The sequence below is a fragment of the Pseudorasbora parva genome, chromosome 22 (genome assembly GCF_024679245.1).
Source record: "Pseudorasbora parva isolate DD20220531a chromosome 22, ASM2467924v1, whole genome shotgun sequence".
NCBI lineage: Eukaryota > Metazoa > Chordata > Actinopteri > Cypriniformes > Gobionidae > Pseudorasbora > Pseudorasbora parva.
The window spans coordinates 39,840,776-39,912,864 of NC_090193.1; the positions used below are offsets into that span (position 1 = coordinate 39,840,776).

Consider the following 72,089-nt stretch of genomic DNA (forward strand, 5'->3'; position numbering starts at 1 on the left):
TTTCTGTTTTGTCAGTGATCAATTTAGTGAAACCCGTTACTTGAAATAAATTCATCAGCAGCCGCTTGTGAAGTTGTTGAACGACTGAACGTCCATTAGAATCGTGTTTCATGATAAAGTGCTGTCAGAGATTGTGCTGAGAGAAGAATGAGCCTTTTCTTCTCAGAGACAAACGACGTCGCATTTTACACTCAAATGGATTTCACTGCCAGTAAAAGTACAACTCGTGAAAGCGTAAAGAAGTGATTTGTGAAATATAATCTTGCAAATACAAAACATATTTCCATCAACATGCAATGAGTAAATGCACAAGCGTTCAGTTATAATAATACACAGATATACTTTAGTAATGAAGTCCATATTAAAGCCCTCAATATGAACATCATTCATTCGGAAACTTGGCAGCTTGTGCAGTTTCAACACACCTCGGAGTCTAGAAATGCATTTTTTAATCTCATGTCATTGTTGTGGGTCGATGTGCAAAACTAGTTTTTTGGTGGTTGTCCCCAACATTCCTCATCCAGCCAACATGCAAATCCAGCGATGGCAGAGAAAGAAGAATATGAGTATTTTTGTTGGTCTACTTTAACAGGCAAAACACACTGGTCATGCAAACCACACTCACATCATCCTGAAGTCTCACATACTAAAACAAAATCAAAGTGTGTCCTGCAGATCAGAATCAAATATGGACCACTTTGCAGTTTGTTCCGGCCATAACCTGCACAGGAAGACAGGAAAAAATTGGGAAAACTTCTGGAGAAGGGTTAGAGAAGCACTAACCTGAGAAAGCTTGTAAACCTGTACAACTGAAGGTCAAGATGTTCAATGAGTTCAGAAGATCTCGCCGGGTCATCGAGGTCGAACAGACACAGACGCCGACCTGCAGATCATTAACTTTACTCCGCTTACTTTTAGACAAATTCACCAGAGATAACACGGTGTTAGGGTTTAACCCAATTTGTGAAAAGTTGACTTTGCCCTAAAATTATGAATCTTATGAGAACATTCCCCAGGTCACAAAACAAAATCAATAAAATCTAATATATAATATATAATATATAATATATATATATATATATATATATATATATATATATATATATATATATATATATATATAAAACAAATCAATTAAACAAACAAAACCAACATTTCTAAAAAGTTGACTTTGCCCTAAAATTATGAATCTTATGAGAACATTCCCCAGGTCACAAAACAAAATCAATAAAATCTAATATATAATATATAATATAAAATAAAATAAAACCAATACCTATTTTTGGGACCATTATATTTGTATGCATTATTGTGTGTTCACATGCACATTTTTACCTCATTACTGCAATGCACAATGAATAAACAAACAAATCATTTAACAAATTATTAATTAAAGCTAAAATAAATATTACTATATTAATCACAGGGAAATTATATATATAACTACATTTATTCACAAAGACAAAAAAGTTAAAAATAAATAAAATACTGGCATAGTCTTTATTATTATTAGCTCAGTAAAAAGACAGTACAAAACAAAATCAGTTGTTTTTAATAAATGAATAATAATGCCAACAGAAAGGGCTTAATTGTAAAGGGGTTTGGCATAGGCTTGATATGACTTTAATATCTTTTTTCCTTCTGATTTTTGAGGTGAAATATGATCCAGACATATTCTTGACAGGCTTCACGCTCGTTTGTCGAGATCTGTGCTCCAGCTAAAGCAGCGTCTCACATTAGGAGCTGCTTCATTTGCTTCATTGTAAGAAAACAACATTCTGGCCCTTTCTTCAGCTCTGTGAATGAACACATTAGGAGCCACAATGGTGGTTGTAAAAGTGTTCATGGGGGGCCGCTAGTTTAAGAAGATGAATAAAGAAAGCGATATCCCATCATCAAACCGCTGGAACGGCCCTCCTCAGTCTCCATCTATACAGCTCCGCTCGACTGGATGAAACACGCTTACCTCGACCCGAACGCTCCCAGACCCATAAACTAAACCTGAGACTAACAAATCTATTGTGTCTGTGTCCTTTGCACTTACGCCTGCCCTATCCCACAATGCTCCTCTGTTCAGGTCGTCTCAGGAGAACGGCACATAAAGGACGAGAAGCCTATATCACAGGGTTCATATAACACTGAGCGAAGCTCCACGGAAAAGAGAACAAGACCAGGAGTGGAGAGAGAGAGAGAGAGAGAGAGAGCTTTCCTCATCGGCCAGGAAACATTCCTCTTTCTGTTCACGCCGCTTATCGGGTTCCAGACTGAAGCTATGAAAGAGAAAACGGCATGAAAACAACAGCGGGAAAGAAAGAGAGCCCTTCATAGAGAGAGAGAGAGAGAGAGAGAGAGAGAGAGAGAGAGAGAGAGAGAGAGAGAGAGAGAGAGAGAGAAGAGAGAGAGAGAGAGAGAGAGAGAGAGAGAGAGAGAGAGAGAGAGAGAGAGAGAGAGAGAGAGAGAGAGAGAGAGAATTGTTAGGATGAGAGACAGAAGAGAAGAGAGGAAAATCACTGTTATTGACCAGAGGTTGCTCAGGAGACGTCCTAGATGTTTACATGAAGAACAAACCTGGTCTCAAATGTTGCTTCTAGAACCTGAAATCAAATCAAATTAAGCTTCTTTCTTAACTTTTTTTTCATTCAAATGTAACATTTTCCTTATTACCAGAATGCATAATAAATGAAAAATACTAGCATTAATGCATTTCAGTATAAAGCCTGTAATACTAAATTAATAATCATCATCATTGATCATTGAATCGGGTTTACTTAAAATACAAACACTGTCTGAATTTCATCTTAAACCTGAAATAAAATAAAATGCACGGATGAGTGGATGGATGAGTGGATGCTTGGATGGATGGATGGATGAGTGGATGCTCGGGTGGATGCTTGGATGGATGGATGGATGGATGAGTGGATGCTCGGGTGGATGAGTGGATGCTTGGATGGATGGATGGATGGATGGATGGATGGATGGATGGATGAGTGGATGCTCGGGTGGATGAGTGGATGCTCGGGTGGATGAGTGGATGCTTGGATGGATGGATGGATGGATGAGTGGATGCTCGGGTGGATGAGTGGATGCTCGTGTGGGTGAGTGGATGCTTGGATGGATGGATGGATGGATGGATGAGTGGATGCTCGGGTGGATGAGTGGATGCTTGGATGGATGGATGGATGGATGAGTGGATGCTCGGGTGGATGAGTGGATGGATGGATGGATGGATGGATGGATGAGTGGATGCTCGGGTGGATGAGTGGATGCTCGGATGGATGGATGGGTGGATGCTGGGATAGGTGGATGCTCGGATAGGTGAGTGGATGCTCGGATGAGTGGATGCTCGGATGGATGAGTTGATGCTCGGGTGGATGGATGCTCGGATAGGTGAGTGGATGCTCGGATGGATGCTCGGATAGGTGAGTGGATGCTCGGATGGATGAGTTGATGCTCGGGTGGATGGATGCTCGGATAGGTGGATGCTCGGAGAGGTGGATGGATGCTCGGATGGATGGATGCTCGAAGAGGTGGATGGATGCTCGGATGGATGAGTTGATGCTCGGGTGGATGGATGCTCGGATGGATGGATGCTCGGAGAGGTGGATGGATGCTCGGATGGATGTATGGATGATGGATAGGTGGATGGATGTCAGATGAATGGACGAATGCTTAGATGGATATTCAGACTTAATGTGTTTTAAACAGTTACAACATATTAAGTCAGAATTATATGAAAAATCTAATTATGACATACTAAAATGAAAATCATGAAATGAGATGTTTCACCTCAGAAATATTAGCCTGACAAGCCAGAGCCACATCAAGATGTTTGGTCTGGAAACTCTCCATTGACGGCTCAATCTGAGGGGCGGATAACCGGTTGTCTGTCAAACTCCCTCTGCACGCGATAGGATAGCGCTACAACCAACCAGAGCAACGAAGGTGAAGCAGAGCTCGCTGACAGATTAAACATTCGCCGTATCCGGTCGGCTAAACTCTGAACACATCTTCCCTTCTTCAGAATGACTTCAGTGCCGTTCTTTGTTCTTTTCTCAGAGAAAAGCTTAACTCAAGTCTTCCAGAGTCGCGGGTCAGAGCTGATTGGAAAGACCGCCGCCGTTCGCCAGTTTCTGTGTTTACTAGAAGCACGCAAACGCAACTCGGCCGTCGTCATTGTGGCCCCGCCCACCGACTCTATACACGATGTGATTGGCCCAACCAGAGTTTGGCGAATACAGCTCAGAAGGGTATTGAGAGTTGCTAGACGACACTCGCGGCAGATTAGATTAGATTTGCTGCCGCTAGGGTGCATCTAGATTTCCAGGCTACAGAAATATGATATGGCATGTCATAATTTTGACTAATGCATCAAAATGTCTTTTTATTTAATTCTTTTGGACGGATGGATGTTGTGCATGAATGTTTAATTTTATTTTTTTGTAATTCCAATTTTACTGAATGACAAAAGAAGTTTAAACAAACGACTGACATACAAGTCATACTAAATATGAATATTCATTAGATGTCTAAATGAAGCACCACTGCTGGCGTAACCAAGCTTCCATATCTAGAAGTTCTGAGATGAAATAAAAACAAATATTTGAGATGAAACTCGATGAGCTGAGTGAGCTCTGACTCTCGGCTCCTGAGGCCTTTCCTCAAGACGAACAGAGAACAAGCGTCGGAAACATGCTCAATATAATACAACAGCTCATTATTATTTTAAAGCTGAAGAGATTATCCTGATTGAATGTACTGTTGAAATGATGACGTGTTTGACATGCATTGATCATCAGAGGGAAAAGAAGGTTAAATACGATCATACGGCGTTCTCCATTCAGGGCTGTATATGGAAAACGGCATGCAATGATGAACGATTAACCTTATGGTGTTTGATCTTGAGCAGTTTTTGTGCTAAAATATTTCAACTTTTGACAGTCTCACCAAACAGGGATACAAGAAAGATTGTGGTTGAGATTCGGTTCATTTGGCAAATCAGAAATGAGATGAACGAGCTGTTGCATAATGCACAAAACTGTCGTGTCATCCAGGTACTTTATGCATACAAAAAATAAACATGCTTCGCATAATATGCATGAAAAAAAGCAGTACGGCAGGATGCCATTCCAGTCATAGCACTGATTTAGGCGTAACTCGAGGTCAGTCTTTTACTTTGACTTCTCACTGGTTTAAATGGCATTCTTCATCTCTTCTAAGCACATAAGTTTGCTAAAGTTAAGCACCATTCATTCTCAGAGTTTTATAAATGAATCTTCATTCATTGAGTTTGAACTGATTTCCTGTTCGTTTGGGTCACTGTTGCTGCATGAATCTCATCCATTGATCTCAGAGCCTCTTTCTCTGATTCAACAGTTTGACGTCTCTGAATCCACTATTAAAACTAGATATTATTAATATAGCTGCAAGAGGCGATTAAAGGGACTAGCACAAAGGTACAATAATCATGTTCGCATGGCTAGCAGACCAGTTAAAGAGGATTTTAGGCAAAAGTAATGTGATTGAATGGTTTATCACTTTTAAACAATAGAAGGCGCTGTGACTAAACTGAGTTCAGAGTGATTTGATAATGACAGGCAAAGTTTGGTGTCAATAAAGCCCCTTTCACACTGCACGTCGGAGCCGCAATATTCCCGGAGCATTGCCGGGTCGCCTTCTGTGTGAAAGCAACCACGTCCCGGGATTGATTACCGAATTGAACCCGGGTCGGGGACCTAGTAACATTGCGGGATTCGACCCGGGACGAGCGCTGTGTGAACAAAAGCCGAAACTAATGCCGCAGCGTGTGCGTAGTTATCGTGCGACTCCTAGAGCTTGTTTCTTCAATAACACAACCCAGCAGTGCCAGAAGAGCTCGTTGGTGTTTTAAACGCAGAGAGTGTTCGTATACAAAAGAAACTAAAATTAAACAAGCAGAAATGAGCGCAAACTGGACACAAGTCGAGACCACGGAGCTCCTTACTATCCGCGCTGAAGCGGAGATCGCTCGCCGTTATACGTCACATCCGGATGTCACGTGTCAACTCGACCCGGGACCGTTACGGGTTGTGTGTGAAAGCGCACATATTACGCTATTTCGCTGGCAGTGTGAATGGACCAAATCTAGCGGCCCGGGAGCAAATGCCGGATCGCATTATCCGTGTATTTGCCGGAATCGCAGTGAGAAAGGGGCTTATGTCAAAGCAGAGAAACAGCCTCAAGAGTCATTTTGGCATCATGCCTCAACTTTGTTGCTGCGCTATTTAAAAACCATTTGTCTATTGACCGTTCGTATTGCTCAATCGCCGTGGTATGACGATGACACGAATCGATTTTGGTGAAAATCAGACAAACAGTCTTGTATAAGTTCGAAAAGCAAAATTGGTATCTATGTTCTCGACATGACCCAAGACATCTATTAAGCCCATATTAATTATAGGCTAATTTAATCAAAAGCGATTAGCATTTATGGAAATTTCATTGTAACTTCTGCCCAGAAACCTTTTGAGTACAGTCAGGGCATGGTGCCAAAAACACATACAGAGTTCTGTAAAGATTTTTTGACAAAATGAAAAATAGAAGATGGCTGATATGGGAAAATTGTGTATCATTCGACTCTACACTGAACCTAAAGAGACCAGTTGTGTTTGGCCAAAGTTATAATCCAAAATGTCAATTTTTCACATCTCCTGACCACTAGGTGGCACTGCGCCGAGACGCTGCTGGTAGTCTCAGGTCATGGTCGTCATAACACACACCAAAGCTGCGTCCGAAACCTGGAAAATGCTGCCTTTAGAGGACACATTTCAAGGCAGGAAGGCATCAAGCAATGTCCGAATCTAATGTTAGCTTCACTTCCTGTCTCCTAAGAGACCTTCATCATGCATGTATCCTTCGCTGCCTTTGATATCCCATAATCCTGTGCTTTCCATTCAGTGACAGTTGAGCTTGGAAAATGAGATGGCGTCCGAAAGTTGCGTTTGTTTCTTGTATGTTGTGTAAATGTATGTTTTTAACCAATATTTTCCTCTTCTGATGTCATTTCTAGCGAGAAATGACTAATGTAGTAATTAAATATGTGTTTAGTTCTTGCCAAAGCTCTCTCTATTTTGCTGTCGATCAATAAACTGTTACACTGCCTCAGAAGACTGTCTGAAATCGTTTCGTGAGGTGCCTTCATGCACAGAACGCTGCCTTACAAGCCATCGCCTGATACGGCAGCGAGGCAACGAGTCAGCTGACTAGGTTTTCGGACGCAGCCCAAGTTTGGTCTGAGTACACTAAAGCCAAGAAATCAGACGGGGGAAATATGTGTTTCTAGCTCTTATGGTTTAAATGTTATTATTACACGGCTCGGTGAAATACTTGATTCTGATTGGTCAATCGCTCATTCCAGCGGTATGTTATTCCCAGATAACACCCGCTCATCCGGGTACTGCGAGTTATCTTGACCGGTTCTACTTCTGTGCTTAACGCTGGCGCCATCTTGTGGCTTAAACAGCCGTGGGCTACAATGGAAGACTTCAAGGCGGGTTTCCTTTATAACGTTTTAAATATGGATATTTTTCTTTCACAAACGCATCGATTGGAATCAGACGGCTCTATTAACCCATCGGAGTCGTGTGGAGCACGTTATTTGACGGACAGCTGCATTTAATGGACTTCAGAAACAGCTCCAACTACTGCTGGGATTAACGTTAGCCTGGACTTTTTAAATATAACTCTGATTGTATTTGTCTGACAGAAGAATGTCATAAACACCTATAATGACTTGAGTGTGAGTAAATCAGAGGCTTGGTTTCATTTTTGGCTGAACTAACCCTTTCAGCATTCATTCTCAACATTTAGCAGCAATAGATAAAGGCTTAAAGCAGTCTGGAGCTGTTTTTCTTCGCGGAAGCTTTGCGTAAGAGCTAATAAAATATTTAATCTCAAGACAATATTTAGTGTCTAATTTATTTGAGACTAGTAGGCGTGTAATAAGCGGGATAATGTCCACCCAGCCGGTTGTTATCGCAGAATAAACCCCTTCAGAGTGACGCTCCGCTTCGCCTCGGGGTCCTGATCACTCCGGCGGGGTTTATTCTGCGATAACAACCGGCTGGGTGGACATCATCCCTTACTTAGCACAAATGTGAGAGCACATATGGACAGTTGTTGGCGCTAGAGGGATTGAGTTAGGGACTCCAAATTTCCGATGGTGACATTTCAGACTGTCCTCTATCAGTGTGCCAAATTTGATAACTTTCCCGCAAGCGGTTCTCTGTGGGCAGCTTGAGACTCAAGAGCAGAAGAAGAAACGGGAAAAAGAATAAGAACGCCAATGATTACAATAGGAGTCTTTGCACCTTTGGTGCTTGGCCCCTAAATATAATGCATGCTGGGAAATATAACATCTAGGTCTAACTGTGAGGAGAAAGAGAAACACGGTTCCCTTCAGCTGGCGGTCGGTTTAAACTCTGACTGATGGTGCCGTGACAACACCATAATCCCATTAACAAATTGATGTTTTAATGCTTTTAGGAAAGCGAGTCTGAAAATAACTGAGAACTTGTGGCCTACTTACAGTCTGACAGTTTCGCCTGGCTGCACTTGTGTTAAGAGTCAGATTTAAAAAACTACAGCACTACATAGGGACCGCTGCTCAGTTTGAGTGAATTAGCGCTCCTGTACTTTGACTTTCCACATCATTAAATAGTTTCTGTCTCTTTACAGTGCTTTAGTTCCTCGAGCGTAGAGTCGCTCGTCCCGAGAGCAGAACGTCAAAGGATGTGTCTCACTGACTTATTAACTCCAGTAATACTTCCAGTTTAATATCTCCAAACCTCAGTGATGACCAGAAACATCTCACCCTTCGACAGCAAACCACAGGGGAGGCGAAAAGCCGCCTGTGCCATTGTGTCGCCGGGAAGTCAAATGTGAACGTTCGCATGAAACCTGTTGATTTTACGAAGTAGTTTTTTTTTATTTCACACTGAATGAAAAATAAAAGGTGATGCTGATTGGTCAATACAGTGGATTACATCACAGCATAACTCCAGTAATCAGTGTAATATTCCTCCAGTGTAGATCATCTGTTCTCTGTGTGAATATATAGTAAAGTGTGATTTATTCCTGTGATCAAAGCTGAGTTTATCATCATTACTCCAGTCTTCAGAGTCACATGACCCTTCACATCACTCTCATATGAGGATTATTATCAATGTTGAAGAACAGCATTTATTTAAAATAGAAATCATTTGAAACATAAATGTTAAACGTCATTTTTCATCAATGTAATGCATCCTTGCTGAGTAAAAGTATCACTGTACTTTCATGTTTTACCCTCTGGTGCTCCTTTTTTGTGCATTTCAATTAAATGAATACCATATTTTAGCTTGGTAATATTTATATTTAATATTTTTAGGGGATTTTAAGAACAAATTGTTTATGCAGTAGCTACAATCCATTTGATAACTTTTTTAACTTTTTATTTTTTTATATTTAGGAGATTTTATGGAATTAAACTATATGTATTAATTAACCTTTTGAGCTTTTTATTAATTTTTTGAAGACAACATGTGGCAGATTATTGCAAGTGAAAACGTGTATTTATGAAAAATGCACCAAAAAATATTAAACATTTTATAAGAAATACATATTTTCCAAAACCTGTTTAACTCTGAATCAAAGCCATGCATCTAAACAAACCGTGCACCAAATTTGAAAGCGATATCTAAAATAAAAAATTAAAAAGATCTTTCAGTGAGTTTGTTTCGCAGTATCAAGCATTTCCACGTTTCACGTCAATTTCCAAAGTGCTCATTTTCAGAGAAGCACTTGCGTGATTTAATTTCAGGACCATTTTACCTTTTCAAGACATGTCCAGAATTCTTTTGTTCACAAAGCAGGTGCCAAAACCTTTAGTACCATTCCGATGGTGCAAAATTCAAAAGCAAACCTAAACATAACCCCAAAAGACAAACATTTGAACAGAAGTGTAAACCAACCATTGTTTATACGAGTGCTGCATCCCGTCAGTGATGTACAAGGAAACACAACTTAACTCTGACACCGTTTGAATGTCAATAATTAAGTCTAGTAATCAAACTGCAGAGTTTAAACAAGTGAAAATATTGTGAAAATGTGAACTTTAATGAAAAACGCACCAAAATACTATTTTAGATTTTTATATGAAATATATAATTTCCCAAAACATGTTTAACTCTAAATCAAAGCCACACATCTAATCAAGTTATGCACCAAATTTGAGGTTGATAAGCCAAAAAAAAAGAGTTTTCATTGAGGGTTTGTTTGGATGCAATGCCAAGCGTTTAATTCATTTCCAACGCGCTAATATTTGACCTCAAGGAGCACGTGTGATTCTTTTTCAGGACCATTTTACCTTTTTAATTCATGTCCATTGTTTTTTTCAAAACCTTTACCAAGTTTAGTACCATTTCGATGGTACAAAATTAAAAAATTAAAACGCAAACCTAAACATAAGACAAACATTTGACCAGCAGTGTAAACCAAGTGCTGCATCCCGTCAGTGATGTACAAGGAAACTAAATAAAAACACACCTGTTAACTCTGACAGTGTTTGAATGTCAACAAATAAGTCTAGTAATCGAACTGCAGAGTTTAAACAAGTGAAAATATTGTGAAAATGTGAACTTTAATGAAAAACGCACCAAAATACTATTTTAGATTTTTATATGAAATATATAATTTCCCAAAACATGCTTAACTCTAAATCAAAGCAATACATCTAATCAAGTTATGCACCAAATTTAAGGTTGATAAGCCAAAAAAAAAGAGCTTACAGTGAGTTTGTTTGGGTTCAGTACCAAGCGTATCAACACTTCCAATTCATTTCCAACGCGCTAATATTTGACCTCAAGGAGCACGTGTGTGATTCTTTTTCAGGACCATTTTACCTTAAGTCATGTCAATTGTTTTTTTCAAAACCTTTACCAAGTTTAGTACCATTCTGATGGTACAAAATTAAAAAATTACAAAGCAAACCTAAACATAACCCCAAAAGACAAACATTTGACCAGCAGTGTAAACCAACCATAGTTTATACAAGTGCTGCATCCCGTCAGTGATGTACAAGGAAACTAAATAAAAACACACCTGTTAACTCTGACAGTGTTTGAATGTCAACAAATAAGTCTAGTAATCGAACTGCAGAGTTTAAACAATACTCTGCTGGAAAATGTCCCGTTTTACACCCCTGACTCATTGACGCATTTCTTTTGCTAACATCCCAATGTTTATAACGAACAGCGTACAGTAGTAATGTTTGCGTGACGTCGCACATCCACAACCCAACTTTTCCCCAGTTTAAAGGAAACCAGTATAATGAATTTACTTAAGAAAACTCTCCACGGCACGTCATGTCTAAGGAACATTTCCTTACTGATGGCTTATTTTCACAGCCTATAATTATTGTGCTGGATCTCTAGTTGGTGTTTTCTAGGCCAGTTCTCATCACACATCTAACCTAATTTGTCTGCACTAATCAGTAAAAGTGTAGAAGTACAAGCGCCCTGTCAGATATTCAGAGATGGTCTCCACATCACATGCTGTGAATTATTAATATATGCAAATGCAGAGCTTCGACATGCATAGGATAAATCCCTCCCCAACCTCAATGCCACACACAAGAACAAACAAACAGCAGTTTTCGTAAGCGATGACAGTCCTTGTTTTGCCTGATTTTGGATAAGATCCGAATGTTTTGCCGTTGTTATTCCGAACAAGTCTTTGTCTACGGATGAAGTGCTGTTCATAGTGTCTTTTGTAATGTGAAAAATGATAGCGGCCCACCTCAGAGATCTCGGTTTCAGGCGGATGCTATCGACTTACTGTGTGTTCGCTTCACTGGCTACAACAAATGAAGCTGGAGGGATGGCACACCGGTCCGATGTTTGCTGATAAGGGAAGACACGAGACACACTATCACTGACTTCAGTCCGCACGAACCTTCAGTGTGTGTTAACTCTGAGCTACTTCTGTCCTGTCTGTCTGTCCTATGAAATAACAACAAAAAAAACACTTCAAAATAGGTGAGCGACAGATGGCAGACGGCACATTTAAACCTGCTAAATATTAACTAGAAGCTACTGTTCGGTGTCCGAGCTGTGTGCAAACAGAAGCATGTCAGACCGAATGTTTGATTAAGTATCAGGTGTTAACAGAATCAAATATATAAAGGGATAGTGTTTTTTGTCCATACAAATTAAAGTCAATGGGGTACAAATAACTCATTGTATGGACAAAACCAGAATGAAATATATATATATGAATATATAATATATATATAGAATATATATATATATATGAAATATAACCATGTTTTGCATAAGAAAGAGACATACAGGTCTGGAACATGAATGCTCTTTTCATTTTTGGTTGAGCGCTCCCTTTAAAGCTGATGCATACACACTTTTCAATGGTAAAATACTTTCCCATAGTCCAGTTTAACATTCAAATTAACAATGTTAATTTGGGCTTATGGTTATTGGCAATGTAGTGTTTAACAATGTTAATTTGTTAAACAAAACATTAACTATATTAATTTGGACAATGTTAATTTGCGCCTTGTAGTGGAATCAAAACATTGACCTTTTTTTATAAATCGGGAGCGAACATATTTGTTAAAAGCGTACGTACAGCAACACGGATGCTAGTCCCACTGAACATATGAATTCATTTTAGGAAAGATCCACACAGACATTTATGTTTGTGTTTCAAGTAGGGATGCACCGATATTAACATTTTGGCCGATACCGATAATTGTAATATTTGAAAGCCGATAACCGATATATTGTCTGATCAATCTAAATCAAGCAATTCAAAACGATCATGGCGGACCGTGCCTATCAGAAATAAATGAACCATTCATCAGCTTTAATATAGTAATATTACATTTTCTTATATCAGAACGATAACCTTAAAAAATATAGCTGCAAGCAGCAATTATCGGGGACAAACACAAAAAGGAACAATGTGTAAGCTTGACTGGGAACTTCAGCAACAATAAGCATTATTAGCATTTCTTTTGACCACAAGGTGACGCCGCCTCAAAACTTTGAGTCCCTTCAGGGCATGGTCCCGATGACACATACAAAGTTTCGTAACGTTTTTTTAAATACAGCATTTTAGGATCAAGTCAATTCAATAGTCAATATGGGTAACATTTGATTTGGCGTGATGCACTGAATCAGAAGTTTTAAGATTTTTGGGCAAACCATTAAGAAGTTATAAACAAAAAAGGCACATTTTCACAATGTCTGACCAGTAGGTGGTGCTGTGGGATGACATTTGTGGGATGACAAAGCGTTGCGTAGATATAGCCTCACGTCCAATTTGGCACGATCTTCGTTAAATTTGTTTGTGCGTTATTCGAGAAGGCTTAGGTATTTCAAAGAGCTTTTGATAACTCTTTACCAGCATGGTTTGTAGATGATCTGATTAAATTTATGAAAATTGGACAAACCTTTTTTTTGTTGTTGGCAGGATCGAACATTCGAGTCATACTGAACCAAGGAATCACAGAAAAAAGTTGAGAGGACTTTGTCTAGGCCTTATGGCACTAGAGAGATTGAATTAAGCCCTATTCGGACGGGATTAGATTAACATGGGGACGTGGGGGTAAAGTCATTTTACCTCAGGACGTCTGTAATATTAATGGCCAATTCGCACGGGATAAGACATCTCAGTAAAACTAGCAGAAGTGGGAGGAGTAACTCGCTTTACGCGCCTCCTTGACGTCATGTGCATATGACGTTACCATTATAACGTGAGCAAACACAACATGAGCGCCAGTCTGAACTCCATCTCCAATATATATGTGTTTTAATAAACAGTTAGGTCCAGTCTAACGATTCTGATTAGATTGTGTTGGTAATAGACACTTTCCTAGAGCTAAAATAAGTGTTGTGCCTCTGCTGTTGATCTTCTTTTTGCGTTAAACGATATGCGGAAAATACTGGACGTTTGACACAGATTTGTCCTAACACCTATAACGCAACCGAATGCTTCAAGCGCCTTCATGCTCGCAAAATGCACTTTTTAAAAAACGTTTAAACCGGAAATGACAGAATTTTACCGTACATTTTTACAGTGGGTCTATTGGAACGGGATTAGTATTACCCAAGGCCATTTTTCCGGACCTTTTTACAGAAGGTAAAAGTCTCTGTAATCTTCACTGACATTGTCGGTAATGATTACCGAGATGGCACATTCGGACGGGACTAAAATCACAGAGAACCTCTGGTAATAATTACTTTACCCCCACGTCCCCATGTTAAACTAATCCAGTCCGAATAGGGCTTTAGAGACTCCAAATTTGCTGTGGTGAATGTTTGGACTGGATTAGTATCAGTGTGCCAAATTTCACAACTTTTTACCAAACTGTTCTATTGGCTATTACCAGAAGAAAAACAAGAAAACTGACAGATACAAGGCCCCACGACTGCAACATTTGGTGCTTGGCCCCTCATGAACATATATTGGCCGATGTATCGTTTCAAGAGTCATTCCAGACGCCAAATTTTTGCAAACGCTCATTGAGTAAATCTCAGGGTTGTACTTAAAACGTAAAAGTTATTCTTTTGCATTTTTGGCGCTTCAGGCCCCAAACATTTGCACTTTGAAACCCATTTTCAAAAGTTTGCCTTTTCAGGCCCCCATAAAACACTGTCGTCGTGTAAATTAACAATCAAACGTTAAGCTGAAAACGGTGTGTCAATGTGACGACATATCCAGGTCACATTTCACCCCAAACTCAAATGAACAAAGTTTTAAATAAAAGAAAATGTCTTTTTATGGCTCATTAAGATCATATTCACAGAAATGTACAGTGTCCCATTGAACTGAATGTAGGAACAAATACATTTGTTGTTCCGTTTTTACACACAGCAGCTTTAAACGAAAGAAATGACGCACTGAGCTTTGAACAAAAGTGTGTAGCGCTTTTATAATTATTAATATCAAGTCCTTTACAAATAGTCACCATGTACAGCAGCCGTTTTTGCATGGCAAGGTTCACAGAGTTCCCAGAATTCATCATACATGTGCTGTAAGCCCTTACGGATCCGTCTCCCATGCCGAGACAGAGAGCAGATATTTCTGAGATATGTTCAGATAGAGATCAGATAAGTCTCTGAATTAAAAAAACAAACATCTTTGAGCTCAAACACAAATGCATTTAGTTACGGATTAGTTGTTTCCTTTTAACTGGCATGAAGTAGTGCATATCGAGCGCAGATTAACTCAGGCATGGAACCAAAACAATGTCACATTGTCATCACAGACGGTGCATCATTTTTTAGCGAATGCTCATTGAGTGAATCTCACGACGGCGCCAAGTCACATTCCACCCCAAAATTTAATTCGATACATTTTGCATAAAGAAAACTAAGCCTATTGGAGAATCATTACGTTTGTGTTTTTTGCATTGTAACATTTTCATGATGATTATTAGTTTCCATTGATTCTAATTATAGTTTTTTAGTAATCAGAATCAAACTAAAAACTAAATAAACATTTCTAACACTGTTTGCTTTTCTTTATAACCGCCACGATAAGAACTGAGATGGCTTAATTTAACAATGCAAAATGGTTTATTTTGGGCTGAAATATTCTGAGATTCACTCGATTAGCATGTCCTATATATTCAGCTGTTAATATTGATGCTTCTGAAGAGGTACTACAAACCACATGTCATTTTTATTTCCAGTTAGGGTCGTTTACTTGTGGATAACGAGATGATAATTACCTGCATAGGGAGAGAACATCATGTTGCATTTATACTGAATCTACACACTGCTAGAAGAGTAACAGCTGTAAGTAAACCTGCTCTAGTCCTGATCTAAGTGTGTTGCTTTCCCAAAAGAGCACTAATCGTTCGTATGTTTGTTTCCCAGGAGTAGTCAGCAAATCAAATGAGTTGCCCTGCGGATGGATTTGCGTGCGAGTGTGTGTCAGTCTCTTGCACGGGGCGGCTGATAATATTGTTGCGTCGGCCGAGAGCGTCGAGGTTGTCCGTCTCCTCCTCTTCGAAATTCAAGGGAATTCTCATAGTAAATGTCTTCGTCATCCTGTAAAGAAGTTACCAGGACATGAGTGACTAGAGTTGCTGATAAACGCATCAGAAGACAGACTGCTCTTTAAATAAATACAACACAGCCTAAATGTAGATGCGGGGATTGGAGCGTGCGCCTTTAATGCATATGAACATTTTAGCAATTAAAGGGTTAGTTCACCCAAAAATGTAAATTCTGTCATTAATTACTTACCCTCATGTCGTTGGACACCTGTCAGACCTCCGTTCATCTTCATTGACACCAATGTCATTTCCTCTCTCAAGACCCATAAAGGCACTAAAGACGTCGTTACAAAGCCCATCTCACCTCAGCGGCTCTACAATCATTGATGAAGAGGCCAGAATAGAAAAAAACTAAATAACGACTTATATAGTAATGGATGATTTCAGAACAAAGATTCGAACCGTTATGAATCAGTGAATCAATTCATGATTCGGATCGCGTGTCAAACAGCTGAAATCACATGACTTTGGTGATCCGAATCATGAATCGATTCACTGATTCATAACGGTTCGAATCTTTGTCCTGAAATCGGCCATCACTATACAAGTCATTATTTAGTTTTTTAGCGCACAAAAACTATTCTGGCCTCTTCATAAATGATTGTAGAGCCGCTGTAGTGAGATGGGCTTTGTAACGACGTCTTTAGTGCCTTTATGGGTCTTGAGAGAGGAAATGACATTGGTGTCAATGAAGGCCTTTCTGAGCCATCGGATTTCAACACTAATATCTTCATCTGTGTGTGAAGATGAGCGGAGGTCTGATGGCTGTCTAATGACATGAGGAATTAATGACAGTTTTCATTTTTGGGTGAACTAATCCTTTAATAGTTGGCGTACTCTTTGCTGCCTACATAGGGAACTGTCTACTAAAGCAACATACGATTTGAAATAAAACTCACATAAATAATGCTCTACATTAGGGGTGTGCAATATTGACAATTATATCTTGATAGTTTCTGGGATTTTACTGATAATAATAATGCTAAGTGTGTGTATTGTGGTGGTAACTTTAGCTGGTTTAGGACTGCCGTGGACAGAGACGCTTGAAGGTTTTTAACTCTTTCCCCGCCAAACACGGAACTTTCCGTTTAGGGCTGCACGTTTTCAAGTGTTTCATTAACCGTTAACCGAGGCCCTTAGCGGTTAATACTCGGTTAACCATAGTGTGCGTCAGGGTTATTTTTAGCTTATTAATTTGACGACCACCATCTCCGTAGTGAACGCGCCTATAGAGAGAAATGCACATCATGGATTACCTAATCAGAGAGTAGCCTATTTCTTTTCGTTTTAAATTGTTAAAAGACATTTCAAGTTTCTTAAGATCTATTTCATGTCTGCGAGGCGTACTCTGAGTTTCGTTAAATTAGGATGAGATGCGCTCCAGTTTACGAGCAATGCGAGTGGCCGCGAGGGCGCCTGCACGATTAGAGCATGTAACGTTAGTAAAATATGCAGCCGAGAATGATTCACACAGACAGCGGTTGACTGAGCCTCTCCCGGCAGAGAGTTCAAGCATCTGTGGACTCGTCCCTTCAGCTCTGGCCATCTTGCTTTCAGTCCGCGATCAGCTTTTTTGTTTTCTTCATTACAGTTAAAGTAACGTCTGCTTTTCTCTAGTCATTTACAAGTTTCTCACTTCAAACTTTCTTTCTTCTGCTCCGTTATGCACAGCGCGCGCGGCTCCCGCTCTGCTTCTGCCCTAATGCGACTTTTAGTCCAGTGCGACGTTTGTTATTTTCCTCTTCATGACGCATATTTTGACTGATGCGACTCATACTCCGGAGCGACTTATAGCCTGAAGAATGCGGTAAGCACTGCATTGCAATACTTGAATTTTGCCCCGTCACTCTCATTTTTAAAGTGCTCCCACGCTTTCTTTGCCGGCTTCATTGCCCGCTTAGAAAGCTGGTCATGACTTCTTCTTGTGGATATTACAAATGTCTGGGAGCGCTCTGGCGGTCTCTAGGGGTGCAAACATATATTACAACTAAATTCAAGGCACGTCATTGAAGCCACTTAACCGAGCAAAATGTTTCACTCGGTTACGCAATTTTTAACGGTTAATCGGTCAATCGGTTAACCATGGACACCCCTATTTCCGTTATTTGTGAGAAAACGCTTCCAGGCCAATAACGGAATTTTCCAGGTTTGCGTGTTTTCACTGTCGGGCGCTAGGGGGCGCTATTGCGCATCTTCTGAATGAGTACTGAATCTCCTGATCAAAACACACGTGAGGAAGACGCAGTGAAACGAGCGTTCGCATGTAATCATATGCATATTAAAAATAACGTGATCCTCCTCATTAAACAGCATATGAATCAAAACTGCCTAATGTTACTGAATGAGATGTGGACCCAGGATGAGCTCCAGGACTGTGTAAGCATTAGGGGTGTTGATGGACTCGATCTACTCCATCTGTGTTTGATCATCGCTCTGAATCTGATCTGGAAACAGTCTTTCACAAAAATTTGATTTTCTCAGCTTTTTGTTCAAAATGTTGCTTTTTTTATGAAACCTACCCCTATTCAAGTGTTGATAAAAAAAGGAATGCATGAAGCTAGAATAAAACGATTTTTTTTTGTTTAAAAGAAGAGGGTCAGATCTTTATAAGGTTGATATAATGCATTGCATTAAATTTTGGTGAAAATTGTCAAAAACCCTGGCGGTGGCTGGCAACTTTTTTTTAAAACGCTGGCGGGGAAAGAGTTAATATTATTAATTTTCTATGTAATGGTCAGTTCACAGCAGAGATTGAAATCTTTTCCAATAAGTTTACATTGATTTTTTTTGCCATTTATGGGCATTTTGTCAACTAATATTTACATGTATTCAAATTCTTACACTTAAATTAAATTCGAATAATAAAGACACAATAGGGCTGTTATCAAACAAATTCATCTTTTGGAAACAGATTCTGCATCTGAAGTGGCATTTAAATCATTTACACAGACTGTCTAATGCAGGTCGGCTGAATCATTCGTTCAACCAATTCATTCAGGAATGAAGCAGCTGACTGTCTTAACGAGTGAGTCATTGAATCATTCATTCAACCGATTCATTCAGGAATAAAGCATCTGACCGTCTTAATGAGTGAGTCATTGAATCATCCGTTCAACCGATTCATTCAGGAATAAAGCATCTGACCGTCTTAATGAGTGAGTCATTGAATCATCTGTTCAACCGATTCATTCAGGAATGAAGCATCTGACTGTCTTAACGAGTGAGTCACTGAATCAATCTTTCAACCGATTTATTCAGGAATGAAGCATTTAACCATCTTAATAAATGAGTTATTGAATCATCTGCTCAGCCAATTCATTCAGGAACGAAGCATCTGACTGTCTTAACGAGTCAGTCATTGAATCATTCATTCAACCGATTCATTCAGGAATGAAGCATTTGACCGTCTTAATAAATTAGTTATTGAATCATCCATTCAACCGTTTAATTCAGGAACGAAGCATTTGACAGTCTTAACTAATGAGTCATTGAATCATCCGTTCAAGCAATTCATTCAGGAATGAGCGAGACATTGGATCAGAGTGCGAATGTGCTCAATAAAGTGAGGGATTTTCCTCGATGTATTAACGTAGATGAGACATATCGCACACCCCTACTCCACATGGCCTGACTTCCAAAAGTTTGACATGAGCATGCTTCTAATAGCTAATATCACAATGTATTAATCAACATTGGGTCAGTCTTTGTGCACTCTCCTTCAACTTCTGCACAGTGCATCACTGCCACATAGCGGTCTCTTCCATCTTAACGTTCACCTCACGCATGCGCTGTTGTACACACACACGGCCACAAAAACTGGGCTGCATGTGCGCTCGAACCGTCCCGATAATGGAAATTATGTCACGTGGACAGTGTGCAAACCGTCACGAAACGTGACCGGCCGAAATATACTTCGGGCTTAAAGGGTTAGTTCACCTAAAAATGTAAATTCTGTCATTAATTCCTCCCCCTTATGTCGTTCCAAATCCATCAGACCTACGTTCATCTTCTGAACAAACATGAAGATATTTCTGATGAAGTCCGAGAGCTCTCTGACCCCTCCATAGACAGCGATTTAATGAACACTTTCAAGGCCCAGAAAGGTAGTAAAGGCATTGTTAAAGTAATCCATGTGACTCCAGTAGTTCAGCCTTAAAGTGGCCATCTAATGCCATTTCCTGCATTCTGCCTTATTTACACTGTTCAAGAGTTGATTCTCATGATAAACATGGACAACATTAAAAAAAAAACAAGTTGGACGTATGAGTATGGAATATTTCTGTGCCAAATACATTCCTTCAGGATTGGGAGTTTTTTTCAAACTATGGCCCTGTATGACATCATAAAGGGTATAATTCCTTATATGGGCACTTCTACCGGATGCGCACACACACACACACACACACACACACACACACACACACACACACACACACACACACACACACACACACACAGACACACACCACCCAGAGCAAGAGTGCGTCCATCGTCGAGCTGGGTTCTGGTTACTGGAGCCATCAGTGGCGCTGGCGTTGTGTGTTTAGACACGAGATCAACAATGTCAGAAATTGTTTTTTTGGTGTGAGGGAAAGATCACCTTGTTCAGCTTCCCAAATAACCAGCGTTAAGGGAACAGGGGATGCATTTTGTGTTTCTGGAGTTCAGCAAGTGTGTGTGTTTGTTCCCGGTCATGAGTGGGATCCGCAGGCGGGAGAGAAACGGCATCAAATGTGTGGGTTTTGATGGCAATCAGCGCACAATCGCATTTTTATCTAAATAACACCAATGTATAGTGAATCAAGATTCATCCAGGGATTGTGTGTGTGTGTGTGTGTGTGTGTGTGTGTGTGTGTGTGTGTGTGTGTGTGTGTGTGTGCGCGTGTGTGTGTGTGTCTTTAGCTCCGCCCACTGCACGCCTCCACGGACTCGGCTGTTTTCAGATAGAATCGGTACAGTGTATCTGTCTTTTATAAATATGATAAACTAAAGACTCTTGTGAGATAGATATGAAGGATCAACACTACTCTATAGATACTCAAGATTAACATGAGACTGGCAGAAACGGTGTGTTATGACCCTTTCATTTTATGAAGCGACTAGAAAAACAAAAAACAACCAAAAATAACTAATTTCAACAATTTCTTCTCGCCTGTGTTGGTCTCTTAGGCTGTTGACACGCGTGCGTTGTGGTGCTCATGTGAACAGCGTCGGCCAATGGTAAGCCGGCATTCTGGCTTAACTCTTACGTAACTCGGAAGTCAACGGAGCATGAGACTGACACAGACAAGAAGAAATTGTTGAATTAAGTCTTTTGCGCACAAAATTTATTATCGACACTATCTATTATCGAATATTAAAGGAACTGTGTGTAAGAAATGTATTTTAATTTATCATAAAATGGCCCTGATATGTCTCTAAACATTAAGAAATCATGTTAATGTCAAACACTTCTATCCCTGCCAACAGTAGTCCGGCCAGGATATTGTCATTATAAAGTTGTTGTTGCAGCCCTCAACTGATGTTGATGATGATGTGTTTTGGCTTGAAGCTCCGCCCTCCACCTATCGACCAATCACAAAGTCAGTAGTGTTTCAGCATCCGGGTTGCCAGATCTGCTCTAGTTACCACAGCTGCAGATCCAGTGGCGTAACTTTGTTTTAAAAAGTGGGTGGGACATAAATTGCGTATCATATGCACGCGAAAAACGGCGTACGTCATTTTTATACGTCAAAATGAGCTTTGGCGTGCATATGGTACGCAGTTTTTCGCGTGCATATGATATGCACTATATGGCGTATTAAGGAGGGTAGCATTGCTGATACAATGTTATATCAGATGTAAAATATGTACAATAACAACTGCAGAATCTTTTTTATTAAGATGTCCGGAAATCAATTAAATAGTTCATTTATTGATATAGATGTTGTTTAATTATTGCATCTAAACACAATATAGCGTTGTGCCAAGATTTTTCACGTGAATAAAGGCATATAGATTTGCACACTTTGCTTATAATCCCTGGTCTAGTCTGTTAAACTTGTCAGAAGTTCTCGTTTCTAATCTGCCCTCGTAGCCTATTTTTTCTCTCATCAGAACCGAATACCATCAGTGGTTGTACATCAAGAGCAGGAACTGTTTTTGTGCGTTTTGTTTCGTGATCTGACCGGAACAAATAGAAAGTCTCTGCAACGGCGTTAAGCGTTAGATTACAGCGCTCGTCTGTGTGGAGACTGCAGGAGCCGCGAGAGAAATCTGCTCCACTGATAACAGCGGCAACGAGCGATCGCCTCTTATTTAACAAACGAATGTAATTATACTCTTCTAGTTAACCAGAGATGTTGTGTTTGTTTTAGTTTGGTTCATCCGTGAAGCAAGATGTTTTAAAAAAGTGGTGGGGACATGTCCCACCCGCAAATTACGCCTATGTGCAGATCTACAAACATTCCTGCTGATCCTGCAACCTCGAGTCAGGGGGAGGGGGAGACACCGCTCTACAGTCATTTAAAAGTGATTGCAGGACCAGTTTTGGCCACAATCTTACATACACTTCCTTTAAGGTTGAACCACTGGACTATTTTAACAATGTTTTACTTCATTTCTGGACCTTGAAAGTGTTAAGTAAATCACTGTCTATGGAGAGATCAGAGCTCTCGGATTTCATCAGAAATACCTTTAAATAACTATCTAAATAAATAACGGGTCTGGATCGACATGAGGGCGAGGAATTAATCACAGAAGTTTAATTTTTGGGTGAACTCACCCTTTAAAGGATCTCAGGGGATGCTTACCCAGACATCCATGTGCAGAGGTTTGATATTGTGTAGCAGAACTTCTTCACAGTTGCCGTAATCACTGAACACGACCACAGCCGTCGAGCCCGAAGGGTGGACGGCGTCGATCCTCGCCCGATAAAACTGCCACGAATATGCAAGATGTTAGACAAGCACACACAATGGATAAAATGCGTATAATAATACAGTTTTTTCTCAATTGCAAAAACACTAAACCCTATTGTCTGAACCAAATGCTCAGTTGCCTGAACCCACTGATTGAATCAATCACTCTTTTGCCAAAACCATCAGCACTTTTCACCTGTTTAGACACAACTTGCCAACACATTTTTCATTGTGATGCACTCGTGCTGCATTATGGGGAGCACAGGTGACAAAAGTCAAACGCAATTAAACACAGATGTCACCGCTTGAACACCACTCAAAAGTGATCACACTTGTGGCTAATGATGTAAGGGAACATATACAGGAAGCCCTAAAATGGATAGAAATCGGAGAGGAAGAGTACTGTACACAACTGGCAAACGCATACAATTTCTTTTTTTGTACAAGTAGGGTTGGGAATCGTGAGAAATTTTCCGGTTCTGGTTCCGATTCCGGTTCCATTAAAATTATTAAACAAATAGTGGTAAAGGAAAAAGGCACAATACGCAACTTTAAACAATCCTTTTTGTGTTTATTACTTGCTCTCAAATGAATTTAGTGAGTGAGTGAGTGAGTGAGTGAGTGAGTGAGAGAGAGAGAGAGAGAGAGAGAGAGAGAGAGAGAGAGAGAGAGAGAGAGAGAGAGAGAGAGAGAGAGAGAGAGAGAGAGAGAGAGAGAGAGAGAGAGAGAGAGAGAGAGAGAGAGCGAGCATTATTTAAACTCATCGGTTAACCGGTTTCAACCGGCTAATGAGGCTCGGTGGTCGGTGAAGAAAATGTTTAGTTTGGATATGCTCCCAGCGCTTCGCACACACAGTGCACCAGAACCGTTTTCGGAACCGACACTCAGGAATTTCGTGCGGTTACGGTATTTTTCAAAAATCAGGATCGGTTCTGCATAAGAACCGGTTCTCGGTTCCCAACACTTTGTACAAGTGCTAAATGCAGTTTTTTTTTTTTGCAACATGCATTTAGCTTACAGTGAACAATTAACATTTATTTCTCCAGCTTCGTGTCCTGAGCATTGTGTTTTCTATTTTTCCTACATAGTGTTTAGTGACTGTTCAGTAGCGTTCTTAATTTTGATTGACTCGGGGCCCGATTTGACAACATGGTTCAGTTTTGAGCAGAGATTGAACTGTTTTGAGGTGAAAGTTTGGTTTTGCAAGAAGAGTCTGAGGTTTTGTGAATGTAGCTTGAAAATTGGGTTTTGTGTTCACAGAGAAAAGGAGAGCAGCTTTAGCTTAGTCTTAGCAATCGAGAAAAACTGTAATAATAATAATAATAATACAAATGACTGACCTTATTGTCTTCCCAGTAGAGCGCGAGACACTGGTCACCAGCTTTCCAGTTCACGTAATTATTCGTGTCCTTTGGCTGCCTCTGATCTTTGATTGGGCCGGATCTCTTTCTGGGGGCGGAGTTATGCGTGTTGGTCTGCTTTTGAGGCTGCGGCTTGATTGGCCCCGTCCGTCGGTGCTCTAAATCGCCATTAGAAATCTGTGTGTTTGAAACCCCGCCCACTTTGATTAACTGGCCCGATCCTGCATCCTGCGAAAAGTCTTTTTTCATTCCATCTTGGGAACGCTCAAAGAATCCCGAATTTGGTCTTTCTGGCTTGCCTTTCCTTCTGTTGTTCGCCTCGTATCTGCCTTTAGGATCTGAGCCGGATGCCGAAGGGTGTGAGGGTTTGGGTGCCACGGGTCCGTTTAAATGGTTTTTCCTAAATGAAGCTGGATCGGACCGTCCTGTCCCTTCCTGCTCTTTCCATCCACCATTTTGGGGTTCCTGCTGGAAGCCCTTCGACCCACTGTGTTCCTTTCCTGGCTGATCCCTGGACTTCCCTGTCGAGGAAGAGCTGGTGTACGAGGAAGATGCACTTCTAGCGTCTTGACTGTCGTTCTTCCATCGCTCGGATCCTCCTCTTCCTGTTCGCTCTCCGTCCCTCCACTTCTGTGGCTGGGAAAAGGCAGAAGAGGCTGGGCTGGGTTTAGGGAAGTCTCCGTCCCTCTGGAAACGTGGAGGCCTGTCGTTCCTCTGTGACCTTCCTTCGTTTCGAGGAGGGTGTTTGAACGGGGCGGCATCTCTGGATATCTGATCGTTGTTGGGGAAAGTCATCTTACCTTGGTGGTCTTGTAGTGATGGCTGGTTCTTTGACTCTAGCGGGTTAATTAGAAGATAATAATGGTCATTTAAAATGTGATCAAATAAAATTCAGGTTCACTGTGCTTGTTTGTAAGGCTTCACAATTTGGCCAACATTTTGATTATATATTGATTGATTATATATCAAAATGGCTATAAAATAACAATAACAAACATAGCTGCAAGCAGCAATTATCGGGGCAAAGCAAAACAGAAGCAAATAAGGAAGCTAGCAGCAGGACCAACTGCAAACATTAGTAAAGATATTTGGAGACAATTTTACGCAAAAACGTTTAAAAAACAAAGACATTGTAGTATAGAGAGTTATACAGAGAGTAAGGGGCCACCATGGTGCAGTCCAACCACTTTTTGTGTCCTCCGAATGCCTTAATACATACAAATTATGTGAAAATATCTCATTTCGTTTAGGCGTTATAGACTTTGAGCATATATTTATGAGCATATAAAAAATAACCCACACATGACTTTGATTGCATTTTTTCCACTTACCATCAAAATTGACATTTGGCCATTAACATATACAACCCACTATGATTTCGATTTTCCTACGGTGGTTTTGTCTCGATCGTACTAAACGTTTTGAAGATATTTGGGAAAGTTGTTTAAACACAATCACATCGTTGCACAAACCATAAAGTGAAACCTAACATGTTTAATATCGCTGGACTCGGCAAGGATTTAGAAATCTAAGGAGATGACTCGCATGAAAATAAGTCAACCAAATCTAAAGTTATAATCATGTGAATATTTGATTTTACCATTAGGTGGCACTGGCTAAAAACTTCTCAGGCTCCTTCAGGGCATTGCTGCCTATCACCCAAATCGAGTTTCGTAATGATACGCTAATGCGTTCATGAAATACAGCTTTTTACTACATAATTCAAAATGGTCAACGTCCAAAATGGCCAATATAGAAAAACAAGGTATGCCACCACAAATCTGATTTTTGGGCAAACTGTTCAGCAGTTATAAGAAAAAATAGGCATTTTCTATTACCGGACAAGTAGGTGGCGCTGCACCGAAACGCAGCATGTAGCCTCAGGTCATGCTTGTGGTGACGTATACAAAGTTTGGTCTGAAAACGATAAAGCGTTGTAGATACTGTATATAGCCTAATGTCTATTTTCGCAAATGCTACGCAAAAGCTGTTTGGCAAGTTATTCAAAAACTGTTCAATGGATCGACTTCTTTAATGTATCCCACAACTTTTTGCCCGCACGGTGTGCAGATGATGTGGTTACATTTCAGTGAAAATGGAAGAAACCGTTGAGGGCAAGTTAGAAAAAGTAGGTTTTTCCACAAAATTTAAAATGGCTGGAAAATATTTATGACGGAAAATTACATTATAGGGAACAATTGAATCGTCATGAGCCAAGGACATTTTTAGTCTCTAGTATTAAATAGTCTCTAGCTCTTACGGTTAATTATGGACATTTTGGAAAGGTGGTGGCGCTAGAGAGATTAAGTTAAAGACTCCAAAATTGGTGTAGTTAAAGTTGGGCCAGTCCTCTATCAGTGTGCCAAATTTCATAACTTTTTACCATACGGTTCTATGGGCTGCCACAGACTATAAAATAATGCAGTGTATAACCCCTTTAAATGACATAAATGCTTATAGCAGTTGCAGTTTGATAAAACATCTTTGCATACGCTTTAATCATTTATTAGTCAGAACTGTTAAACAGAGACAGTAAACTATTAGGAGCTTGGATATCTTCCCAACACTGTCCTCCTTTCACCAATTAAAAAATGGCAAATATCAGCCGGCCACTAATAGAATATTTCAATGACTCAAAGATAACTCAAGCTCACTGAATAGCCAGTAGTTTTGCATATCTTAAAGTGTCTTGAGAGGCGCTGAATGCATTTAAATCACCTTGTTGAGAAATGGAAGAAGTGGAAATAACCCATTCATTCAAAAAACCCAGACAGTCTTTTCATGGAAATATCACATAATTAAACGCAGGACGCAGTGATAATGTGGCGTGCTTTAAAAGCACAAATACAGTTTCAGGTCATTCTGACTCCATGTTAAAACAATGGCACCGAAAGAGCGGAAGACAACAAATGGTTTCTCCACATATTAGCCCTGTCTGTTTTCTCCTAAAGCCATATGTCAGGCAGAGCTTACCAGCCGCAGAGACTTATCTAAAGCTGACTAATAGAAGCGCCTTCATTTGGGACTGGCCATCTGTTTGATGCCGCACGGTTCTGCTGCCAACATAAGAAGAGATTAAAAATCCTGATACAATGTTCTCATTATTAGGACTTCTCCCATTGCACTCGCAGCAGGAATGAAGCAAGCGATCGCTTACAGTAATTAAAGCTAAATAAACTCACAGGCCGATCACAACTCCACAACCAAACTGGGTCTTTTATCATCTCAGAAGAGTTTATTATGCAATAATAACCAGCTAGCTACATTATCCCACTTTTAGCACATAAATAAATGAGAAATACTGGAAAATATGTGAAACGATGCAGAGATATATAAGTGTTAGCTACTTTAGAAAGGCTGGAAAAAAAAGTTTCAGTGTTTAGAATGGAAAAGTCTGAAGTAAAGCCTTAACTGAAATAAAATAAGTTGAAAGGCCTACAAATAATAATGGAATACTATTAAATTTAAGTAAGTGATAAAACAAAAAACACTAATAAAAGTTACATAAATTTAAATTAAAAGTAATGTTTCTTTCCTTGTTGGATTCTCAAAGTGATATATGATAAGAAACTATGATATAAATTCGATACTTCGTTGGAACCCTGTATAAGAGTACATAAACAATACTAAACACTGTTACTATTTCAATAGGACAAAATAAATCACATAAACGTCGCACACCTGTGTGTGATAGGTGCGTAGGAGAGCAGGAAAAAAGTTTTTCATGCCTGAGGAAGATCGAAAGATCGAAACGTTGCAATGAAACAATAAATCTTTTTAATTGCGAGTTGATAGTGTGCGGGACTTCTCCTTTTCATTTGATAATAGGACAAAATAAGCCATGATATTAGCAAATAATAGCCCTAATATTGGCCATATTGTAAAGCACCACAAAAACATAAAGCTAAAATAATTGTGATGTACCGTCAATGGAGAACGTTCCCATTTTTGACTCCAGGAAGTCGAACAGCGTGCTGGGCCCAGACGGTCTTCCTCCTGCTTCCTCATCCTCGTCTTGTCTGGAGCGTCCCCTTCCACGACCCTGTCCTGTCACAGAACAAATAAACTGTCAGATCAAAAGACAACTGTGGCAGTGAGCTTGAGGAGCCTGGTTTGGTGATTCGCTAGTTATTTTTTGCTTTAATCAGGCTCTTGTCCGTCGGGCAAGTAAAATTCTTTTTCACTTGTCCCTTCAAAAAATCCAGTTGTCCCGGACAAGCGTTAATGTCGAGCCCTGTATTGCCTGTTTTTGCTCTATTTCACCAACTAAAGTAGTTTACAAAGCCACAGGCCTGTTTTGCATCTCTGAGCAACACACAGTGGTGTTTCGTTACTGAATGAATGAATCAGTTGAATAAATGATTCAATGACTCGCACATTAAGACAGTCAAATGCTTTGTTCCTGAATTAAAGGGATAGTTCACCCAGAAATGAAAATGTGATGTTTATCTGCTGACCCCCAGTGCATCCAAGATGGAGGTGTGTTTGTTTCTTCAGTAGAACACAAATGAAGATTTTTAACTCCAACCGTTGCAGTCTGCCAGTCATAATGATGTGAATGGGTAACAAGTCAATGAGTTAAAAAAAAATGCTTAGACAACATGAACTAAAACCCTTCTGCTCCTGACGACACAGTGATGTCTTAAGACACGAACCGATCGGCTTCTGTGAGAAAACAACAGTATTTGTTATTTTTTTACCTCATATCAGACGAATCTCTACAGTGTTCCCATCCGTCATTACTTCTGTCTGATATGGTCATGTTGTCTAAGCATTTTTTTTTTTTACTCAGACTTGTTACCCATTCAAATGCATTATGACTGGCAGACTGCAACGGTTGGAGTTATAAATCTTCATTTGTGTTCTACTGAAGAAACAAACACACCTCCATCTTGGATGCACTGGGGGTCAGCAGATAAACATCACATTTTCCTTTCTGGGTGAACTATCCCTTTTATCAGCCGGTTGAAGGTATTGGTTGAACCTCAATGTATTTTTTTCATATTTGAAATCATAATATTAAATGTCTTATGTTTAAAACATTATGCATTTGTAACTGCAGGTTAAATGCATTCATGTCCCTCTGAACTACATTAAACAGTCTGTGTAAATGATCTAAATGCCACTTCAAATCAAGAGAAAAAGTTTTTAATTTTATCAAGCAATATGTTCCGTCTTCAAATCATCTAAGAAACCAACACAGTCCTGTCCTACATCTGCAGCCTTCATTTATATGTAGTAACTATCTGAAGGTTTCTGATCTTCTCTCGGTAACCGAAGGCTTTACCTCGAGGCGGTGGGCGGCTCGGCTCCATCTGGGCCGCTTTGGGCTGGTTTGTTCCAGTGAGCAGGAAGTTGAGAGCCACCTCCAGGTTATTGTTGTGATCCAACAGGGCCTGTCTAGCCGCCTCACGGTTAAAACCCATCTCCATAATGTCCCTCAAAGATCGCTCATCAACCTGGAAGAGACAGCATCGACATGAAAAAGCAGAACTTGAGGGTCCTCAAGCATTGCATTAAAATCCATCAAGCAGGGACAAAAGAAAAGATGTAGAAAACACAGAGCACTACTGGAGGACAAAACCATGGACATTACACTCAAAAACAAAACAGAAGAGACAGGGACACAGAGGGGTCACATCTACTGATATTTTATCTTGCTTCTCTACTGGCATTGAAGAAATATAATGGCATACTAATATAAATAAGAGCTCATTGTGTAGTTTTGGGCACTTGAGGTCTTTTTATAGATTGTCATTTAAGAAACACAGTAGAAATTGATTCTATTGGCAATATCTTCATGTCTTTCTTTAAAGAAATTAATAGTTTTATTCAGCAAAGACATTAAATTGATCATTTGTTGACATTAATGTATTAATTAACAAACTAACAATATGCAATACATTGGTTCCAGTATTTAATCTTTGTTAATGTTAGTTAATATAAATACAACTGTTTGTTCATGCATTAACTAACGTTAACAAATACACCTTTTTGATTTTAATAATGTATTAGCAAATGTTTAAATTAGCATTAAGATTATTAAATGTTTTGGAAGTATTGTTCATGTTAAGAAATGAAACCTGTTTTCAACATTGATAATCATAAATGTTTCTTAAGCAGCAAATCCTCATATGAGAATGATTTGTGAAGGATCACGTGAAACAGGATCACAGGAATTAATTACACTTTACGTTATATTAACATAGAAAACAGGCACTTTAAATTATAACGTCATGTCAATATTTACAGTATTTTTGTATTACAGACAGGTGGTCATAATGTTTCGGCTCATCTGTGTATGTTGGATCTGAAATTCTGATAATAGAATAATGGCTTTACTGATAGTCAGTGTTCAGTCTTATTTGGATCTTCACTTTTTACAGTTCTTTAACTTTAAAACTGCTGACAAAACATAATTTATTCCTGATGATCTTTGCATCTCACCAAATCCCTGTAAACTCCTTCTGACTTGCTCTCCGCCCATGGCTTTTCCCTCTCCTCTCTTCTTCTTTGATAGGGGTCTCGATTCCTGTATGTGGACCCAGGATTGGCGAGGTTTCCGCCTGCAATCCCTCCGCCACCAAACGTACGCGTCTAAAAGACAACAGATTTCTTCCATTAACACACACAACTTACAGCACAAAGAACTCCATTTCTGGACACCATCATAAGTGCGTTTTTGAAAGACGGTCCAGGTGCAGGAGAGTCAAGTGTTTAATCATTTCTGTGGTTACATTCGTAATCAAAATCAAACATTTCTTAATTAAATATTGGAGAATATTAAGTTCACCCATGGCCTAAGGACACAGTCATGAAAATGAACAAATTCAATTATATATTGCTTTAATGCATCAATATTTCATTATCAAAAGGTGCTACTTTGTTGCAGGGGATGAAAACTATATTTATTCGGAATTGAAATGCCAATATGTTAGTGCAAAAGTTAATTCGTTAAAATGCTGAAATATGAGGATTTGGAATAACTAAGATTTTTATTTTAAATGTCTTTTCTGCTCACCAAAACTGCATTTACAGTGGGGCAAAAAAAGGATCTAGTCAGCCACCAATTGTGCAAGTTTTCCCACTTAAAAATATGAGAGGCCTGTAATTTTCATCATAGGTACACTTCAACTATGAGAAACAGAATTTTAAAAAAATCCAGAAAAATCACATTGTCGGATTTTTAAATAATTATTTTGCAAATTATGGTGGAAAATAAATATTTGGTCACCTACAAAAAGTAAAGTTTCTGGCTCTCACAGACCTGTAACTTCTTCTTTAAGAGGCTACTCAGTCCTCCACTCATTACCTGTATTAATGGCACCTGTTTGAACTTGTTATCAGTATAAAAGACATCTGTCCACAACCTCAAACAGTCAGACTCCAAACTCCACTATGGCCAAGACCAAAGAGCTGTCAAAGGACACCAGAAACAAAATTGTAAGCTGCACCAGGCTGGGAAGACTGAATCTCCAATAGGTAAGCAGCTTGGTGTGAAGAAATCAACTGTGGGAGATCGAAATCATACAAATGGAAGACATACAAGGCCACTGATAATCTCCCTCGATCTGGGACACCACGTAAGATCTCACCCCATGTGGTCAAAATGATCACAAGAACGGTGAGCAAAAATCCCAGAACAACACGGGGGGACCTAGTGAATGACCTGCAGAGAGCTGGGACCAAAATAACAAAGGCTTCCATCAGTAACACACTACACCGCCAGGGTCTTAAATCCTGCAGGGCCAGACGTGTCACCCTGCTTAAGCCAGTACATGTCCGGTCCCGTCTGAAGTTTGCTATAGAGCATTTGGATGATCCAGAAGAAAATTGGGAGAATGTCATATGGTCAGATGAAACCAAAATAGAACTTTTTGGTAAAAACTCAACTTGTTGTGTTTGGAGGAGAAAGAATGCTGAGTTGCACCATACCTACTGTGAAGCATGGGGGTGAAAACATCATGTTTTGGGGCTGTTTTTCGGCAAAGGGAACAGGACGACTGATTCGTGTAAAGGAAAGAAAGAATGGGGCAATGTATTGTGAGATTGAGTAAAAACCACCTTACATCAGCAAGGGCATTGAAGATGAAACGTGGCTGGGTCTTTCAGCATGACAATGATCCGAAACACTGCCCGAGCAACGAAGGAGTGGCCTCGTAAGAAGCATATCAAGGTCCTGGAATGAACTAGCCAGTCTCCAGATCTCAACCCCATAGAAAATATATGTAGAGAGTTGAAAATCTGTGTTGCCCAGCGACAGCCCCTAAACATCACTTCTCTAGAGGAGATCTGCAATGGAGGAATGGGCCAAACTACCAGCAACAGTGTAAAAGCCTTGTGATGACTTACAGAAAACTTTTGACCTCTGTCATTGTCAACAAAGGGTGTATAACAAAGTATTGAGATTAACTTTGGTTATTGACCAAATACTTCTTTTCCACCATAATTTGCAAATACATTCTTTAAAAATCAGACAATGTGATTTTCTGGAGTTTTTTTCTCATTATGTCTCTCATAGTTGAAGTGTACCTATGATAAATTACAGGCCTCATCTTTTTATGTGGGAGAACTTGTACAGTTGATGGCTGACTAGATACTAGATACTATGACTTTGATCATAAAACAGTGTAATATTCTTTCAGTGTAAATCATCTCTATGAGAATATTTAGTAAAGTATAATTTATTCCTGTGATCAAAGCTGAATTTATCATCAATACTCCAGTCACTTACACCCTGAAGACATTTTTGAATGATTTCACGTTATATTCACATAGAGAACAGCTGATTTACACTGGGGGAATATTTCACAGTTTTACTGGATTTATGATCAAATAAATACAAATCGTAATAATTCCAAACATTTGACCGTTAATAGTATTAAACATCTCGTAATGATCATTACGGCACACCTCTTTACTCTTGGCGACCTCCGCGATAGCAGCGGTTCTTTGCTTCTCAAACTCATCGTTGTCGTCAGCAGATTTGATGGCGTTTGTGCTCTGAAGGGTCTTCCTCTGATCCAGAGCTCTGCTGTCCACTTGCTCCTTATGAGCACATTTCTACAGACGGATGACAGCAGATTAACACTGATTTCCTGGAAAATCAAATCAACCTCTTAAAAAAAAAAAAAAAACAGATGTAAGGAGTCCTGACCTGCCCAAAGGGGACAAATGGAGGAGGTCCACCTTCTGCTCCAATGTTTCGACGGCTGTGCTTGGCGAGGCTCTTTTACGAGGAAAAAGATGAGCGTTTCATTAGATATGAGAACATAGTGCAACATTCAAGTGAATCCAGAGAGAGGAGAAGTCATTTACGCATCAAGATGAATAAAGAAGTGTGTGTTCATGCTTTCTGGCTTTGATTGATAATTAAAATAAATCATCTGTTGCCAGTGTGTCCTCCATCGCCGAGCTAAAACATGATCTGAACAGATGGCTACAGGCTCTCCTGTTTCTGCTCGACAACGCGTATTCGGTTGCTCAACTTTAATGAACACAACCTTTAAAAAGGGGTCATTTTCAAATCAATATTTTACACTTATGTATCTCTTCTTTCTTTTTGCCCTACAGCCCACTTATACTTTTAGTCAAGGTTTCTTGCATCAACACAGTTGTGATTTAGTTTAGTTTCATGATTTTACACCCACTCTGAAACTCAACATGAACTTAAGAACTCTATAGGAGAATTTCCTCTGTTGTGATTGGCTGAGCTCCATGTGCTGATGTCATTTAACAGGTCGGGTCACATTGATGTTTAGATTTAAATGTGGGTGGTGATGTTTTAATTCAACTTACGTAAAGCAGCTTCACAGAAAATGTATTAATAAGCTCATGTTATATTTCAAATTATATTAGCACGAACATTAGACACAGTAGAGTGAACTTTTATTTCATAATGCATGACAAAAATGATTCAGTTTTCGACAAAATATCCTGCATAGAGATGCACCGAATGCAATTTTATTGGCCGCTTACGATTTTCAATTTTTTTTGTAAGTGTGACCTTTTTTCAAAGAACTATAATTGACAGAACATACAAACAAAAATCTACATTTCTACAATCCCAAATTGTATTTTCATTAAAAAAACAAACATTAAAAAGACTAATAAAATAAGAACAAATAAAAAAGCACAAATAGAATAGAATAAAGAGATATATGAAGTAAACACAAATATTTCAATTGTTATCAATAAATGAATTTCAGTGTTCATTCATTTATTTTTAATCAAAATAAATTTAAATAAACCCTTGCAATTTGTGGCAATTTGTGTGATGGATTCCTTTAAAAATAAAGTAATTATTATATTGTTCTTATAATTAGTGATAGTATTACATTCAGACATGCATTATACTGTATAATAGTAATATTTTTGTCACAAGTTATACCAAACTTTTATTTTGACGGGTTGTCATGAAGAGTTTCTGTGCGTTTATATGATTGTTTTTCTCAGATTAAACAGTGAAATGTGACTCTCAGTGTGTGGGAAACACAGAAACACACAGTCCATATCGCGATGTGATTTAAGCGACGGACATACTTTTGATATATCCAAAATGTTACTAATTCCTTGACATTACACACGTTATGCAGTAAATTAAGTTCTTATTGACTGGATTGTGTCTGTGTTTTCCACTTATATAGATCAGCGGTGTGTGTGCTTTTGATGTGAGCGTGAACCCTGCGGGAATTAGTCAAATTATGCGTAATACAACCATAGACGCCGATCCCTTGGGTGCTCCGGGGCTCGAGCACCCACGGAAAATACCGCGATAGTCAATGATAATAAAATAATGAGCTCGATAATTTTTCCAGCCGCAATAATTTCCAAATGTTTTCAATGTTTCTCTCGCTGATGGAGCGCGTGCCTCATCCGTTTGGGGAGATGTTTAAACTCGACGCGCAGACTGGATGCGGCGTGATGAGACGTCAGGCTCAGCCAGATTCGGAGCCGCAGGCAAAGTTAAAAAATTTGACGGGCACACCGCCAAGCGAAACAGGGTCTCGCGCACTCCGCGTTTTTGCAGCGCGCGCTCGTGCGGACGCGTATATAACAGGACTCGAGTATAACAAGGCAAACCTACACTGATGTTGGCAGTTTGATAAATGCAAGTTAATTCTTCAGTTCAATGTTTGTGTGCTTAAAAGGCCAATAACTTCCTGTAGAGATACACATTCTCCTTTTCTGACAAATAAAGGCATGTCATCAATGTCTTCTCTCTTGCTGTATCAAAATCTCACCTAGCTTTCCTCAGACAGAGATGGTCAAGTTTGTGCATGATTACATGATATATTTGTCTGTATTTGTGAGAAGTGGCGCTGTCCTGATTTGAAAGATATGCTACTTTACAGCTTTATTATCAATTAAATAGGTGTGTGTGTTTGTGTCGGCCGCTGTCCATTTCCTAAGGCTCTGAAATGCAAAAAATGTTTGACTACTTTTTTTACGTCTTTTTTTACAGGGCGCGTGCGCCCATGAGGACCCACGGAGGAAAACATAAATCGGCGCCTATGAATACAACCACTATTTAACTAGAGCGAATGAGACAAGAAGTGTGTGTGTGTGTCACTTCACCATCAGAGAGAAGAGAGCGAGAACGCGCCGGTGACGACTAGGGCTGGGTATCGATTCAGATGTTACGATTCGATTTCGATTCACAAGCTCTCAAATCGATTCGATTTCGATTCACAAGCTCTCAAATCGATTCGATTTCGATTCACAAGCTCTCAAATCGATTCGATTTCGATTCACAAGCTCTCAAATCGATTCGATTTCGATTCACAAGCTCTCAAATCGTTTCGATTTCGATTCACGAGCTCTCAAATCGATTTGATTTCGATTCACAAGCTCTCAAATCGATTCAATTTCGATTCACAAGCTCTCAAATCGATTCCATTTCGATTCACGAGCTCTCAAATCGATTCCATTTCGATTCACAAGCTCTCAAATCGATTCCATTTCGATTAGATTTCAATTTGAGTTTTCATGCTCAATTCAACTCAAATGAATATAGATTTAATATAAATTCTATAGGCATCTATAAATAAGAACAGTGAACATAAGTGTACAAGTGGGTATTTAAAAAGAAATGAAGAGCCACAAACCTGTATATTAAACTCTTTTATTTTAGGTACACCTGGGTACATTTAAACCGAACCCATCTCTACATTTCAAATCCATTCAATTGTTAAATACAATTTTGATGCAACTTTATTCTACACATTTTTAGTATTACTACAGCATTTCACCTCAGCATTATAAAAGGCGACGCACTGGAAACTGCCATTTAAACACTGAATGGATAAATGATGTGCACCTCTTGCTCCTTTGTACGATCACGCAAGGCAAATGGGTGACATCTAGTGGAGAAGACTAGTAATTAGATTTAAAAATAACCTTATGTTCAATATAAGCTGAAATTAATATGAAGGAAAAAAATCGATTCGTGGCCTTTGAGAATCGATTCTGAATTGACCAGATTTTTAAAGACGATTAAAATCGAAAAAAAAAAAAAATTCGATAACACTCAACAATTCCGGACGATCACGTGGAAAAACGTCCGATTCTGATTCCTGGCCGGTTGATCAGTGCATCTCTAGTCCTGCATCATATTATCTAAATACATTCATAATAAATCTTGAGAGAAACCATGCATCTCACCCTCTGAAACTCCCACTTCTCAATCATGTGATCCACCTCGCCTCCGAGAACGGCGATCTTGGAATCGTCCAATAGCAGGATGCCATTCTTAACCTGAACCGCCCCCAGGAGCCTCACTTTGGTTCCCGGCGGAGTGTTCAGACTGAAAGTGGAGCAGAAATCAAATTAAAGTGGATCGATCATTGAACAACAGCAGTGCTCGGTAAGATGTTTTAATGTTTTGAGAGAGAAGGCTGCCTTTATTAGACAAAAATACTGCAAAAACAGCTGTATTCTATGTGAGCATATTGAAAAATGAAATTAATTTCTGTGCTCAAAGCTGAATTTATTTGATTAAAAATCCAGTAAAGCAGTGTAATATTCCTCCAGTGTAGCTCATCTGTTCTCTGTGTGAATATATAGTAAAGTGTGATTTATTCCAGTGATCAAAGCTGAGTTTATCATCATTACTCCAGTCTTCAGTGTCACATGACCCTTCACTAATCACTCTCAGATAAAGGATTTGATAATCACATGGCCGTCAGAACCATTGTGTGTGTGTGGGACAAGACCCACCCACTTTTTAAGACCAATGATATTGGACCCACTCACTTTTATCGTCTCTAATTCAGCACATGTCTGTTTACCTTGGCTACCCCTTAACCGAGGAACTTATTAAGAAACATGTTAAATGCTTTATTTCCCCTTTTCTTATTTAAAATAAATGCCTTTCCGATCTGATATGTGATGGGGAAAGGGAGTAGAGCGAGTGCGGCAAAAGGAGGATTCGAACCTCTGATCGATTTGCCTCAAAACTTTGATGCCATGCGTCTCTTACCCCTACTCTACAGACTCAGTAAGTAATTCAGTGATTTCTGTAATTATGTCTGGCCCAATCAATCATTTAGTAAACGGCCCTTTTTCTATCTGGACACGGAGCATAAAAAACATGCAACTTGTTCATTATCATTATCTGTGAAACTGTTGATTTCTATGGCAGTTAAATAAATATACTGTATTTTCCGCATTATAAGGCGCATTTAAAAGCCTTTAATTTTCTCAAAAAGCCACAGTGCGCCTTATAATGCGGAGCGCCTTATCTATGGATCAAGGCGCTCTGTCAAAATGTTTCAGTATGAAAAACCAATAAAAACGATTTAATAATAATAAAATGTTGGAGTATGACTGGTAAACTACAAAGCCGCACCGCGTCTCTACAGTCACTATTTGAATGAAGGCAACAGCACTAGTGCGGGGCATGAACATTGATGAATTTCGAGGCGGTTCTTCTTGGTGCTTTCGTTTTACGAAAAGACGTAATCTCTCCATACGAAAACGAACTACCGTCTCACAGCAACTGCCAAAAGAATACCAAGGCTGGGAGATATTGTTAATATTCACATCAACGCTTGAACAACGTTACCATGGGAGTGAACGGAGTTGTCAGAACGCTTAATAAAGTTTGACTTAAGCAATATTCGCATGGGATTAGTATCTGGGATTTCTGTGATTTAGAAATTTCTCCCCCACATCTGAGTTTTGCGTGGCAGTGGCACATTCGCACGTGATAAGCAAACCCTGTAATTTTACTCGAATTTACTGACTTCTCCCGGATATGTCAGGACTTGTAAATGTTTTTTCGTTATAGCTGTATGAAATCATAAACAGTCGTATCGATATCGTTTTGATAGTTTTATAGTAATACAAATTATTTGGTTCAGTTAGAGAACACGCTACAATTAAAAACTGAACTGAGCACAGACCAGCGGCAGGAGTCAGATTTCATTCATCACGAGTGAGAAGTTGACGATATACGGCGGAAGATTGAGTTTAAAAGCTAAATGTAAAAGCGCCCATTTAAGCGAGCTTGTCAGTGTCCTGTTCTATTGTTATGTTTTTTATTAAGAATAGTATTGATGTTAATATTAAACACACCATTCAAGCAATTTGCTCCCAAATTGGTACTCATTCAAAAGTGAAAGTCTAATCCGTGCGGGAATTCATAACGGTGCGCATAATGAATGCAGACTCCATTCTTCGTGAAAGATAATTGATAGAAATGCGCACAGGAAAAAAAAACCTTGCAAAAATGATATACGATCCGCCCAATCCTGGCCAAATCACAGAGATGCCACTTCGCACGGGACTTTTTATCTATTATTGCAATTATTACAAATCACCAGAGGTCCCCAGATAATACTAGTCCCGTGCGAATAGTCAGTTTGTCTGACTGTTTTGTTGACATTCCCTTTAGCACAGCTCCATCTAGTGGATACATAACGCAAACCCAGTCCAACGTTTGACTGCAGTAGTTTCTATTCTATGCGCCTTATAATCCGGTGCGCCCTATATATGAAAACAGTTTTAAAATAGGCCATTCATTGAAGGTGCGCCTTATAATCCGGTGCGCCCTATATATGAAAACAGTTTTAAAATAGGCCATTCATTGAAGGTGCGCCTTATAATTCGGTGCGCCTTATAGTGCCGAAAATACGGTAGCCTTTTTATTAGACTATTGGTATTGACTGGTTTGAGGTCTTTTTTGGTATAGGCAAGGGATATGGCCTCAAACGCACCACAATGCAGGAAATCACATCTATAAAATCATTTTTTTGGGGGGGACAACCCCCAGACCCCCCCGCAAAACAATTTCCCCACCTATCATATTTTGCCTTAGCCGCTACTAAATGGACTGACCCACACACTTTTTATTCGCTTCCGACGCCCATGGATAATCAACACAAATTTATGATTATTATAAATGTTGAGCATGTTTTTGAAAAGTGATACTTTATATATATATATATATATATATATATATATATATATATATATATATATATATATATATATTTGATTGATATAAAGTTCAAAAGTAACAATGTTAAAAAAACATTACTGTCACATATGATGAATTTAATGTGTCCTTGCTGAATACAACAACAACAAAAAAGAAATCTCATTTTACACTAAAAATAATATTCTTTGTTTTTATTGTCTAGTATTTTCCACACTTCCCACAAATGTCATTCTCATTACAATAAGAATGTGAGAGGAAAGTGTGCATATGTGTAATGACGATAAATGTCATAAATCGTCAATATATGATAAGTATACCAATATAACATCTGAATTTTTCCCTTTTCGTTTTTTGGGGGGTGAAATGTGACCCAGGGATTTCTTAAGAGACACAAAAATGGGTCATTTTGGCTTATTTGGCGTCTGCAAATGATTTTCCAGAAAGCGGTGGCGAGAGAATTTATAATTGCACTTCTCTGCTTTACTTGCTTCTATTTCCTGGTTGTCAATCAGGGTTTTTTTTCTCTGGTGTGTTTCAGCTTTAGTAAGTGTGGGGCATTTGCTGTAAGTTGGGATTAAGAACTGGCGGTTTGACTTTAATTAAAGATTAAAGGGGGGAGAAGGGATGGATTGAGAGAGGAAACTCTATTTTCCCCTTATAAACACTAATACCCCGAGGAGAGAAGTGGAGCAGTGAATTTTCCAAAACGCAGGCTTATTTCCTCAAATGTGTCCCCCTGCCTGCACCCTGATCAAATGTTAATGCAACGCTCTGCACTGCAGAAGAAGCTCCTGCTAAAAATACATCTCACACACACCAAATAAACTCGCCCTCAAGAACACAGGCGGCGGTGAGAGTCGAACCCTCATCGATCCGCTCATTAGAAGAGTCTGACGTGTGACGACTGCAATTACGAACTTCCCTGACCGGTCCATCGGCACAAAACTCAAAGGGATGCAGGAGCCGATGCGAAACCCCAGGAGCCGGCAGACAAAACACTGTTTGTTCCAGTACAATGCTTCTGATCGTTCACACAGCTCCGCTTTCATTTGAAGGTGAAATAATGATTTGAAACCAAACTGGAAAAAAGTTATGAACTTAGCAGAAAGATTAAAAAAAAAGGAAAATCCACCTGCAGTCAATAATTGCATCCCTTAAAGCTCATCTCTAACAATGAAAATGATTAGACGGTTTATGCTTACGCCGTTTATGACCGTACTCCGATAAAAGAAAACGGGTTACCGCGTTTACATGACCATGATCATTGTCGGCTTATTAGGCATAATCGGCTTAAGAACGTGCGTAAACACACTTATTTTCCTCTCTAGGCAGGTATTTTTTTAGGTTTATTTATGAAAATGTTCTTTTATATAGTTGTGTGATGTTCTGTATTTTGACTGGGGCTTTAAAATGTGATGAGAAAACGTTTGACGAATGTTTATCCACCACATTACCTTTTATTTAAACCTAAATAAGAAAGCCATTGTCAGTACAATGTTTCTGTTCGTTCACACAGCTACGCTTTAATTTGAAGGTAAAATAATGATTTGAAACTGAATTGGAATTATACTAAGAATTTAGCAGAAAGAGACAATAATTGTCTCCCATAAAAAACTCATCTCTAATACTCAAAATGTAAAAAAAAATTCCCTTGAATTTTGGGGAAAATGTCATGCCTTAAATGGCTTGATTGTAACTCGACACCCTTGCTTCATGAATATGTAAATGAACCCCGCCTCCTATCACTCACTCACAGCAGCTCGGATCACCTGATCCACTCGCTCTAGTAGTAAACAGTGTAGTAAACAGTGTAACTATCGGTTTAATTCAGCCCTATTTAGGGCTTGATGCTTACTTTTTTCCCAAGGTGCACCTGTGTTCTTAATTTAGGAGCTCAACTAACTATTTCTGCATTTATATTTATATATATATATATATATATATATATATATATATATATATATATATATATATATATATATATTAAAAAAAACACAGAAATAAAGCATAATTTGCCATACTGTTGTTATTTTAGTATCACTGAGATACTATATAGTTATTCAATTTTAAGTTAAAAGTTTCAGTAATTCTGTTTGTATTTTTATTTAGTTTGTGTTATTTTTTTAAATGTCTGTAGAGTTAATTTTTTTATTTCAAGTTTTTTGTTTTTTATTTTTATGTCAGTTCATATTCATTTATTTCAAGATTCTTTTATTGTTTTATTTTTTGTTCACTATACTAATGCTAGTATGTATATATATATGTGTGTATTTAAACATACATGTCAAATAATGTCTGTAGTCTTTCCTTCCTGTGACGGGGCAGAAGCTACAATAGTTTATTTTAAATTAAATGGAAATTAAATTAAATAAAGCATTATTTTTGTTTCATAAACAAGCCTGAAATTACACCAGGACTCTTATTTTGAAATGTATATGCTTTATTATTGCAGGAACTCGTTCAGATGAGGTGATAAAATATTCGTTCTTACAACCGTATAAAACATTACAATATAAACACCATAAACAGTCATAATTGATCTGCATTAGTTCATAGGCAATCAATTGGCATAAATGTGCGCTATTCATTGATCGCGCGAGCCTGTAGACGCACAACAGCGCCACCTTCAGGTTTTGAAACTGAAGCGCTCACATTTATTTAATGAAATCATTTTAAAACCATCAAGTTTAATAATCACATTAGGCAGTCTCACATTTAAGTTTTTCCATCCCCAAAATACAAGACGCCTTAAAATCATTAAAGGTGTGGTGAAAAAATGTGGATAGATAGAAATGGCTCATTCTAAGGTAATAAATCATAATGGTAATAATACTGAAAACTGAAGTTCTGTATATTATATTGCATTTGTTAATAGATCCTCGTAAATATTACACACTGCACCTTTAAGATGTTTCGATCTCCTTTAAGATGTCTCGGTCTCTTCTCCACCAATCAGCTGGTGTGTGGTGAGCGTTCTGGCGCAAAATGGCTGCCGTCGCATCATCCAGGTGGTGCTGCACATTGGTGGTGGTTGAGGAGATTCCCCCCTTCTATGTAAAGCACTTTGAGTGCCTTGAAAAGCGCTATATAAATCGAACGCATTATTATTATTATTATTATTTGTTATACAATTTAAGATATTAAAGACTTTATGGTATTACATTTAGGAAAACTGATCCGCAGAGATTGTTTGTTCGCACACATCTATTTTTAGTCGCAAATGAAATGGGTTGCACTGTCGAGCCCTGTATGATTGAAGCAGAAATGATTCAGAGGAAGAGCGAATCATACAGACTCGTCTAGAAGTCCATGCATCAGAATGATGATGTGTTTCATACGTCAAACACACAAATTAGCTTGACAACGCTATCAAACAGATAATAATGAGTTGTTAATGTCACACAAACCATGTTCTCATTCTCCATCTAAGAGTCAGACCCTGCCTTCTAACAGTCAAACATCACAGAGTCAGTGGAGAGAAGCCCCGCCCCCCTGTGACGGGATTGGTCAATGTTTATGATGTAGGAAACAGGGGCGTGTCTTTGGTGCGCTGCCGTTTTAAGGAGAAAACACTTTGCACATGAATTTGCACATGGTTTGTCAAAGTATACAACTAGGGCTGCAGCTATCGATTCTTTTTGTAATCGATTAATCTATCACTTAATCGATCGATTAATCGATTAATCAGATAATAATTACTTTTTCTTTATTAAAGAGCAATAAGAGACACTAAGACGCGTATCTTAAAATTAACATCTAATTTGTCTTCTTTTTAGAAAAATTAAGTTTTATTGCTGAAATTGCATACATTAATAACTGTGAAACTAAACAATTTTAATGCATACAATTGCCATATTATATTAAATAAAAATCTATTTCAAATTACTTTAAAAAGGTAAACATAGTTCAATCTAAAACTAAACCTACAACCAATAAATCTAAATAGTAGTAATATAAATAACAATAATGCCAATATAAATAATATAAATATTCTATAAATTCTATATAATATAAATATTCTAATATTCTATAAATATTCTATAAATAATATAAATAACTAAACATTGTATTTATGTTGTGCAACTTAACTTTCATGTATCAGCTTCAGCTCAGGCATGACATAAGCATTTACTGTCTTATTTACTCCTTTACTGAAGCAAAACATATTGGACAGGTTAACTTGGAATAAGAGATGTGCGGATCAGCTCTATCGTCACCGAATCAGCTGTTAGAAGCAAACCATCCACCCGCACCCGATCGTCACAACTTCAAATCCTCCGTGTTAAGCGCAATGCTATCGTCACATATTAGCTACACTGAAGTAGGTTGCTAAACAAAACAAAAAAAAATATTTTGGCAAAATTACATTTACATAAACCAGGGTCGACAACCTATACATCACACGGAGGAGTAACCGCTAGAACGTGATCAAACGCGAGATATGTTTAATTCAGTTAAAAGTACATCACACATGCTGATCTTTTGAGCTAATCATTCATCATTGTAACACAGCTTGTTTTAAGTTAGTAGCTATAAATATGATTAAAGTGTGATATTTAAATTACACAAATCAATGAAAGCACGCAGCTCTGAGCTCTGAAAGCACGAGCGCTGCTCATCACACACACACACGCACGCGCGTTACAGCTTGTTCTGATATTTGTTGCGCCTAGTATTGAGAACATCTAATGGTGCATTTCGAAGATATTATCAAGTAGGATATATAAAGTCTCATTAAAGATTTCACACACATCACAATGACGGTGATCCATGTGCAAAGCTGCAAACTCCATCGAGTTCATGTGTTTGGAGTTGCTCGTATCTCCTCAGCTGACGCGTGAACTGCCGCAAATGAAACTTAAATGTTCAGCGTCGCATCCTGAAGCTCAACACAGTTTTCTTCATTTAAAAACAGCGATATTAAATGATATTACCAGCGCTGATGCCCGCCCGCTCTCTCTCGCATTGCGGTCTTTGATCTCGACATGAGCTGAAAACGAAAGTTAAAGAACGACACGCATTCATTGCGTTTTAGCGTGATATGAGAGTTCCGTCTATATTAAAATCAACATATTAACGATTTCTCTCATCCACCTGCAATGTTTGGGATGTTTATGCACCTGAACCGCGGATATAACCGCAATCCGCTCATACTCCGAGTCCTTACACAAAAAATGTCTTTCTGCAATATCTGTGTGTAGTTAAATGGACTAAGCGAAGCGTCGAGGCAGATGATTTTGCCTCGAGGATTTTTTTGATTCGATTAACTCGAGTTACTCGATGAATCGTTGCAGCCCTATATACAACAGTAAAAATTGGTGGTCTAACAAGGGGTTAATTCTTTTTATGCATTAAGCGTCTCATTCGTAAATAACCAAAGTCATACTAGACTGCAGTGCCATGCTGCAATAATATATGTCCATTCTGTGTTTGTAATTATGCAACTGAATGAAGGAGGCTTTGAGCTCAAACGAACAGTGGACAGTTTCATTCTGTATGTTAGTGACAGGGATGGATGTGGAGAGAGAGCAGGCGAAGGAACGGGTGAATAAAGAGCGCTCTGTTCTTCAAACGGCATGACAACACAGACTCCACCTGTATCTGCTGGCCGACGGCCACCGCGACCGCAGATCGCTGATGGAGACATGGGATTGGTGGTGTTTGAGCCAATCAGACAGTCAGAAACTGGGGTTAAAGGAAGGGGAGCAGAAGAAAGGCACAGAAGAGGTCGTTTGAATTTGAAGCGGCTTTACATGATTACAGAGCGTCAGATTTCGTGGACTTGAGTTTGAGTCTAAACTACAGTGTGATTTTTTTTGTTCTTCGAAGTGGCAAAGATTAAAGGCACTATATAATATGTAAGATATTTGGATTAAAATATCCACTACAAGTGTTATATATTTGGTTGACTTTAAAGGGGGGGTGAAACACTCAGTTTCAGTCAATCTCATGTCAATCTTGAGTACCTATAGAGTAGTATTGCATCCTTCATATCTCCGAAAAGTCTTTAGTTTTATTATATTTATAAAAGAAATATGGGCTGTACCGAGTCTTTCCGGAAAAAACCGAGCGCCTGGAGGCGTATCGTGTGGGCGGAGCTAAAGAATGACAAGCGTGCAAAGCGGTGACGTCCTCAAGCGTGGAGAAACCCATGGCTATTACAGATAATGATCCAGAATCATTCGGAGGCTGAAATAAATTGAACAGGAAAAAAGCCAACAGCAGGACGTCCGTCTCTGTGGTATGGACTGTATTTAGTGGTATAGTACTGTATATGAGGACATGATTCAGTTTATGGACTATTGTATGTGATTAAACCTTAGCAGTAGCAAGCAAAACGGTTTTGCATGTCAGACTAGTGTAACGTTATACAACAGAGAACAGCAATGGAGTCCGTTAACGCATTTGAATGACGAAGCACGCGATCGTGTCGTTTACTGATGTTTACTCACGCGACGATAGCCGACAGCACAGACATTTGAAGCAGTTTAACTCACCGGCTGCTTCCAAAGCAGGACCGAACCTTTATCGCTGGGACCGCTCCGTCAAAAACACACTTCTTTGGTATGATTTGGTGAAGTCCTGTGACAGCAGTGACCGTGGAGATCCACTTTGCAACGCGACTGAAGCGATGTTGTGAAGCTTCCCGTCATTTCTGCGTTCAAATCGGTTCAAATGCAGCGCTGCCTTCCCAGAATGCTGTGCTGAAGCGTTGAAGTCGCTCGACGTCACCCATAGGAATAAAGTGGAGCGCGGCGCCTGGATCGACTGGATCTGCAGCTGAGAGAGTGTTTATGGGCGTGCATTTCCTCTCTCGCTCTAGTCACACGCGCGCACCCTACCGGGAGAAGAGCCCGTACGGCCCATACAAGGACCTTCCGCTCTATTAACGTCAAGCCGACCCATACTCGAAAAAAACTCTCCGAAACTTCTGAGAAACCGGAAGGAGTATTTTTAACACAGAAATACTCCATCAAACGTCTAACATTAGTTTTTGAAACTTTGTCTATGTTTAGGATGGGAATCCAAGTCTTTAACAGTGGAAAGCTCAGTATGCATGAAACAGCATTTCACCGCCCCTTTAAATCCAGAGAAACCATCGATTTTAAAAAGGATACGGACCGCCTTTCAATGACATCATCCCCACGTTACCCTCCGATGTTATTGTGCAGTAACCATGGCAACACTAGCACCGCTTAATCCGGTTGTTAAGGCTGACGTCACGCGGCAGCGCTTCCAGGTCCAAACGCTCTCTTATACCACAAGAAAAACTACAAACGGTGCTAATATATACACACAATGTGGTGTAATACTACAAAAAAAGTATTAATAATAACCTTTTTCTCCATACCAAAATTCCAGATGGCCAGACAGTGATTCATCTTTTATAAATTGTTAAAATATTAATGTATATGACGCTGTGACCATAGAGAATGTTGTGTAGACTGTACGCATTTAAAATGTTTAACTTTTTTAAATGTTTGATGTTTAATATGAAAAAATAGCGCTCATAAACGATATATAGAATATTTATTTTCATGCTCATTTATAGACACTAGTACGGAAATCATCTTAGCTTCTGTATTAACTGAAAATTAAAGATCCCAATGGATACAAATGGATCAATATGGGATACTTTGTACACCAAGTTAAACCCCATTTCTTCAGGTTTTTAGCCACCAGAATTTCAAGGGCCAGCTTCCTTTGTTTTGCTGCATGCCACAGCCTTGCCCGTTTTTCTTTGACGCGTTTTATTTATTTATTTTTATTACCTTGTAATAAAAAAAGATCAACCATTAAAGATCATATCATTATAACATCACTTTAACACACTTAATTACATATTGTGCCTTTAAAATGCCCCTTCAGTCTTTTCAATGTGTTATTGCACCTTATCTATGCATCATTTTTTAAATTCTTAGGTTTTAGTTTACCTTTGTTATTTTCTTTGGTTATCATCCTTTTTTTATTTTTTATTTCTCTTTACAACTGCATACAACTGTTTCTATTTTTATACATTGTATTATTTTTCTTATGCATTTGTTATCCCTATTTAATTTCCTTTATTACACGGCTCTGTGAAATACTTGATTCTGATTGGTCAATCGCGCATTCCAGCGGTATGTTATTCCCAGATAACACCCGCTCATCCGGGTACTGCGAGTTATCTTGACCGGTTCTACTTCTGTGCTTAACGCTGGCGCCATCTTGTGGCTTAAACAGCCGTGGGTTACAATGGAAGACTTCAAGGCGGGTTTCCTTTATAACGTTTTAAATATGGATATTTTTCTCACACAAACGCATCGATTGGAATCAGAAGGCTCTATTAACCCATCGGAGTCGTGTGGAGCACGTTATTTGACGGACAGCTGGATTTAATGGACTTCAGAAACAGCTCCAACTACTGCTGGGATTAACGTTAGCCTGGACTTTTTAAATATAACTCTGATTGTATTTGTCTGACAGAAGAATGTCATAAACACCTATAATGACCTGAGGGTGAGTAAATCAGAGGCTTGGGTTCATTTTTGGGTGAACTAACCCTTTCAGCATTCATTCTCAACATTTAGCAGCGATAGATAAAGGCTTAAAGCAGTCTGGAACTGTTTTTCTTCGCGGAAGCTTTGCGTAAGAGCTAATAAAATATTTAATCTCAAGACAATATTTTGTGTCTAATAATTATTTATTTGAGACTAGTAGGCGTGTAATAAGCGGGATAATGTCCACCCAGCCGGTTGTTATCGCAGAATAAACCCCTTCAGAGTGACGCTCCGCTTCGCCTCGGGGTCCTGATCACTCTGGAGGGGTTTATTCTGCGATAACAACCGGCTGGGTGGACATCATCCCCTACTTCTATGTAAAGCACTTCGAATTGCCATTGTGTATGAAATGTGCTATATAAATAAACTTGCCTAGCCTTATTTGCCGTTTCTTAGTAATTATTTGTGAAATTGAATAGCAATTTCTGAGTCAAAATTAGGAATATTGACTTGAACAAAGCATTAAAGGGATAGTTCACCCATAAATGAGAATGTAATGTTTATCTGCTGACGCTCAGGGCATCCGAGATGTAGGTGTGTTTCATACAATGTGTAACCTTTTTTGTTCAAAATTAACATTTAAATAAGTCAATACATCAATCCTTCCAAAACTTGTTTTTGTCTCAGGTCAGCTTGAGATCCTTTTCATTTAACTGGTTTTATCTCTAGTAGTGATTGTTTTATAAGCAGTAGGATCATATTTATCTCTTTAGTTATTAGAAGAAACCATATTCATCCACAAATTTGTGTTTTTTTAACTGTTAAAGGGCCAAAACAATGTACATTTAAAACATTTTTTAAAAAGTGACACATTCTTGGCATGTAGATGCAGAAAGACAGTTTTTCCGCATTCCAAAACGACACTGATATTTCAGGTTCATCGAGAGAAATAGAAAAAGAGCCTGAAGTAACATCAAAAGCAACTCAATGGCACGACCCTGAATGACTCTAACACCGTGAACATCAATTCACAGTGTCTGCAGCAGAAAAAACCCTTCTTTCCGCAGCTCTCCACTACATCAAAACGTCTTTCGTCTGCCTCCAGGCAATTACAGAACCTCTTATCATATTAAGAGCTGCGTTTAATCAAACGGTGGGTTTTTGGCCTCATTATGGGCCACTTCACTGTGTCTGACGTGCCGAGACATTATTTCATTAAATTACGCCATCCAATTAGACATGCTTCAATTAAATATCGGAGGTACTAGAATTTAAAGCTACTTGTTCAGTAAAAGTGAGTGGGTGAAATTCTGGAAAGTTTAAATTGAAGTTACAGGCCAAATCTTGATGTTTGAAATCAATAAGCTTAATCAAATTAGCCTAAATATCTAATAAACCACTATGAAAGATGGAGGGAATGCGAATTCTCAGATTTCACACTATTTCTGAAGTATGCCGTGTGTAATTCAAGCAATGCACTGGAACTACATGGAATACTATCCCACAATGCAATGCACTTGATATTGCATGACCTGAGTGATTAATTAAACTTAAGTAACATTGTGCATCATGTCTTTCTCTACTGCCAAGACTGCCTTTTCTACTGACTGCCAAGAGACATTTTAAAACAACTTTAAATAAAAAATGCAATATAACCGTATTAATTTACGAAGTGTTAACAACGCTACTTGCTGAATTAAACATGCAACATAATGGGGTCATGTAACAACAATGCAGCATATTACTGTTTGATTATTTAACACACTGTCGCTTACTGTTTCACATACGTCTTAAATAATAACAGGAAGTATTACTTCTGTAGTAAGTAACAGGAAGTGCACTACTGTACACCAATCAGGCACAACATCATGACAGGTGAGTAACACTGATGATCTCTTCATCACGGCTCCTGTTAGTGGGTGGGATATATTAGGCAGCAAGTGAACATTTTATCCTCAGAGTTGATGTGTTAGAAGCAGGAGAAATGGCCAAGCGTAAGGATTTGAGCGAGTTTGGCCAGATTGTGACGGCTAGACGACTGGGTCAGAGCATCTCCAGAACTGCAGCTCTTGTGGGCTGTTCCCGGTCTGCAGTGGTCAGTATCTATCAAAAGTGCTCCAAGAGGACCAGTGGAGAACCGGCCACAGGGTCATGGGCGGCCAAGGCTCATTGATGCACGTGGGGAGCGAAGGCTGGCCCGTGGGGTCCGATCAAACAGACGAGCTACTGGAGCTCAAACTGCTGCAGAAGTTAATGCTGGTTCTGATAGAAAGCTGTCAGAATACACAGAGCAGCTCAGTTTGAGGCGTATGGGGCGGCATAGCCGCTGACCAGTCAGGGTGCCCATGCTGACCTCTGACCCCACCGAAAGCACCAACAGTGGCCCGTGATTGGCCGGGTGTGTGTGTGTGTCTTACCTGGGGAACACATGGCCCCAGGATGCACTATGGGAAGAAGGCGAGCCGGCGGAGGCAGTGTGATGCTTTGGCCAATGTTCTGCTGGGAAACCTTGGGTCCTCCATCCATGTGGATGTTACTTTGACACGCTCCACCTACCTAAGCATTGCTGAGACCATGTTCAGCCTTTGATGGAAACGGTATTCTGGTGGCTGTGGCTCTTCCAGCAGGATAATGCTCCTGACACAAAGCACAAATGCTTCAGGAATGGTTTGAGGAGCACAACAACCAGTTTGAGGCGTCGACTCTGCCTCCAGATTCCCCAGATCTCAATCCAATCGAGCATCTGTGGGATGAGCCGAACAAACAAGTCCAAACTTAAAGGGCTTAAAGGATCTGCTGCTAAAATCTTGGTGCCAGATACCACAGCACACCTTCAGGGGTCTGTAGGAGTCCATGCCTTGATGGGTCAGGGCTGTTTTCGCAGCAAAATGTTATGCCTGATCGGTGTATAATTTAAAACGTTTACAGTGTTTTTAAAGAAATTAATACTTTTATTCAGCAAGGAAAGGTGACGGAAGAAAGATGCAAATATCCACAGACACACCAGCTCTACCTGATTTTGGACAGATGTTTGAACTCAAGGCCAGTGCACAAGGTGTGTCCATCCGTCATCTGCACGCGCAGCATTCTGGGAGCCGTCTGCGACTCCTCGTGGTCTTTCGGAGCTGCGACATTACGAATCTTCTGCACCTGAAGGACACACGGACCGTCCAACTGTGGGAGAGAGACAGGTGCATCATACACAGATCTAATGGATTTAAAGGGATAGTTCACTTTAAAATTAAAATCCTGTCATCCTTTACTCACCCTCAAGTTGTTTCAAACCTGTATGAGTTTCTTTCTTCAGCTGAACACAAGGGAAGATATTTTGAAGAATGCCAGTAACCAAACAGTTAACTGGAGCCATTGACTTCTGTAGTATTTTTTTTTCCTACTATAGAAGTCAATGGCTCCAGTTAACTGTTTACAGTTTACATTCCTCCCTTGTGTTCAGCTGAAGAAAGAAATTGTTCTTATCTTTGGTTATTGTTATTTTATATGTTTATTTGAGTTAAATATGATGAGTAAAAACTGAGTTTGATGGAAATAGCAAGTTTGACGTGGAAATCGATGGAAAGGTATGATGAGTGAAAATGGGTTTAGGCAAGGCAAGTTTATTTGTATAGCACATTTCATACACAATGGCAATTCAAAGTGCTTTACACAGAAATGAATTAAAATAGGGATAACAAATGCATAAGAAAAATAATACAATATCTAAAATAAAAATAGAAACAGTTGTAAAGAGAATTTAAAAAACAAGAAGGTTCTTGAGTACCAATCAGGGCACAGTAATTGAATTGGATGTTATGAACGTGTTTGAGAAAGAAATGAATGAGATGTGAAGTAATTAACCATCTTGATTACATCACATCTCATTCATTTCTTTCTCAAACACGTTCATAACATCCAATTCAATTACTGTATGTAGACTGCAAACTGAAGGATGTTTTATGTAGAGACTGAATGTAATCGAATGGATCATTTTGTCTATTTTTTAATTTTAAAGCTGAAAATGGCTGTGTTTTTATAAAGGAGGGCATTTGACCATTTTATTTTTAAAATTGTCTTTACAGCTTACACATGATATCCTTATTTCTCATGCATATGTTATCACTATTTTAATTAATTTCATTGTAAAGCACTTTGAATTGCCATTGTGTATGAAATGTGCTATACAAATAAACTTGCCTTGCCTATTTCTAATTTTGTCCTGCTGATCCTGTTCTCTTTAATAACAGCGCCATCTTGTGGACAGCATTAGCAAGTGCATAAAGTCTTTTTATTTGCTGGACAGTGTCATCTATGCCACGGGTTTTCAAACTTTATGATCCCAAGGACCCCCAAATATAATGAACCTTTATAAGGGACCGCTTTCCTAAAATCTATTTTATGTAAAATATAAATAAATAAATATTTAAACTGTTAAATAGTAAGTGTGACATTATTAATACAACATATTGTTTCCAAACTTAAATTGGCTATTAATGTTGGATGTATAAACCTGAAGAAGAATAAGCAACTTTCACAATAAATGTATGTAACCAGCTTGCATAAGAATACTGCCTTACAACCTCAGAGAGTGAGATAAAGGGGACTATAGTGAGTAAGGGTGTGTTCACACTTGTAGTTCGGTTCGTTTGGTCCGGACCAAAAACAAAACATATAGTCCTGGTCCGCTTAGCGTTCACACTGCATTTATAACAGCGAACCTAAAGTTAGCGAACCAAAGGCTCAGGGAGACGCTCACAACCTGATTGGTCGGCTTATATGACGTAGGAGCTGCTTACCGAACATTCAGAACAACGCTGTATGCCAGATTACACGCCATCATTTTATGCGTGTACATATGGCATTATTATTACCCGCTGAGAACTCATGAAGAGCTCATAAAATGTTCAAAACATTCAAAACAGCAGCAGGATTTCCTCCGTTGTGCAGAAAAGAGACGGCCGTCCTGTCGTCTGTACCGACTGATGGCCAACAGGTCCTCTGATGAGAAGAGCCAGGTCTGCTTTTTGTGCGTTTTTTCTAGCATTCTCGAAACATGCTCGTCGGACCAAATATTGATGAGGCTCTTCCTCGTTGCTCCACGTTTGCCCTCTAACGTTAACATTACTCATTTTGGATACAACGATCGATCTTTCCGCGTCGTCAAATCAGCTGACTATGCGTTGCATCTTGTGATATCACGTCCTGTTTTTGGTCCGTTTACATGTCTTTGGTCCGTGTGGCGTTCATATATCAATCGAACCGCACCAGAGTTCGTTTGGAAGCGGACCGAGACCCGTCTTTATAGCGCTCTCGGTCCGCTGGTTTGGTGCGGACCAGGGTTCGGATGGCAGCGTTCACATATCTTCAAATGAACCGCACTAACCGAGCAATCGCACCAGGGGTCGTTTTAATCCAACCAAACATGACAAGTGTGAACACACCCTAAAACTCACTAAAGATACAGAGCAAACATTTACAATTCACATTTAGAATATTCATTAGACTTTATTCAGTTTTTTCTCTGTCTTTTTATTCTCTGAAAGTTTCTGGGGACCCCTTAGAACCTTCTGGAGGACTCCCAGTTTGAAAACCCCTGATCTATGCATTATTCTGGATTTCAGCTTTAATCCAATGGTAAATTCCCTAATGATGGACATAAGTCAGTGAATTTGAATACCTTTTCTATTCGGCCGCTGTTGATGTCCGCCGGCAGAAAGCTCTTTCCTATGGGTCTCAGGTCATTCTGTGGATTATATTACAGTATGATTAGTGTCCTTTCCCAAATATACAGTTGTAAGAAAAAGTATGAATCTGTGAATCATTTTGAACAAAAAAGAGATCATACAAAATGAATGTTATTTTTTATTTAGTACTGTCCTGAATAAGATATTACATTGGAATAATATTTCACAATTTTTGATCAACTTAATGCAGGCCTGATGAGCATTAGACTATTTCAAAAAACATTTTAAAAAATTGTAATGTTTCCAAAGTTACTGTAAATAAAAAGGTTATACTTTATTTTGATAGTCTACTTTAGACATTCTACTAACTATAAGTAACTTTGCAACTACATATCAGCTAACTCTCATTAGAGTATTAGTAGACTGTCAGTAGACTGGTAGATTATGGTTAGGTGTTAGGGTTCGGGTTAGTAGAATAAGTTGAATTGTAGTTGCCAATTTACTTATAGTCAGTAGAATGTCTGTTGGGGGACCGACAAAATAAAGTTTTAGTAAATATTAATCAGACAGTCTACAAATACTCTAATGACAGTTAGTTGACATGTAGTGGCAAAGTTACTTATAGTTAGCAGAATGTCTAAAGTGGACTCAAAATAAAGTGTTACCAATAAAAATGAACCCTCAGGCCCCATAGAGAGCCATTCATTTTTAGCATGTGGCCGACTGCTCTTATGACAGCTTTTGTGATGAATATTTTGTGAATATTTTAAAAAGCTTAACGCCCTGCAGTGACATTAATATAAGAGGAAACGAGGTAAAGGGGAAAGCACTTACATTTAATGCTACTTGTATGATGTCAGTCAGTGATGTTTTCTCCTTCTCTGAAGAACTTTTACACTCCTCTATTCCTTCATCTGTCAGGAACCTGAGAGGAAAAGAGTCGATTTAGAGCAAAAGTGTGTGATTTACGCCGATCACTGAGATGAGATAATCGTTGTGCAATGGACTCTCCCGACCTGTATTCAGACTACTTTTGACCGAACTCATTTATCACTTACGATTTAAATGAGATTACTGTGAAACCACAATTGACAGACAAACAAAGAGAAAATATTTTCTATTATCTAGATACATGTCACTAACAAATATATATATATATATATATATATATATATATATTTATTTATTTATTTCCAGGGCAAGATGAAACAGGCAAATTGTTTTCTGTTCAGTTTTGAACTATTTTGCTTCCGTAACTTCAGACGAGTGGAAAGACCATCTAATTTACACATGCATTTAATTTATTGAACATAGAACATATCTTTAAAGGCAATGACATTTCCATAAAAATGTAAATGCAATGATTAACACCAATGCATCAAACTACTATGGTATAAGCACTGGATATACACACATACATACACACACACATGCATTACATACACACACACATACATTACATACACACACACACACACCCCTGGAGCACCAAACCAGTCCTGAATCTCATGGGTGTAGTGAATGTGAAATATATTAAATTATATAAATATAATATATGTATTTAATCTTTCTTTATTGACCAATGTCTTCCCTTTTGACCTTAAAGCATAACAAAAAGCAAAAAATCCACAAAAACGTTAGATGTTTTTCTCGTTTTTTTGCTAAAATGTGACCCTGGAGCACTTCACCAGTGCTGCGTCTCACAGGTTTATCTGTGGCGATAGCCAACAATACATTATATGAGTCAAAATTATACATTTTTCCTTCATTAGTTCCTTAAAAATCATTAGGATGTTAAGATCATGTTCCATGAAGATATTGTGTAAATGTCCTAACGTAAATATATAAAAAATATATTATTATTAGTAATATGCATTGCTGAGGACTTCATCCGGACAACTTTAGAGGAGATTTTCTCAATATTTAGATTTTTTTGCACCCTCAGATTTTCAAATAGTTTGTCCAAATATTATCCTAAGAAATCAGACATCAATGGAAAGATTATTTATTCAGCTTTAAGATGATGTATAAATCTCTCTTTTTTTAAATGATCCTTTTGACTGGTTGTGTGGTCCAGGGTCACACACATATATCACAATATAACACTCAATATGCACAGACAAGTGTGAGATCTGAAGGAACTGAACTCACAGTCCCAGTCAAACGTTTGGAAACATCACTATTTTTAATACTTTTAAACAAAGTCTAATGTTCATCTAGCCTGCGATTATTTAATTAAAAATACGGAATAACTCCAGTAAAGCAGTGTAATATTCCTCCAGTGTAGCTCATCTGTTCTCTGTGTGAATATATAGTAAAGTGTGATTTATTCCTGTGATCAAAGCTGAGTTTATCATCATTACTCCAGTCTTCAGAGTCACATGACCCTTCACTAATCATTCTCAGATGAGGAATATTATAGCCTGTGACACTTTTTTCAGGATTCATTGATTAATAACAAGTTCAAAAAATAAAATAAAACAACATTTATTAACTAAAATATAAATATTTTCTAATATTAATAGATTCAGTCACTTTTTATTAATTTAACATACTAGCTGAATAAAAATATTAATTATTTTAAATAATTGCTGTGCATTTTTTTTACTTTTTATTAATCAAAGAATCCCAGTTAAAGTTTCACCAGTTATTTTATATATATATATATATATATATATATATATATATATATATATATATATATATATATATATATATATATATTGATAATAAATCCTTGTGTCAGAGTGATTAGTGAAGGGTCATGTGACTGAAGACTGGAGTAATGATGATAAACTCAGCTCTGATCACAGGAATAAATCACACTTTACTATATATTCACACAGAGAACAGATGATCTACACTGGAGGAATATTACACTGGATTACTGGAGTTATGATGAAATAAATAAGCAGAAGAAACTCTTTCAGAAACATTACAAATATTAATGTTTCTAAACTTTTGACCAGTACTGTAAATAAATATCAGTGTTATCAATCTTATGACGTGTCTAATTAATATAGATTGTGACAGCCCGAACTGATTAAAATAGTATCGAGTTGAGACGTCAGCAGCTGATTATTAAAATATTAGACATGACATATGCATTAATAATTTACTGGTAATGGACTAACGTAGCAATTAATGTTGACTATCGTGCTAATTATTTAGTCGCTATCTGCACCCAACAGCCAGAGAGAAATAAATAAACTAACGCCGTGATATAAACCGCTGTTAAATTAACTTCTAAAGTCAAACGGAGCGCGTGAATGAATGTAAACATGAGTTAGCATCGTTAGCATGTTAGCCGTTAGCGCTCAGGAAAGACTCACCAGCCCTCTTGAATGAGCGCCGAGCTCAGATCGCACATCTTCACACACACACGGGAGTCTGCGACGGGTCTCTGTCGGTAATATCGCCGGTTTCACATGCTGTGTTATTCGGGATTCGCTTCTACACCGTTAGCCGCTCGCGCTACCGGACAAAGACGGGAGACGTCACGCGCACACTTCCGACGCGTCACGGGTCAAAGTGGAGCCTCGCGGCTGACGTACAGCTCGAATACTTTCGAATACATTAAACACAAAATACTTTTTAATAACAATTTTATACGGACATTCTTTAATGCCGGGTCCTCCATGTAGTTCAAAATGGCTTAAGCATCATTGTATATTTTGGCACAGTATTTGGACATTAGGATATAAATAGGCTATATTATTTCTAATACAGTAAAATAAATAATTTACGAAATTATTCATAGATGTTATCCTTTAAATGCAACCATTAGTAGATATATCCATACTGTTTGTGATAAATGTACTTTTCTTTTTGGACTGACTTTAAAACAGACTTGACAAAAAAAATCGCTGGCAGGATGCCTGGCACTCTTTTTGAATCTTCTTTTTTCATATCATATATTCTAGTAATGATCATAAATTGGGTATCATTCCTAAGCTTAAAAACTCAAAATTCATCATCTCATGAAAACCGTTTTGAAATCGGAATCGGATGCTGCGTTAGCATAGAAATGGTGCTCTAAATTCTTCTAGCGGACTCCTCCCGGTGGCCAGTGTCCTGTTTCATATTACAACATTTATTTTAACTACTTTTTACTTAAAATCTTTTCTAATCTTAACAAAACTCATATCGCCAGAAAGGTCTCAATGATCCATATTTGGGGACGGTTTTGCGATGGAAGTGATATTTGGAAAGACATTTTGTAATTTGTTACAGAAAAATGCATCAAAAAAAAAATCAACTTCAAATTTGAAACACAACTTGGTTAGACACATGGCTTTGATTTTATAGTAATTTTAGAGCAAAACAAATTTTGTAAAATAATTAGTTAATTTAGAACCTCAGTTTTCAAAACTCACTTTTTTTCTGAAAAACGAAATGGGTAATGTATTCATATTACCTTTAATTATTTTGGCTAAGTTGTATAATCATAAGACAAGAATTACTCAAATGAAACCTTCATATATAATACTGATCTCATGATATACACTCACCTAAAGGATTATTAGGAGCACACACTAATCCTGTGTTTGACCCTTTCTCCTTCAGAACTGCTTTAACTCTCCGTGGCATTGATCAACAAGCTGCTGAAAGCATTCTTTAGAAATGTTGGCCCATATTGATAGGAGAGCATCTTGCAGTTGATGGAGATTTGTGGGATGCACATCCAGGGCACGAAGCTCCCGTTCCACCACATCCCAAAGATGCTCTATTGGGTTGAGATCTGGGGACCCCCACCACAAGCCTTAGCTCAGCTAACGAGAGGAGGCTTGTGGTACCATCACAGAGAGGCATGAAATCCCTCTCTAGAACTTTTTCTTTCATTGTTCCTGGTTGGTGGAACGATCTTCCGTCCTCCATACGCACGACAGAATCACTCGCTTCATTCAAAAGACAGGTAAAAACTCATCTCTTCCATGAGCACTTAATATTACATTAAAAAAATTAAGTAAAAAAAACTCTTTTTCTCCTATCTTTTTCTAATCGAGCTGCTACTCCGCTGCTACTCTGAGCGGTGTACAAATCTTGGTATTTGGGGCACTTTTTGTGTTTCTTTGCCTCTTCTTGACGGATCGCTTCCTGTTCTCCTGAGATGCTTTGGATAAAAAAGCGTCTGCTAAATGCATAATGTAAATGTAAATGACTGTGGCGGCCATTTTAGTACAGTCAACTCATTGGCATGTTTAATTTGAAATGATTCGAGCTTTGTGACATGGTGCATTATCCTGCTGGAAGTAGCCATTAGAGGATGGGGACATGGTGGTCATAATGGGATGGACATGGTCAGAAACAATGCTCAGGTAGGCCGTGGCATTTAGCCGATGCCCAATTGGCACTAAGGGGCCTAAAGTGTGGCAAGAAAACATCCCCCACACCATTACACCACCACCACCAGCCTGCACAGTGGTAACAAGGCATGATGGATCCATGTTCCATCATGTCTCAGAACCGCTCTAGCTGCTGCTGTTGGTATCGCTAATCTTAATGCGCCTAATGACACTCCCCTATTTGTGTAGCCTGACGTAAGTCCTCAGCTCTAGTCTGAATAGAGGGAATAAACGTGACGTCATCGTCAGCTGGAGCGCCTGTGATTACGCCCCGCTGAGTGGCAAAAAGACTGAGAGGCAGCATTGGTTTACAGCGCGAATGCAGCGAAAACTCACAAAACCAGGCCCTGCGCCAGAAGGGGGGTAGAGGAGGCTTGTCCCCGGACCGCATAGTCATCGCTGTTCTGCTTGAGACGGACTTGATAATAGCGTGTAATTTTCTCATTCAAACCACTGCCAACTGCTGCTGCTTCTGCTTTTAGGGTGAAACGCTGCACATAACTGCTTGTCTAGGATATGTAATCCTCTGTAAGAATTCGTAATAATTGCATATTATCAGCGAAAAGGAGCTAGCAAAAGATCCAGTGCGTATCTGTATTTGCACTCGTCAAATGATTACATTTCCAATGTGTTTTCGCCTCGGTGAGTAATGTAGCCAATCACAGACATGTTTGTAGACTTCTACAACGGATTTGGCCAATCACAGGTGTTCAATTTGGAATCACTCACCGCTCAAGTGTTTGTCCAGGCGCTGAGTTAAACACGCGCAGCAATCCTTTGTGAGTGCAGACATTGTGAAAATAAGAGATTTATTGTATACCAACATCACTGCGTCACTTTGTGAGATTACGTTTATTGAATGAGTGACCGCTTTAAGTGAATATAAAGTATATTACCACCACTACACGCTTCAAAACACGGACCCATCCACATATACATGCGGGATTCACTTGAAAAATGTGATTAATGACAGTTATAAACATTCTTGTCGAAATGAGGCTCCTAAAAATGTCAGGAAAACACGATTCCTGCTGGCTGCATATCATTATCCATGGATCACTGAATCTTTGGTAAGTTGTAAGGATCGTTTGCTCTACTCGTGTTTTCCTCCATTAAAGCTGCACTATGTAGTATTTTTGCAGTAAAATATCGAAAAACCACTAGGCCGGTGTTATATATTTTGTTCAGTTGAGTTCTTACAATATCACAGAAGTTTCCAACTATTTGTAAATTGTGAGAAAATTGCTATTTTAACTGAGGACCGGGACGTGTCAGCATTGCATTTGAGGGAGTCGCCTGTCAATCGCGTCATATCTGCGTTACCCTCGGTTTCGGCTTTTATTTGTCAGGAGCGCTTTACTCTTAGCAGAGTGAACAAGTGAACGCACGGAGCAGTCATAACATCGTTTTAAACACACTTAAATGTATCTAATATGATAAACAGAGCTCCATTACCTCAAAATCATAACCGGAAGAGCGGATCTGTGCAAGCGCCCGGCGACTGTGTCCCGTCCCGTCATAATAAAAGTCCCGGTATTCGCGGGGCGGGTATTTGTTTAACAATCGCTCCAGCAGCTTTGCTCAGGTCCACAACACTCGGTCCTGCTCTGCTTTAGACTACAGTAACGTTAATAACCGCATGCATGAACGTGATTTCTGCCCGAGTCCTATTCTCCACCGGCTGTGATGAGAAGACCACATCTCCCAAGATGCTGCGCTCACACTTTGCGTCATCAAACTACGATTTGTTTTGAATAGGCGCCCTCCGGTGGACGAAAGCTGCATAGTGCACCTTTAACTCCAGTCACGCAGCAGCTCTTCTGCCGTGTTACGTGTTACGGCGGGAGAGTGACGTCGATGCATTCCCTCTATATGAGTCTGATGCTCATTGGGCTGTGATTATGGGGCGTGTTTCAACCGAACCAGGAAAGACATCAATTGAACAGACCTACAACCAATCAGAGCAGCGGAGCGACGCATTTCTATGTCCGCGGGTTGAAGCGACCATTATGGGCTATATAGACCCATGAGTGCGAATTTAGCAGCAACCTTGCCAAAATAACACACATTTTACCCCACAAACACAGATTTTCCCCTGGAAAATCATCCTAAATAACTTCTTAAAAGGATACTGTCGTAGATCCCCAAATGATAAGAATTTTGATAAAATTATTGCTTTTTTCAAATATTAAACTTACAAAATTATTTAAAAAAATTATAACATTATAACAAACGGTGTAACTACTAAAATATTTTACTTATAGCATACTTGGCTAATTAGATGTTTGCGCTTTAGATGGAAATAGTGTGTTCCCAATAGGGAGAGAGAACCCCTGTGTGTTCATTTTCGTGAATCCGGCCCCAGAGCGGTATATATACGCTAAGGGTTAGAGGCTGTTCATTCGGGCCCCAGGGCCTGTCGTGATCCTTCTTCTAGTTCTCAGGCCCCTAGTTTACAGGGATGGGCTGCTTCTGACCTGGGGGAAACACTCACTTTAAACTCGTGTTTAGTGCTCTTGGGTGTATTATTGACATTTAAACATTTAGACCTCGAATATATGACAACCCCATTTTTTCAGATGTATTTCCAAGAACTATTGTCTTATATCCGGAACAATAAAATAATTGCAATGAAAATGTTACTGGTCTTTGATTTGCATACACAAATTAAAAACGTCTACCAGCTGAACAGCACACATATAGAAAGTGTGTCTTTTTATCATACACCTTTAACCCTATGATTGTTCAGTTAGGGTAAAGATAGTCAAATCTAGCCTGAACCATTGTACTCACCTGACCATAGGTTCTAGCTCTTCGGGAATTACGGAGAAGACTCCTTTGTGGTTGTTTTTATTGCAATATACAAAGTCAGCTAAACTAAAAGCTCTAACTCTAACCAGCAATATTGCAGATGCTGTTAAGCGTCCCTCGAATAGGGTGTCAGGTGTCCTTCACGCGTAATGAGCATCATCTGAGCGGTGCTTCAATCCTCAGTCTTTTAATACTTGTTTTTGGGGAATTCCAATTTCATTTCATTCATCCCGTCGTAAGAGAATTAGCGACTGTACATCCTGTTTAATCATCTGGGTGTCCAGCCGCTGTCGCCTTTCTAGCGCTTCTCCTCTTCTTTACTGTAACCTTCATTACTTTTACCACTGCTTGTGGTTTAAACACTTTCTCTTCACCCTGTGTGCCCTTTCTTTGACCTTTGTTTTTGGTTACAAAACATTAAGTTCATGAACTTACTCCCAGTCAACACTTTAGTGAGCTAACGTAGACTACAATGTCACTCAGATGTCAAATTTTGAAAATGAAAATTGGGTTGACATCTAAGGGCCCTATCTTGCACCCAGCGCAATTGACTTTGTACACCGCCGCATGTGTCATTCCTATTTTGCACCGGCGCAAAGCTCGCTTTTCCCTCCACAGAAGCACGTCGCTAAACTAGTGAATGAACTTGCGCTCCCTGGGCGGTTCAGCGCAAAAAAGGAGGCGTGTTCCGGCGCAAACAATCCCTGGAGCTATTTAGCTGTTGCATTAAACAATTGCGCCACCGACCAGAAAAAAACCAGTCTAAAGTCAGCGGCGCATTGCGCGTTGTTCATTATGCTATTTTAATTGCGCATGCTTGACCATAATGTATAGCGTGCACAACGCGCAGACACTTTGCTCATGTAATCTACACAGATGCAACAGTTATTTTTGCAAATCATAAATTGCTACACTAAAAAAATATTTACACATGAGATGACGGAAATCATTGTGGTGTGCCACGAAGATGTGAAAAAATAGGCATAAATCTAGCTTACAAATTATTCAGGCTAATTGTAGTAATTAAGGATCAGACTTGTTTGCCCAATAGTGGCAAGACATATATGGGTTTTGGGTGGGTTTCTCCCATCCCCATACAACACAACTCCTCTTTCTTTCACTGCTCTTACAAGAACATCCATCTCCGGCTGTGAACCGCTCCTGGCGTGCGTCTGGTAAATACGCCATAATAATAGCGATCCATAATGGAACTTGCGCAGCTGCTTTTAAAGGGAATGTTGGATGACGCTCTGATTGGTTTATTCACGTTACGCCCAAACCACACCGATGAATAATGAAGCTACTTCAGACCAACCCATTTTAGATTTGCGCCGGGCGCAAGAGCCATTTATCCCGCCGGGAAAATAGCAACAGCGCCGAGACTCGCCCACAAAGTTACTTACGCTTCATGCTTTGACACTTGCGTTTCAGATCGTTAAAATAGGGCACATAGTCAGTGTGCACCCGATGGCGAGAGTTTTTTTTCCCTGTGAGAAATGAGCTTTCAATTCAAGATGGGATTGTCACCTGGGGCAACAGTATGGTCATACCTGAAAACCTGAGGGCAGAGATCATAGATCGCATACACGATGGTCACCAGGGTCTAAGCAAATGCCGGGAAAGAGCAAACACCTCAGTATGGTGGCCTGGTATATCGTCTCAAATTAAACTTAAAGTCCTGCCAAGAAATGAGAAGAACTCAGCCCAAAGAGCCATTAATTTCCACGCCACTTCCTGAAAGGCCATGGAAGAGGATTGGCATTGATCTGTGCAAACACAACAAAGAGACCTACCTAGTCATTTCGGACTACTACTCACGTTTTCTAGAGGTACTACATATGCCCACAACTACCAGTACACAGATAGTGAGAAAACTGAAAGCCATCTTTGCCCCCTATGGCATAGCTGAGGAGGTGGTCAGCGACAATGGGCCACAATTTACCAGTACGGAGTTAAAGGAACTGGCTTATGAGCTAGATTTCAAACACATAACCTCCAGCCCACATCACCCGCAAGGGAATGGGCACGTTGAAAGAGCCGTACAAACAGCCAAGAGAATCCTAAAGCAAAAAGAGCCCCTCCTGGCGCTTATGTGTTACAGATCTACTCCATGCAGCAGCACAGGTGCCAGTCCAGCGGAACTTTTGATGGGTCGCAAGATCCGAACAACCTTACCCACCCTTGACAGTAATCTGTTATCTAAATGGCCAAACACAAAAGTCATCAGAGCAAATGATGCAGCAAAGAAAAAGGAACAAGTTTACTCCTACAACCAGCGTCATGGGGTGAAAACACTATCTCTCCTATATCCAGGGGATCAGGTCCGTACCAAAGTGGACAACCAAAAATCCTGGCTGACAAAGGTAATTGTGATGAAGAGGAGTGTGACACCACGATCCTGTCTGGTTGAGATGGAGCAAGGTGGTATGTTACGCCGGAACAGACGTCACCTCTAGGAAGTGCCAGTGGGGAAAGCCACAACAACAATATCTGTTGACACCCCACAGCACGAGACCACACTATCAATGACGCAGAGTGCTGACAAATCCCTGGACAAAACACAAGACGTCCACAAAATGGAACAAAACCAAAGTCTCCTGATGGACTGATACGAACCAGGTCTGGCAGGGTTTGCAGACCACCACAAATCCTGGACCTATAAATGAAGAAAGGACAGAGACAGAAATGCCTATTATAGAGATGCTGAGAAATGTTTGGAGATGTTGAATGCAGTTCCCACCACACAGAGTTCTGGTAATGGTTCGGTTGAGAATGTTAAGTATGATGAGGGGAAATGTTGTGTCTAAAATAGCATCTATGTTTGAAGTAACAATGAAACAGAACAAAGCAAACAAATACATTTGTAAAAGGGGGGAGATGTAATAGATTGCTGGTTAGTGACATCTGTGTATATGACGTAAGAATGTATAGAGGAAGTGTGTGCGTATGACGTTGATACACAACACAGCTGTACAAGTTCACGAGATGATGCAGTAAAAGTTAAGAGAGCTGAGAATCAAGACTGGACATTGCATTCTTTCACACAACACGAGGGTTTATTACAAAAAATGCAGCAGTGATTCTAACTAACTCATTTTAGTTAACTTTACTTAACGTCTTAATGTAATTGTAGAAGTCTAGTAATATTCACATACTATACCGTGTTTGCTCAGAAATTCACCATAATGTGATCAATGTGATAAACAAGTTATCAGAAAACATTTTTGTTATGTTTAGGATTCAGTAACTTGACTACAATAATCTACCCAGAAACAACTATATCTTTTTTTTCTTACACAATCTTTTATTGATACTCACAATGTTGGAGTATTGTCTTGCAGCATTTCTAAATCCTCTTCGAGATGCATACCTACATCACGTACGTTAACCTGATTAATTTGGCTGAAGAGCTCTATAAAATGTGCAAATAACGATGATTGTAGATAAATTAGACTGGATAGAAGCCTATCAGCCGGTCTGGATCATCTGAGGCAGTGCTCTCCTGTTACTCAATTTTTTGTCTTAACTGATATGAAGGTAAATTCCAGTTAGTTATCGCTCGTAAGTGGGTCTATTCGAACTATAAGTGAAGCGGAAAGATGGTCCTGATAAGATAATTGCACAGAAACACTATTTAATGTCCGTTTCTCATGCTACCTGACAAACTATCTTCATACCACCCTCTCTACCTGATCATCAACCCAGGTAAAGCTTCTTTCTTTCATGGCTTCTGTGTTTGATTAAGTAAGTAAGTACGTTTAATTTAGGTTCTCTTTTACACCTGCATGTTCGAGCAGCTCCAACTATATCAACTTTATTATCTCAAGCTTTTAATTCTTCTGCGTATTGAGGCATGTTTTTCACTGATTTCTGTGTTTTACTTTGAATTTACCTCATTTTATTTATTTTTACCTTTGTACATCACTTTGGGCAACTGCGGTTGTATTAAATTATGCTTTATAAATAAGTAAAAGTAAAGTTAAAAGTAAGTACTTGGTTATTAACTCTTTCCCCGCCAGTGTTTTTGTTTTTAAGTTACCAGCCTATATCAGCATTTTTAGTCAATTTAAAATAGTTTCATGGCCCCACAATATTTTATTGTGAATGTCTGAACATGCAATATATCAAAAGCAAGAACAGAGCCTCTTTAATTTTTTTCTAAATTCATGCATTCTTTTTTTTATTCATCTTTAATGTGGGTCAGTTCAATAAAAAATAAAAAAAGCACAAGAAAATCATGTTTTTGTCAAAGACTATGTCTGGATGGGAATTAAAACGATGATCAAAACACAGATGGAGTAGATCGAGTCCATCAACACCCCAATCTTCACAGTCCTATTGCTCTTCCGGGGTCGGTAACATCTGGCAGTTTTGATTTATATGCTGTTTATTGTTGGTGATCACTTTATTTTTCATATGCACCTGCTGATAAGAGATCACTCGTTTCTGTTTCTTCTTTGTCTGTGTTTTGATCTGGAGAATAGACCTACTGTACTCATTCAAGAGATGCATAATATACTGCCCCTACCATATAACAGTGATTACATTGTCTCATAAATGATGAGTTAACTCGTCAATGACAGGGAAAGAGTTAAGTAATTCTGTGTACAACTAGTAGTACTTGAGATGTATAAAGTCTAGAATTATGGATTATTATATAATAGCTTAACATTAAATTGAGTACATTACTCTCTGACTTTTACATGTGTATTACAATGTGGGTTGTAATTTAACATTTCTATCCAGTGGCAATCAAAGCAGAGCACAGCAAACATGCCTTAATGAGTTGCTTGTTTTTATAAAGGAGCCTGTAAAAATGAAGAGCCTGAGCAAGAAGTTTGTTCTGATCATTCTGCTTCTCCAGCCGTGTCTTGCTGTGCCTGAGCTGGTTGATGTAAGCCAGGTAAAACTGATACATTTTATACAGTTATACACCATTTGACTTTATCTGAAGTGCTTATTATGGCAGATTATTTACCCTGTGTTTTAAATCCTTACAGCTTGAATTTGGAGACATTCTTACATTTCCTAGATGTTATGGTGCCTATGACCATTACGCTATATTTGTTGATAATAGGGAAATAGCTGATAGACCTCAGGGGACCAACATTTTTGAGAAAATAAGTATGACGTCTTTTTATTCAAAATATTTTAAGACTCATAATTCTTTCATTAAGTGTTGCATTATGCATACATTTTTTTCACAGAAGATAACACAGGAGATAACAACGCCTGCCGATTTAATACAGTGACTGGAAACGTTACTAGAAACAACTATTTAGACAGCCCAACTCTTCCACGACAAACCGACGCAGAGATTATAGCTACCATTGAACGTCTAAACGGAAATAAGACAGAATGTGGACCCTGGAGACTTACAAACAATTGTGAACACACTGCCACACTAATTCAACATGGTGAAGCTTATGCACAGTGCAATCAGGTATGCCATAAATGAAATGTAAAAACAATAACTAGGAAACTAATTTCTGAATTTTGACAGAGATGTTCTAATAGTACTAATGTTTGTGCAGCCAGGTACTCTTGCTGGGTACTGCTCATTTTTGTTCCACAACCGAAGACAACGGCGAAGCAAAGAAAGCAGAAACCTTCATCAGGGTGAAAGTGCTGCAGCAGCTTGAACATCTTCATCATCACTTTCTTTGATTCATCTTCATAATTGTGAAGAATTTATGAATAAACTTGAGAGAATGCAGTGAATGTGCAACTTGCCCTGCTAATTTATCTTCTTAAGTCTCAAAACACACAGTTCTACTTAATTAGTATGTTCTGCACATCTTTCATTTATTTTTATTTTAAACAACAGCTACCCTGAAAAATAATCAGAATTTATAATACAGTCTTGTTCAAAATAATAGCAGTACAATGTGACTAACCAGAATAATCAAGGTTTTTAGTATATTTTTTATTGCTACGTGGTAAACAAGTTACCAGTAGGTTCAGTAGATTGTCAGAAAACAAATGAGACCCAGCATTCATGATATGCACGCTCTTAAGGCTGTGCAATTGGGCAATTAGTTGAAAGGGGTGTGTTCAAAAAAATAGCAGTGTCTACCTTTGACTGTACAAACTCAAAACTATTTTGTACAAACATTTTTTTTTTGTTTCCTGTGAATCACTAAACTAATATTTAGTTGTATGACCACAGTTTTTTAAAACTGCTTGACATCTGTGTGGCATGGAGTCAACCAACTTGTGGCCCCTCTCAGCTGTTATTCCACTCCATGATTCTTTAACAACATTCCACAATTCATTCACATTTCTTGGTTTTGCTTCAGAAACAGCATTTTTGATATCACCCCACAAGTTCTCAATTGGATTAAGGTCTGGAGATTGGGCTGGCCACTCCATAACATTAATTTTGTTGGTTTGGAACCAAGACTTTGCCCGTTTACTAGTGTGTTTTGGGTCATTGTCTTGTTGAAACAACCGTTTCAAGGGCATGTCCTCTTCAGCATAGGGCAACATGACCTCTTCAAGTATTTTAACATATGCAAACTGATCCATGATCCCTGGTATGCGATAAATAGGCCCAACACCATAGTAGGAGAAACATGCCCATATCATGATGCTTGCACCTCCATGCTTCACTGTCTTCACTGTGTACTGTGGCTTGAATTCAGAGTTTGGGGGTCGTCTCACAAACTGCCTGTGGCCCTTGGACCCAAAAAGAACAATTTTACTCTCATCAGTCCACAAAATGTTCCTCCATTTCTCTTTAGGCCAGTTGATGTGTTCTTTGGCAAATTGTAACCTCTTCTGCACATGCCTTTTTTTTAACAGAGGGACTTTGCGGGGGATTCTTGAAAATAGATTAGCTTCACACAGACGTCTTCTAACTGTCACAGTACTTACAGGTAACTCCAGACTGTCTTTGATCATCCTGGAGGTGATCATTGGCTGAGCCTTTGCCATTCTGGTTATTCTTCTATCCATTTTGATGGTTGTCTTCCGTTTTCTTCCACGTCTCTCTGGTTTTGCTCTCCATTTTAAGGCATTGGAGATCATTTTAGCTGAGCAGCCTATCATTTTTTGCACCTCTTTATAGGTTTTCCCCTCTCTAATCAACTTTTTAATCAAAGTACGCTGTTCTTCTGAACAATGTCTTGAACGACCCATTTTCCTCAGCTTTCAAATGCATGTTCAACAAGTGTTGGCTTCATCCTTAAATAGGGGCCACCTGATTCACACCTGTTTCTTCACAAAATTGATGACCTCAGTGATTGAATGCCACACTGCTATTTTTTTGAACACACCCCTTTCAACTAATTCAACTAATTGCCCAATTGCACAGCCTTAAGAGCGTGCATATCATGAATGCTGGGTCTTGTTTGTTTTCTGAGAATCTACTGAACCTACTGGTAACTTGTTTGCCACGTTGCATAAAAAAATATACGAAAAACCTTGATTATTCTGGTTAGTCACATTGTACTGCTATTATTTTGAACAAGACTGTATATCACATGAACCCGTTTCTTGCTGTTTAACACAGTTGAGCGATACCACATGAGTTTGAAAAACGGGAATTGGTAAGTTTATGCAATTAGTGATTGTGTGTTTCATCTCTTCAAAGTAAACTTGTACTTGCAGCAGTGAATTATGCTTGTTCAAGTCCCTGGAATAGTAATGCTTGCAAGCTCACTGATCATAGTACTGAAATCACACAATAGAAAATGTGCAGATCATAGAAAATATGTTTGACTTGGTCCTGCTTGTAAATACAAAGCAATAACACATTTAAATCCTATGAACTTAGTGGCTCATTGCCAAGTGATCCCTCTTTTAGTACATTAATAAATATTGTTTACCCATGGTGCACTTTTGCAGAGGCTGTGAGATGTCTCACAATACATAAGAGCCATTTAGAAATGTAAGTCCTTTGTTGTGTCTCAAGAACGGTATAGAGTTAAAAATGTTCTCATATTAGCTCAAAGTCAGTTCTTACACCTTCAGGGTTGTGTAATGTTATAATCCAACAATTTAAAAGCTATTAGCGCCTTGCTGTTATAGTAATAACATTTGAAGGAAGAAGTGTAAAGGTCCATAAAAAAGCTTTCAAATTTTAAAAGCTACTATGACATTATTTTAGGTTTCTCAGTGACTGCTCTAAGTGTTTCAAACATTCAAAAGTCTAATGTCCTTCTCTCTTTTAGCTCATAACAAGTGTTTGAAATGGTTATCACAGTGTCTTCTTTCAGAGTTGTGTAATGTTATACAAATATGACCCAATAATTTTAGTTATTAGGGCCTTCCTGTTAGTACACTCTAAAAAATGCTGGGTTAAAAACAACCCAAGTTGGGTTGAAAATGCACCGACCCAACAATTGAGTTGTTTTAACCCAATGGTTGAGTTGTTTTAACCCAGTGGTTGGGTTAAATGTTGCTTAAGACAACCCAATTGCTGGGTAAGAACAACTCAACCATTGGGTTAAAACAACCCAATTGTTGGGTAGGTGCATTTTCAACCCAACTTGGGTTGTTTTTAACCCAGCATTTTTTAGAGTGTAGTAATGCCACTTGAAGGAAGAAGGGTAACTGCCCTTTTCTCTTTTAGCTCATAAATTATCACAGTGTCAGTGTAACAACAGGGAACGTTCTGGCAAGGCTTTTCAAAGTTATGGAACAATCGTTCTTCCAGTTACATTAGTAGAGCTTTAGCCAAAGGTATGAGAATGTTTCCCTGTTGTTAACTGGGATGACTGCATGTTCTCACATATATTCATTTGCTCAGACGAGTGTACACAGAAGAGACAAACATATACCAGTGTTTTCCTTACTCATTTAGGCTGCATTACACCAAACATTTGATAAAGATAATCTTACATTTATGATATTGTTCAGCTATCTAATACAGAGGCACAAAAACATCCTCGTCCTTTTAACAAAACATCTGGACACACAAAAAAAGTACATTCATGTTAATATTTACTGGTCATTTTGATGGTCACTTTTGGAAATGAGTAAGTGCCTTTAGCGTGTGCAATAAAACACACAAGGGTTTCGGATGTAAAGAAGGCAAAGGCAAAAGACCTTAACTTCAATTTTGGTCAAAAATGAGTTATTGCCATTTTTGGAACAATGGACATCAGGTTTATCATGTGGAAAAATATCTTGAGTCAATTTTGTTCTTTTCTGCTAAAAATAGGATGTTGTTTTTGCCATAACTTCCAAAAGCAGAGGGAAAGCAAAGGCAGAAAACCTTAACATCAGTTAGAGTCTTTTGGCTCCGCTGCACTTTAGAACGCTGAAATTCAGTTACGCTTGAGTTAAGACACTCTGCCTTTGTTTTACCAAAGTTAAGATTTTTTGCCGCGCTGAAGTTACGGTGTTATGCCTAAATGTAATTGAAGCACTTTGGCCACAACAACAACGCAAGTGGGTTGGGCACGCCTCACGACACACCTCTGGCGATGAGAAAACATTACGCACAGACCAACCCTAGCAGATATAACTTAGATCGCAGCTTACCTTTGTTTTTTTAAACATGGTCAAAATCCATGGAAAACAACAGCCACTGAGAAGACAAATCCATTGTTTAAATCCATCATGTGCCGGCGGGCTAGTCTAATCTATCAAAGTGCAAAGTTGTCCGGAGGTTGACCACTATGAAATTGTCCCGATTAAACAGTTAAAATGCTGACAGCTAAACGGTGTTTGACTGTAGGGGATTACGACAACGGGACCTACAACAGTCTGCCGCTAAAGCTACTGTATGAGCTAAAAGACACAAACTGCTAGCATTGGTCACTCGATAAAACAACACAGATGTGAATAAAGGTTGCGTTTACTTAAAACTGGTAAAACTCGTGGTGCATTTATTTGTTGTAAAATACCCCTTTTGTCGTTTAACATATCATAGCTTTAAAAAAATATTGAGAATTATTCCATATAAATTATTTTGAATAATTAATGTTGTATGAGTCAAAATAACATTTTTGCACCAGTATTTAATGTTA

General features: G+C 38.9%; 1 protein-coding gene across 3 annotated transcripts; it reads right to left on the minus strand.

Moving 5' to 3' along the window:
• Positions 1-8,937: 8,937 nt before the first annotated feature.
• tdrd3 (tudor domain containing 3) lies at positions 8,938-57,490 on the minus strand. Of its 3 annotated transcripts, none has more exons than XM_067431057.1 (13): positions 57,289-57,490; positions 54,791-54,881; positions 53,950-54,015; positions 51,292-51,452; positions 37,020-37,161; positions 33,514-33,585; positions 33,270-33,419; positions 30,804-30,953; positions 29,644-29,815; positions 28,281-28,403; positions 24,336-25,192; positions 22,888-23,013; positions 8,938-12,009 (listed from the first exon to the last, which is right to left on the minus strand). In XM_067431057.1, the coding sequence occupies exons 1-13, from the start codon at positions 57,324-57,326 to the stop codon at positions 11,980-11,982; spliced, it is 2,178 nt and encodes a 725-aa protein (XP_067287158.1). In that variant the 5' UTR covers positions 57,327-57,490; the 3' UTR covers positions 8,938-11,979. The 3 variants fall into 3 exon arrangements, with proteins under 3 accessions (XP_067287158.1, XP_067287159.1, XP_067287157.1); XM_067431058.1 differs by having other exon boundaries at positions 8,938-12,014; XM_067431056.1 differs by lacking the exon at positions 8,938-12,009 and adding an exon at positions 14,940-16,088.
• Between the last annotated feature and the right edge of the window lie 14,599 nt (positions 57,491-72,089).

Coding starts and splice junctions, on each gene's coding strand:
- tdrd3 (XM_067431056.1), bottom strand. CDS start 57,326: ATGTGCGATCTGAGCTCGGCGCTCATTCAAGAGGGCTG. Junction 33,586..37,019: donor AGAAGTGGGAGTTTCAGAGG/GTGAGATGCATG, acceptor TCCTCGTAAAAG/AGCCTCGCCAAGCACAGCCG. Junction 29,816..30,803: donor AAGGAGTTTACAGGGATTTG/GTGAGATGCAAA, acceptor TGTCTCTTCCAG/GTTGATGAGCGATCTTTGAG.